This window comes from Leucoraja erinacea, chromosome 34, assembly GCF_028641065.1.
Source record: "Leucoraja erinacea ecotype New England chromosome 34, Leri_hhj_1, whole genome shotgun sequence".
NCBI lineage: Eukaryota > Metazoa > Chordata > Chondrichthyes > Rajiformes > Rajidae > Leucoraja > Leucoraja erinaceus.
The window spans coordinates 13,674,306-13,735,253 of NC_073410.1; the positions used below are offsets into that span (position 1 = coordinate 13,674,306).

At 45.0% G+C, this 60,948-nt stretch overlaps 3 protein-coding genes and 1 long non-coding RNA gene across 6 annotated transcripts in view; 1 reads left to right on the forward strand and 3 right to left on the reverse strand.

The window, feature by feature from the left end:
• Positions 1-3,353, forward strand: part of LOC129713033 (uncharacterized) — a 7,934-nt gene extending 4,581 nt beyond the window's left edge. For all 3 annotated transcript variants that reach the window (XR_008726172.1, XR_008726174.1, XR_008726173.1), the window contains exon 2: positions 1-3,353. This exon is cut by the window's left edge and continues 846 nt beyond it. This is a non-coding gene — a long non-coding RNA (uncharacterized LOC129713033).
• zgc:112285 (uncharacterized protein LOC561476 homolog) lies at positions 899-9,816 on the reverse strand. Its single transcript, XM_055661890.1, has 6 exons — positions 9,651-9,816; positions 8,134-8,243; positions 6,630-6,724; positions 4,969-5,249; positions 2,825-2,988; positions 899-1,094 (listed from the first exon to the last, which is right to left on the reverse strand). The coding sequence occupies exons 1-6, from the start codon at positions 9,745-9,747 to the stop codon at positions 915-917; spliced, it is 927 nt and encodes a 308-aa protein (XP_055517865.1). The 5' UTR covers positions 9,748-9,816; the 3' UTR covers positions 899-914.
• Positions 9,817-20,860: 11,044 nt separating this feature from the next.
• Positions 20,861-30,092, reverse strand: si:dkey-191g9.7 (GRIN2-like protein). The gene is made up of 2 exons (XM_055661893.1): positions 29,337-30,092; positions 20,861-22,865 (listed from the first exon to the last, which is right to left on the reverse strand). The coding sequence occupies exon 2, from the start codon at positions 22,849-22,851 to the stop codon at positions 21,073-21,075; it is 1,779 nt and encodes a 592-aa protein (XP_055517868.1). The 5' UTR covers positions 22,852-22,865; positions 29,337-30,092; the 3' UTR covers positions 20,861-21,072.
• Positions 30,093-39,903: 9,811 nt separating this feature from the next.
• shld2 (shieldin complex subunit 2) lies at positions 39,904-60,597 on the reverse strand. Its single transcript, XM_055661894.1, is given in 9 exon segments — positions 39,904-40,141; positions 40,811-40,926; positions 44,206-44,440; positions 47,118-47,324; positions 48,134-48,268; positions 50,234-50,428; positions 51,664-51,771; positions 57,937-58,558; positions 58,560-60,597. Coding segments are annotated over 9 exon segments (2,649 nt in total). The 5' UTR covers positions 59,418-60,597; the 3' UTR covers positions 39,904-39,968.
• Positions 60,598-60,948: the final 351 nt, after the last annotated feature.

Sequence of the window (60,948 nt, forward strand, 5' to 3'; positions counted from 1 at the left end):
ACGCACCCAATGCACTATCAGTGAACACTTGCGAGTTCAATCATTGTTCAGTATTTCAGCACAAATTCACTTCCCAATTTCAATTCAATTCAATGAACTTTATTTTTCCGTTAGGAACTTTGGTTTATTGCAGCTTTTCACCATTTATTGCAGACGCACTGCACCACCTATTTAAGAATTGCAGGCTGCCTTTAAGTATCACTCAAAATGGCGACTTTACAGCTCATGTGTGCAATGTGGTAACAGGGAAGGTCATATTGCAAAGAATGTCGATGGATTAACAGCATACTACAATCCCTACATTGTTAGTTGGAGTATCTTGTGGCTGCAAGATCGATTTTAATCATTTCTGGAGGTCCTAACACAAAACTTTGCATTTGCTGCAAAATGATTGCTGCAAAAAGATTTGCTGCATGAAGCAACATAAAATGATCGCAACGTTATTAGTGGCCATTAATAACAAACCATTTTATCACCAAACTGAGAAGGCTTCTCTTACAATTTGTTATGTGTGTTGTATCATATTTGCATTAGATTCAAATTTGAACATGTGTGAGGTAGAGTCTAGCTTTCTGATGACTGGTTTGCAAATATTAAGAGCTGGTTTGAGATTCACTAAATTAATTGCAACCAACTGATTCTTTGTCCCTTTGGTTAGCTTCCGAATATTACAAATGTGACTATTTCTGAACACTTATTTGGGTGTAAAGTGTTTTGATCCATCTTTGTTGTTCTTCCCCTTGACGTACATTCACCCTTCCTTCAAGCTTTCAATATACACCCACAGCTCACTGGGACATACATTCAAAGACAGCCAACACAGTTTCCTTCAAAAGCATTTATTTTTGTGTAAAACAGTTCTTTTTATTCTGAATGAAATTGAATTGAGAACGGAGGCATCTTTGGCCTTATCTTCAGTCTAAGAAGTAATCCCATATCCTTGTTTTCTCAATCCAGGGGAAGTAGGCAGTGGTTCTGGTAAATACACTGGGCTTATTTTCAACAATGCAGCCAGTCGGCCCAAAGCTGACCACACCGTGAACCTCCCACTTATCCGAGCCATGCTGACAGAGAAGTGGGCCACCAGAGTCCCCCTGAAACACAAGACACAGTGCGGTCAATCCCAGAACAATACAATCATACACAGTGAATCCCAGTGGCTCTTCATCACATTCAGTGAACCTTGTAGGCTGAAGGCGCTGTTCTATGTTCTCTGTGCAGGTACATAAGAGTCGGCCTCAGCATCATGTTTGGCACAGACATTGTGCACAGACACTGTGCACAGACACTGAAGGTCCTGCTTGGGAACTACACTGTTCTATGTTCTAAAGGTCATGTACAATACTTCATTCTAACATTAAAGGTGCATGATGAGGCCCTGCAAATCACGGACTGCTCCTTATATCTTGCAAGACACCTTTTGGCGGTCACAGTAGCTCAGCGGTAGAGTTGCTGCCTTGCAGCGAATGCAGCGCCAGAGACCCGGGTTCGATCCTGACTATTGGTGCTGTCTGTAAGGAATTTGTACGTTCTCCCTGTGATCTGCGTGGGGTTTTCTCCAAGATCTTCTGGTTTCCTCCCACACTCCAAAGACGTACAGGTTTGTAGGTTAATTGGCTTGGTAAATGTATAAATTGTCCCTAGTGGGTGTAGGATAGAGTTAATGTGTGGGGATTTCAGGTCGGCACGGACCTGGTTGGTCTCTAAACTCCGCGCTGTATCTCTAAACCAAACTAACAGGTAGACATTGATGTTGAAAACCACCATTGCTTTCAGTGTTCCATCACAGAAAAGATCATGACTTCATAGTCAAATCTCATGATGTACTGGGCAGCAGTGATCCACACCCACTTGTTCATCTCAGACTATAACAGACACCTCAGAGCACTGGAGAGATACCCACCAACGTCTCTGTATAATCTTCCAAATCCATTGGTGGGATAATCAAATTAAAATTAGCAACCTTTATTAGGTTAACAACCCTAGCATAGATGCCCTGGTAACATTCAGTCACCTCTAGAGAATAGGGCGTTGTTCGAATGCTTATCACCAGATTCCCAAAACAAGCCCTCTATTCTGAAATTGGTCACAGAAAGTGATTGCAAGGTGACTGGGAAAATATAATCAAAGATATTCTCAATAGTTTCTTGTAAATATGTAACATGTTCACCAACCAGCGGGTACCCCTGGCTGCTTAAGATGGTATGGGGAATTAGAGATTCCATTGAGAGCCTTGAGTCCATTTGTCACTGGCACACAGAAGCCCAGCGTAAAAGGCAAAAGGAATGCAACATCTCCCAAAATGTCCATGTGTCTACCCCATCAAGTATCTCCTGCCCTGTCTGCAGCAGAGTATAGATCCCACATGAACCTTATCAACCACTCCAGAATGCGCAGAATTGGTGTCATCCTTGATCCCAAGAAATCACCGCAGAATAAGAGAACTCTCCAACACTGCCCAGATGGTAAACAGTAGACTCTAGTCATACAGAGGAGCTAACTAGGGATTTCTTTGGCCCCAGAGCTCGATGCTAGACTGAAGGAACACCTATTGAAAAAATCTCTGCAAAACATTTTTGTCTTTCGTTTTAAGCGTCAAATTAACTGTAGAAACAAGGAACTGAAGAATAGTCTCAACCCCAAACGTTACCTATCCATGTTCTGCAGGGATGCTGCCTGACCTGCAGAGTTTACTCCAGCAATTTGTGTCTTCAAATTAACTTTGCCTGTCTGGTCTATTAAAAAGGATGATAAGAGAGTACAAAAGGGGCACCAATGAGGGGAATAGGTGATGTTAAGCTACAACCTGCTCCCTTCCTATTACCTGGCAAGCTGCAGGAGGTTCTTCTGTATCTTTAAAACCAGCACAAATCATTGTGTTACGCACTCGATCCCCCCAGAACTTCTTCATTTTGCAGGTCTGATGTCCAATGATTGGCAGTCTGGCTTGGTTTAGCACTTCAGATAAAGTGACATTTTCCCTTTGTCCTGAAAAGAAAGGAACAAATCAGACCTGACTGGTCTAGCACGTGGACTGGATGTGGCCTGTAGCGGCAGAGTGCGGTGAGGAACATCAATGGCCAGGCCGAACCTGTAACACCGCCATAACAACAGGCCTTCATGGTCAGTTTAATATCTCTACACCTATAACAACTGTGACTTGAAAACGGCGCCAAACCTGGTGACTCTGTATACTGCCTAAATGCACTACCACTACACACTTGTACTGTATCCATGATGCTTATCAAAGATATATCTAAGTGATTATATATGGTGATACCTGTACTGAACTGTATACAAAAATAAATTTCACTGTAGCTTGGTACACGTGACAAATAAAGTACTGTTGAAATGCAACTTTGTACTGTCTTTGCAACAACAAGGCTTAATCAGTAGAATCCATAACCAGTAGGATTCTGCTGGTTCCTTTATCATCCACATCGTCATACCACCTTTTTAATCACTCTCTTTTCTGTACCAGAAACGAACATTGTTTTGTGAAGATTTGCTAAAGATCTTTGACTTGAAAGGTTAACCCCGCCTCACCAGTTCCAGATACTGCCTGACCAGCTAAGCATTTCTAGAATTTTATATTTTTTGTTTCAAATACACAAACTCTAGACCTCCAAAATAGGAAATGAAGAAACTCCTACAAACTAGATGATGGGTTTGTGACATTCCCAGTGCCCAGCATTTAGTCGGCACGACAGAATGGTCCACAGTCAATATGATGCAAGTCTGAAATGTAGAAACAAACATTCCTTTGGATTGATACACGGGTATAAACCATTCAAAAGTGTTATTTTGGGAGGTGATAAGTATGTTTTTTAAACACATTGTGTTGAACATAGACTGCTTGAAACACTGGAAGGAGCTGAGTTAGTATGATAGCGAAGGCTGGTGTGTGCTGGAGAGGATGACGTGGGTATGGTTGGTGTTTTTCTTCTTAAAGATATATGGAAATGAAAAATCGTGTAGATTAAATGGAGGGGACTAGCTGAAGTGAGCTTGCTGTTAGATCTTGTGCCGCCCTGCGGACCAACAGTCACGGCCATATCTAGAATGCCTAAGAGATTGGAGTTTTGCACGAGATAGCCCATTCCAAGTCAGCCTGCTTTTTGGTACATCTTCGAAATGGTCTGCATCTACATGGAAATTCTCTGCTCTGAAAAATAGCAATCCACTGATATCGGATATATAGTCTGTCGTGCTTCCCCTAATAAGTAAGTTGAGTTTTCTAAATCCACACTTTTCCACAGATTTTTATGACAATCACGCAATGAAAAGACAAGGGATTTTTGCCGGTAAGATAGAAGAAAATGGGCGATTCCAATGTTCACCATTTGCCATAATGTATTGGCTCCAAGTTATAATATTTGTCCAAGCTTTACCCTTCACGATGAGTGTACAACCCATCAGTTGAGTACACAGTGGGGAGGAGGGACGGCCTTGTATTTTGATAATTTTCCTTTTGAATTGTAATTTACATTATTACTTTAATGAATCTTGTAAAGACAAAAATGAAAGACGAAACATTATCAAATAATATGTGCCGGATATTTTTGAAACGTTCGAATATCCTCAAGGTTGATTTGCAGAAGATTATACCTCTTTAGTTGATAGCTCTCTGGAAATAATGGAAAGGTAAAACATGAGGTGGCCCAACAAACTTGGTCAGTGCTGTGATATAGTGTTGCTTTAGTACATTGCCCACCGAACCAGCTGCTCCATTCTCTGAAAGAAGCAAATAAACAAGGAAAAATAAACCTCGAACAACTAGGAACAAAAAAAAAATCCAAGAATATTCTCTTTGACTCACTGGGCCATCAGACGAATTCCAGGAAACTACAATGACACAAGTGACCCAACCCCACCTCTCACTGTTGTAGATTTGAAGTTATGCTTGAGGCAAATTAATTGTATCTTGTTGACACTCATTCATCCTGGTTCCTTAATCTGTTCTCTTACCTCTGGTAGCACCCCAACCTGTAGTCCAACACTGTTGACCAGGTAGCAATTGGCTGTTCTTCTTGGGCATGCAAGCATATCGGATGTAGCTGCTTTGTGAAATGTCCACCGCTGACTTGACCATGGCAATGTCATTCTCAATCTCACTGTGGAGCTGGTAGCGGAAGTGTTCATGTCTGTAAATTTTTTTCACACGATAAATCTTCTGGTTACGTTCTGAATGATGCAGGTTGTGTTTCCCAAGGACAATACGCCAGTCAGCGGTGTCCACTGCATTCCCTCTGGAACGGACAATGGTTTGAGTCAAGAGTCAAAGCTTCAAAGATAAACAGTCTAAAGTGAGAATTATTGAATTATCCAGCAAAACTAAATATAAATAGAACCTTCTGTACATCGACCACTGTATCTCAGTCATGTTGACCATTGCATGTGGGACAGTCACATTCATTTATTTGTAGGATGCTGGATTCTTGGAAACCTTGCCCCCACTGTGCCTTTCCTCTAGTCAACTTTAACCCCACAAAATAATAACCTAGGCCAGTCATATGTAAGACCACAAACTGTGTCCTACAACATGGAGGTTGCAGGAGGATGATCTCAAACCCATGGGCATCCATAGAAAAATATGCGCAGGAGTAGGCTATTCAGCCCTTCAAGCCAGCACCCCAACCTGTAGTCCAACACTGTTGACCAGGTAGCAATTGGCTGTTCTTCTTGGCATTCAATATGATCATGCCTGATCATCTAATATCAGTTCCTGCTTTTTCCCCATATTCCTTGATTCCTTTAGCACTAAGAGCTAAATATAACTCTCTCTTGAAAATATCCAGTGAATTGGCCTCCACTGCCTTCTGTGGCAGAGAATTCCACAGATTCGCAACTCTCTGGGTGAAAAAGATTTTCCTCATCTCAGTCCTAAATGGCTTACCCTTTCTTCTTAAACTATGACCTCTGGTTCTGGACCACCCCAACAGCGGGAACATTTTTCCTGCATCTAGCCTGTCCAATCCTTTAAGAATTTTACATGTTTCTATAAGATTACCTCTCATCCTTCTAAATTTCCAGTGAATACAAGAACCAGTCGACCCATTATTTCATCATATGTCAGTCCCGCCATTCCGGGAATTAACCTGGTGAACCTATGCTGTACTCCCTCAATAGCAATAATGTCCTTCCTCAAGTAGGATGCAAGCCACTACATCAGTCTGAACTCCTCTCCGTGAATCTGTGTTTTGAGGGCTGTAAATTTGCCCCTGATCGCACTCAGGTCAAGGGTACAAAAATTCCCAATATAGGGAGCTCCAGCTATGATCATGCCCCCAGCTAAGTACTGGGCTCAAAGCCTCACCAACTTTGTATGCAGTTAAATGCAAGTATATGTTTACCTGCACCATAGAAAATAGAAACATAGAAAATAGGTGCAGGAGGAGGCCATTCAGCCCTTCGAGCCAGCACCGCCATTCATTGCAATCATGGCTGATCGTCCCCAATCAATAACCCGTGCCTGCATTCTCCCCATATTCCTTGATTCCACCAGCCCCTAGAGCTCTATCTAACTCCCTATATCTATCACCCTTCTGCCTGATTGAATAATGCATGCAATCTTCACCCTTTTATGGTATGTTATTCAAACACTTTGCCTCAAACCTTTGTTTGCTTACTTTTGAAAGCAATGTGCTGCAGTCAGGATCCAGTGACTGTGAATGAGTGTCCCACCACAGACGTGACTATAGGACCGACTCCCTCTAGGACGCACCTAGCAAGAGAGAAAAGCTTGTAACTACAGCATTAGTGGACTGATAAGTTGCAAATAATATTTACTCCTCCCATGACCATTATCAACGAAAAAATCTCACCATTTACCCTTGACATTCAATGGCATTTCTATAAGGAGAGGTCACCAATAATATCTTTGGGAATACTGCTGACCGGAATTCCAACTGAATCAATGGCATAAATCACAGCCACAAGAGCAGTTCAAATGCTCGTCAACATTCAGCAAGTGACTCACTTACAGAATCCTGGGATCGTTATGGTTAACATATGATGAGCGTTTGATGGCTCTAGGCATGTACTCACTTTTGTTTAGAAGGATGAGGGGAGATGGGGCCTGGGGTAGATCAGACATGATCATAATATCCCATGCTCTATGTTTTAATGGGATTGCATTGCAAGCAGATGTTGAGAAGTGTGTTCAGCTCAAGCTGAACAATTTCAAATCTTGTGATGTGGATTCGATAAGACAAGTTTGAGTGGCCAAGTACGCTCTTCCTGCTCTTATTTTCTTATGTTCTTATGAGGCTGTATAACATTATTTCATCTATGACTTTAAAAGCCACAAAGCACACTTTGCCTTCCAATTCTTGGATCTATTTCAGAAATAATCCAGAAATAATCCAGAAATAAAGGAACAAATAGGATGTCTCTACTCTAATCCCTAGGTAATATTGTATTCCTCTGACTCTGTGGCCAGTGAGGGGTCAATATCGACAGAAGCAGCAACACTTATAGCCTCCAACCAAGTTTCTCAGCAGCAGCAAAGCGCTCCTCCACCGCTCCACCTGCTCCGGACTCGGCCAGCCCCGCGACTTCACGGTATTTGTCCTATTGTCAAGAAAAGGTCGGGTCTCCTGCTTAGAACAAAAGAAATCTTAAGAAAATAATAAAAAACGGACGGGCTGCAGAGGCCGCTGGAGAGAAGTCCAGCATTATGCAGTTTCTCTCAAATATACTTCACGGTATTTGTTATTGTCTAACTCCTGCTTAGAACAAAAGACTCTTAAGAAAACTGGAGCAAGTCCAGCATCTGCAGCCTCCTGTGTCTCTCACGAGAATTACGAAAGCCTTCCAAATTATAAAGGGTTTTGCTATGGTGAAGAGAGAAAGTTCAATTCTACTAGAAGCCACATTGGAACCAGGGGGCTACAGTCCAATATATAATAGGAACTTGAGAGTGTAGGAGATTTTTTTTCCCCAAAGTATAATCAGAAATGCTTTTGGAAGCAGAATTTATAACTTTTAAAAAGGATTTATATATTTAAAACAGCAAGAAAGAGAATCTGATGAGCTCAATGAGGGAGCTGACGGTGGTGTTATAAAAGCCAGAGTAGCCTCTGGAAGAAGATCCCATATCCATGTGGCACCGTGCCTTGTTGGGCTGTTTACCTGCAGAGAGACCTGCCATGGCCATGAGTGTGGACGTGCCTCGTTCCCAGATACGATCCTTCCAACTACATTGGGCGAGAACAGTGGGACACCGCAATCCCCTGGCCAGTCTGAAAAAAACAATGAATATAGATATCAGCAAGGCACCCTGTGGAGAGGAGAAGGATCTCGATCCAAAATGTGACCCATTCCTTCTCTGCAGTCAACTTTATCAATCCAGTGATCTGTGTACACGATGCCAAACTGGAACGACTGAACAGGCAGGGGTTAGATAATTAAAAGACAGAGAAGAAATTGGTAGGGTTTTGAGATTGTGAAAGGGTTTGATAGGGAGAACATAGGTGGACGATCCCAAAGCTAGAGCCAAAAGTACAGGGCAGTCACTAAATTACCCACGAGTGAATTCTAGAGAGACTTCATTATCTAGAGTTTGGCAAGAATGTGGCACACACTGTCACACTGAGTAGTTGAGGTGAATAGGATGGTGACATTGAACATAGAACAGTTCAGCACAAGACAAGCCCTTCATCCTACAATATCTGTGCCAAATACGATGCTGACAAACAAATCCCTTCTGCCTGCACATGATCTTGTGAATACAGATACAGAGGACTCGTTTAGTGCCTCACCTACATCCTGCGACCATGCCCATCTGAAAGTGTCTTCAGCCACTATTGTTTCTCCTTCCACCATTACCCTTGGCAGTGCTGTAAACGTGATATAATTCTATGCCCAATGGTGCAGCTGGTAGAGTTGCTGCCTCATTGCTCCAGCAGCCCAGGTCCAATACTGACCTCAAGTTTTGTCTGTGCACATTCTCCCTGCTAACAAATGAATTTCTCTGGATGCTCCAGTTTCCACTCACGTCCTAACCGCATGGTGGCTGGTCGGTTAATTGAGCTCCATAAATTGCCCCTATTCTGTAGGTGAGTGGTAGACTTTGGAGATGGGAGTGGAGGTGATGGAATTGTGAGGAGAATCCAATGTACTAGAATAAGATTAGTCTGTTTGCTGGTTAGTGCAGACTCTGTGGGCAGCGAGCCTGTTTGTACCATATCTCTCTTTGACCTTATTTATTACCATACAAAGGAAAGACCATTGACTCATCGTGTTAATGACATTAAACAGAGTAATAGCTTCAGTCCATTATTCCCTCATCTTATTCCCCTGTAGAATTACAACATATTCTCTCTCATATGTCCACCAATGTCCTTATTTTTAATTCCCTTCCCACTTACCTTCAATTTGCAGCAGTCACTTAACTTACCAACCTGCTTCTCTGGGATGAGAGAAGAAACTGGAGCACCTGAAGGAATCCTATGTGGTGACTGGGAGAACGAGCAAACTCCACACAGATAGCACTCGGAGGTCAGAATCGAACCGGAGTTAATCCTGGAGCCGTGTGGCAGTGGTAGTGACACTCAAAGTTCATGATCTGACTGTTGATCGACATTAGCATTATTTAGGTTAGGAAATGAGTCTATTTTTCATTGAGACGACAACTTCACTGCTCTTACCGAGGTATCCAATTTTGTGCTGAAGACCATTCCCCAAGTGAAAGGCAGGAGATACAGTTAGTAGGAGGACAATCAGAGGCACACTCTGATCCAACATGTTCAGCAACCATCCATCGTGTGACTCCAAAACATCCCTGCCTGTGCTCCGTCATTTATATAAGTGCAGAGTTCACAGAGTCCTTCATGTGACTCCATGCCACCATTGTTCCAGGATTAGCCTGCTCCACAGCGCTACATCAAAACATGAACTAGAATGGGCCCAGACGCTTCTGGGTGGCCCGTTCACCTGCTTGTCAGCTGATCCCATAATCAGTCAGATTAGCTTCAGCCATGATCATGCACAAACAACGGGTTCAGACATCGTGTATTGCATTCTGGAAGGTTATTTTAGGGAGGGGGGGGGGGGGGGGGGGGGGGGTGGAAGCTGGTATAAAGTGAAAGCAAAAAAGGTCACTTTACACTCTGCAACACTCACCAGGATTCCAAATCAGAATCCAAATCCAGCCACAGTTTAAGTAAAAGGAGTAAGCCATTTAGAACGGAGACGAGGACACACTTTTTCTCACAGAGAGTTGTGAGTGTGTGGAATTCTCTGCCTCAGAGGGCGGTGGAGGCAGGTTCTTTGGATGCTTTCAAGAGAGAGCCAGAGAGGGCTCTTAAAGATAGCGGAGTCACTAGATATGGGGGAGAAGGCAGGAACGGGGTACTGATTGGGGATGATATGCCATGATCACATTGAATGGCGGGGATGGCTCGAAGGGCCGAATGGCCTACTCCTGCACCTATTGTCTATTGTCAAATGTACCTTGGCTCACTTTGAGGATACATCTTTGATTGTTCATTTTTTTAAATTGTGCTGAGAATTAGGATAGATTATGCCCTTAGAGCATTTTTAAAGCATTCTTAAAAGTGTGTGTTTGCTGTGCTTATGAGTATCCTGCTTGACCTTTGCATAAAGGCCTGACTGAGTTCGGAAAGATGTCCTCACTTCACTGCCATAAGAGCAGAATATAAAAGATGCAGGAATAAGCCAGCTTGTTGTGGCTGCTAATGAGATCACCATCATGCACCTCAGGTAGACAAAAATGCTGGAGAAACTCAGCGGGTGAGGCAGCATCTATGGAGCAAAGGAATAGGTGACGTTTCGGGTCGAGACCCTTCTTTAGAGCACCTCAGAGTCACTTCCCTGCATTAACCCATCAGCTTTAGTTTAGAGATGGAGCTTGGAAACAGGCCCTTCGGCCCACCAAATCCGTGCCGACCAGCGATCCCAGTACCACAACACTATCCTACACACTAGGGCCAATTTACAATCTTTACCCAAGCCAATGAATCTGCAATGAAGCAAAGCAAGAATTTCATTGTCCTATCCGGGACACATGACAATAAACTCACTTGAACTTGAACTTGAAACCTATGCGTCTTTGGAATGTGGGAGGAAAACCGGAACACCCGGGGAAAACCCACGCAGGTCACGGGGAGAACGTACAAACTCGGTACACAGACAGCACCAGTAATCAGGATCGAACCAGGATCTCTGGCGCTGTAAGGCAGCAACTCTACAACTGTGCCAGGGTACTACCTGATAATCTTTCAAAATATTTTGATTGCATGTCTTGAATATACTCAGCAAAAGTGCGGCACGGTGGCGCAGCGGTAGAGGTAGAGGTAGAGAGTTTGTACTGTGCGTTCTCCCTGTGTGGGATTTCTCCGGTTGTTCCAGCTTACTCCCACTCTCCAAAGGCCTACAGGTTTGTAGGTGAATTGGTTTGGTATACATGTATGCATGTAAAATTGTCCCTAGTGTGTGTGTAGGGTAATGCTAATATGTGGATATCGCTGGTCGGTGCAGACTCAGTGGGCTGATGGACAGCAGATAGGTGCCAGTCCATCACGGACTCTCACCTCCCCACCATCGAAGGGATTTATCGGAGTCGCTGCCTCAAAAAGGCAGCCAACATCAACGGAGACCCAGACCACCCCGTCCTCACACTCATTTCACCACTGCCATCGGGAAGAAGGTACAGGAGCCTGAAAACTGTAATGTCCAGGTTCAATAACAGCTTCTTTCCTACAGCCATCAGGCTATTAAACATGACAACCTCATATAAGCTCTGAACTACAATGGACTATTATTATTATTGTTGCACTGTTTTGTTTGTTATTTGAGTATGTGTGTAAATATATATATATACACATGTATGTTGTGAGTATGTGCATATATATCCACACAGAACTTTTTTTTTCTCTTTCTCGTTTGTCATATCATACTATGTCAACATATTCTGTTGTGCTGCAGCAAGTAAGAATTTCATTGTTCTATCTGGGACATATGACAATAAAACACTCTTGACTCTTGAACACGAGATAGGGGTGGGGGGGAATTGGTGAATGGATGCATGTGTGGGCAGGGCAGTAGATAGAAACATAGAAACATAGAAAATAGGTGCAGGAGTAGGCCATTCGGCCCTTCGAGCCTGCACCACCATTCGATATGATCATGGCTGATCATCCAACTCAGTATTCCATACCTGCCTTCTCTCCATACCCCTTGATCCCTTTAGCCACAAGGGTCACATCTAACTCCCTCTTAAATATAGCCAATGAACTGGCCTCAACTACTTTCTGTGGCAATGAATTGCACAGATTCACCACTCTCTGTGTAAAAAATGATTTTCTCATCTCGGTCCTAAATTACTTCCCTCTTATCCTTAAACTGTGACGCCTAGATGGTGTTTAAGAGGGAACTGCAGATGCTGGAGAATCGAAGGTTACACAAAAAAGCTGGAGAAACTCAGCGGGTGCAGCAGCATCTATGGAGCGAAGGAAATAGGCAACGTTGTTTTGACCAACTTTTGTCCATTTCGGCCCGAAACGTTGCCTATTTCCTTCGCTCCATAGATGCTGCTGCACCCGCTGAGTTTCTCCAGCTTTTTTGTGTAACCCCTAGATGGTATTTGGCAAATGAAGAGATGAGTGTGTGAGCAGAGTAGGGAAGAATGGTGTGTGGACAGGAGGGTAGGGATTGTATGCCAGATGGGAGTAGGATCAGGTGTGCAGATGGGTAAATCAGCAGGAGAGCTGAGTGTGTGTGGGTGTGTGTGTGCGGAAGGTAGGTTATCGTGTGGGCAGGAGAGAAGGTGAGCATTTGACAGGTGGGCTTGTGGAGAGATGGGTGCATGAGGAGGTGGTTTATGGACATGGGTTTATGTTAGGAGACAGTGGGAGTACCTCAGTGTGTGAGCATTGAGCAGGAGTACATGTAGGGTGGTTGACGTTATGGTGGTAGATGTTAACCAAAGTTTCAGTGTTAAATTTGATTCACCAGTTCATCCGTTCGTACATGTTGATTCCTGGCATTTGTATCACATTTCATTCCTGGCTGGGTGGTCTGTGTAAAACCCGTTCATTGCCGCTCCATAGTATCAGTACAGCACGTCGCACTTTTCATGTTTTTTTTATTGATGGCATCTTTCATTAAAACAGACAAAACATAAACCGATATCATCTATGACGATCAAAGACTTTGCCAATGCTAAACATCCTATAAAACAAAGATACAGTAACTGAATTGTTTGGACATCCCGCGATTCATCTGGTTCACTGGTTGCAGCTTCCACAACCTCCCTGGGCCATGGGTTCAGCTGTGTCGACCCACTGCGGCCCTGGTTGTAACACCCCCGTGAAACACAGGAGGGAGGGTTAGCTGAGTGAGAGAGCAAGTGAGATGCACAGGGCCATAGTTTCCCACTCTCTCATCTCAAGGAGTCAATTTCCAGCTCTCTCTTTAAAACTGTGCAACATATTCAAAAAATTAATTCAAGTCTGCTGGAGTATTAATAGAAATGCCATCCAATGGTCTGTAACATCTGCAGACAGACTGGCAGCACCAAAGTTCCCTCCGTGTCACATTAACTGAGTTTTACTGTGCTCACAAAGAAGTCCTTTAGTTTTGACCACTTTGGCCGGTGTGGTTTAAGGGGTCTTGCTTAGGCGTTAAGCAAATCACACCGATTGCTAAAATCACAGCCATCATGTACGCTGCCTGACTGAAGAGGCAAACTGCGCATCAAAATTTTATTCCATATTGTACACGGAAATTCCTTGAGTCACAATCTGGCGGTTATGTAGGGAGCCTCCAGAATCCCACCCAAAAGTAGTTTGATTGTAAAGTGGGAAAGTTCATAGTTAACACTTAGGAGTAGAATTAGGCCATTTGACATATCGAGTCTGCTCCGCCATTCGATCAAGAGTTTGATGGGGGAGTTTGGTCGTAAGTGGGAGAGGTCCTTGTTAGCGACGTGCATTTATACTGCCTGCTGTTCTGGCCCTGTGGTGATCACTAATATACCAGGGGAAATAGTGTGTGTGCAGTACCGTGAGGTTTGAGGTACGACTCTATTGCTTTGTGCTATTTTTGCAAGGGACTTAAGCTCTCAGAGAATTGCAATTAAACTACAGAAACTCATGTCATGCAACACCGTTCCATCCTGTCTTTGTGTTGGATTTAAAGATAGATAGCACTGTGTATCCTGAAAGTCTCTCCAATCTCCATTCTCAGTCCTTTACAGTTTCATCTAAGCCGTGTGGAAATGGTTCCTACTTTAATTTGTCATGATAAGGACATCTTTACACAAGTGCCTGCCCCTTGGTAGAATCAAAACCCAGTTCACCAATATAACATGCATCGTTGCCTGTCTCTGCATCTGCTACAAAGGTGGCTGCTATCTCTCACAATGCAGGTGTATAATCCGAGCTTGTGCTCAGCTTGCTGAAAATACATCCTGTTTGAAAGGGAACAAAATATCCGTGGGATAGATTTTCGTTGAAGTTCTGGATCTATGCTACAAGGGGACTGAGACCTGCACACAGCTGGACTTTGGCAATGAGCCACCGTCAGTGATCACATACTGGATCGATTTGGCTTAATCTTCAGAAGGTTGTGGTCTTAACTCCACCCTGGGGACCCAAGCACCTTAAATTAGACTAATAACTCAGCACGGGATGTTGTCTTTTTGAAATAGTAATCAATAACCCATTAGACCTCACAAGTAAGTAGACATAAAAGATCAGCACTTCAGCTCCCCCTGGTGTCCTGACCTATATTTATCCCTCAACCAACATCACTGGGACTTGTGTCATTTTGGGACTTAACTGAGCAACACGTTAGCTGGTGTGCTTAAGAAGGAACTGCAGATGCTGGAAAATCGAAGGTACACAAAAATGCTGGAGAAACTCAGCGGGTGCAGCAGCATCTATGGAGCGAAGGAGATAGGCAACGTTTCGTCCCGAAACGTTGCCTATCTCCTTCGCTCCATAGATGCTGCTGCACCCGCTGAGTTTCTCCAGCATTTTTGTGTACGTTGTCTGATGTGTTCAGCATTAGGGCAACGAATATTCCTCAAATAAACACCTCTGTGGTTGTAAATACTTTGGGACATTATGACGTTTTCAACGTTAATATATTTAAAAAAAACTTTAATTCTACGAACACCAGGACGACTATTTATTCGATTGGAGACATAAATGAATAGTGGTGTTGAATGGTCTCTGAGATCACTGGGTACAGGATCTGTGTTGCCGGCCAGTCGGGGTAAAATAGGTGGAATGCAAGTGATCTGTAAGGCATTCCATGTGCAGAATGAAATGAATTTGGATTAATGACTACAAAATAGGAATCAATGATTAATTTATAATGAACATACAAATGTTACTTAATGCACAATATCAAGATTGAAAAACGGTCGGCCCATCCAGGCAACTCTCTGTGTGCTGGACCCAGAAGTGGATCTGCAATCACTCATCGCTCCCACTCTTTTAAACCTCTACTCCAACAGCAGCATTTCTCACTCTACTGCATTGAAGACTCTCAGACTATCTTTAATCAGACTTTATCTTGCACTGAACATTACTCCCTTTAACTGTGGATGGTTCGATTGTAATCAGAGTCTTCCCACTGTCTGGTTAGCACGCAACAAAACGCTTTTCCCTGCACCTCGGTACACGTGACAATAAACTAAACTAAACCAATATCAATACAAAATAACTATGCAGAGAGTGAAAATGTATTTGTTGTTCACCTTTAAGGAGGAATCAAAATTAAATGGTACCACAGCCAAATCAAGTTCCCTGCTTGTTGGATTGATATCTGACTGTGAAAGATCCCCTTAATTAAGTTGGCCTTCACCTCCACTGCACCGCCTTCAGGAGATGTTGGTAATTATAGTCTCGTAAAAAGATCTGTATATACCATTTAAGAACCTTAAGTGATTACTGAGATCTTCCCCTTGAGATTCACTCAGCTATTCCTTACACACAAACTCCCATTTACTCCCTTTTATGCCAGATTTAAACTCATCCTCCAGCTGTGTTGCCATTACTCTGTTCTATTTTTGCTTGAAGTCAGTTTTCTCTCTCTGTTTCCCGTTGTCTAGATGTCTGTTTACACCATGTTATCCTGCTGCACCTTGACTGAGGTGCCTTTAGAAAGTAACAATGCGGTCAAGACTGTTTAAAAATTGAATAGTTTGCTTGAAAGGAACCATATCAATAAGGGAGGCACGGTGGCACAGCGGTAGAGTTACTGCCTTACAGTGCCAGAGACCCAGGTTTGATCCTGACTATGGGCGCTGCCTGTATGTAGTTTGTACATTTTCCACTTGTCCACATGGGTTTTCCCCGGGTGCTCCGCTTTCCTCCCACACTCCAAAGACATGTAGGTTTGTAGGTGAATTGGCTTCAGTAAAATTGTAAATGTCCCTAGTGTGTGGGATAGTGATAATGTACGGGGTCGGCGTGGATTCAGTGGCCTGTTTCCACACTGTATCTCTAAACTCTAAACTTTTTATGGATCATAGTTAATGTTTTCAGCTATAACTATTAAACTGTCTGAATGCCTTATTAGCCCATAGAAGGGATTACAAATTAAATGGGCTTTGTTATTGGGCATTCCTAGCTTTTACTTGAAAGTCATCTCTGTAATAGTGTACTTTATACTTTTTTGTACTATCTAGGGTAGTCAGGTCAACTTTGCTGGTCAGAAGGCTTATTAATTTATCTAATTTCATTTCTACTCTTCCTGGTTTATAAATACTCACGGTCTAATTTCCATTTATGTTTTGCCTAGAGTCAAGTCCAAAGGATTAGATAACTTGGGCAATCTTAAGTATAAAGGCCCGTTTACGACAACATAATGATCTGCAATGTCTATCGTTTACAAAGTTCCCCTTCTTATTGTGCCTTTCATTTACAATATTCCCTCCTGTAATTCCCCAACCTAATGGCCCTTGTACACTATGAACCTCTAGTATCTGGTCTTGTAAGATTTCTCAGAACTGATTGATATATTTAACTTTACCCCAAGCATGAAAGTAAAACCATGAAGCTTGTTTATAGATTTCATCTGGTTTAGTTCGTGGAGCACCTCATTGAAACTTACCAAATGGTGAAAGGCCTGGATAGAGTGGATGTTTCCATTAGTGGGAGAGTCTCGGACCAGAGGTTATAGCCTCAGAATTAACGGACGTTCCTTTAGGAAGGAGATGAAGAGGGAATGGGGAATTAATCTGTGGAATTCATTGATGCAGAAGCCTATGGAGGCCAAGTCAATGGATATTTTTAAGGCAGAGATAGATAGATCCTTGATTAGTCCGTGAGTCAGGGGTTATGGGGAGAAGGCAGGAGATTGGGGTTGAGAGGGGGAGATGGATCAGCCATGATTGAATGGCGGAGTGGACTTGATGGAACGAGTGGCCTAATTCTGCTCCTTATGACCTTATGACCCTTGTCCGTGAATGTTTGATGGTTACTGTAAATCCTGGTGTCTTTCAGGAAGTCCGTGCGTCTTCCTGTGTGCAGCTCCTGCACACTGATTGATTTTAGAGTGGTCCATATTCTAGACTAGCATGCCATTCTCTAATGATGCCAATGGAATGGATATTCAGGTCTAAGGAGATCGTAACCATAAGCTGACTAGCTCTCTGTGCCATGCCAGTTTCCGATTACTTAAATCTTGGTTAACTGAACCCAGATTGCTAAACTGTCAGGTACATGTATTGAGTCATTGAAGTCTCCTCCCAAGTCCTGGGCTAAGCATTCAGTCTCAGATGAAATTAATAGTCTTTTCCCAGACACAAGAGATGCATAATTGAAGATTTTATGCCTGACCTCAGTGTCCCTCAGAAATTCTTATTCATCACAGTCAACATTGTCTCCAAGATTACAATGATCTTCCTCAAGAAATTTCCCATTAGAATTCCTTAATTTCTCTATTTGATCCCTGTTTTTTCCAAGTCTTGGTAATCACCGATGGCCCAGCTGTTCTTTCATTTACAGAGTGTCTCTGAACAACAAGATTTGTGGATTTCCCAGTGAAGTCACTCTGCAGCCAAATTCTGACTGAATCTCTCTCTTTGATATTTGCTTATGCCATAACAACTGTTGCCATTAACTACAATCTCCAAAAACATACCTCTGACCTATATTTAATCTTCGTCATCTGCTCCTTCATTTCCCTATCTTTTTATCTAATTATCTCCTAAATCAGCCGTGAACCATCCTTTTTTCCAACCTTTGTTCTTTTATCTTTTTTGTACTTAAATGTCATCTTATTTTGTGAGCATCTAATCATTCTCATTGTTGTCGGCAGTCAAAAACCCAATTTTCCTTCAAATTATTTTCAACATTTTAATATTTCTACTTCAGAAAAAAATAATGACTGAAATGTTAATTATTTGTGCTGTTACATGATTGAATTCTGCTTTGTGGTTTTCTAATCTTGTTTTCGATGTTCAATGTTATCTCAATACTAAGGATGGATTAGTCAGAAGCTGCCTTTTGTAAACTACCCAATTCAAGGCTTCAATAAATGACTGGCCTCCTGAGAATGGACTATTTCCTCACCAAAGCCTTAGCTTTGCCTAAACTGTGAGCTTCAAATTTGATTTTAGGAATAAATGTTCAATCCCCAATTTGAACCAAAGCTTTAATTGATTTATTAAAGATACAGCATGAAACAGGCCCTTTGGCCCATCATCGATCACCCATTTACCCTAATTCTGAGATCCCACTTTTGCAATCACTCCCAATACACTACAAGCAATTTTACAGAGGCCAATATATTTTGCTTGGGCAGTGGTATGAATATTGATTTATCTAAGTTCAAGTAACCCCGGCATTCCCTCTCTCTCCATCCCTTCCCCAACCAAGTCGTACCAACTTCTCGTTTTCACCCAACACACAGCTAACAATGGCCTGCTTCTTTTACCATCATTACTTTTTTTGCTTATCTTTCATTCATTGTGCTTTATCTCTCTACATCATTCTCTCCTTTCCCTTATCCCTAACTAGTCTGAAGAAGGGTCTTGACCCAAAACGTCACCCATTCCAGAGACACTGCCTGCCTGTCCCGCTGAGTTTTTGTGTCTATCTTCGGTTTAAACCAGCATCTGCAGTTCCTTCCTACACACTTACCAACAAGCCCGATGTGTAGGAAGGAAATGCAGACTTTGGTCTATACAGAAGATAGATTGGAAGGAGTGCTGGATGATGCTGGAGTAACCCAGAGGGCCAGGCAACATCAGTGGCGATAAGGAATTGGTGACGTTTCAGGTTGGAATCCTTCCTCTGACCCGAAACATCATCTATTCCTTTTCTCCAGAGATGCTGCCTGACCCGCTGAGTTACTCCAGCATTTTGTGTCTATCTTACCTACAAACCCACTTCATATTTGCAAATATTAAGTCTTAATATAATGCAATTGGAAAGTTATTATAAAAGTGTTCCCTTCTGGCAATTTTAAGTTTAATTCATACTACCACACTTTAGTACAGATACCAAGGCCTTAATATGAGCACAGAACAGATTTATTAGAGATGACCATTTGCTCTTAGCTCTTAGGTCTGACGGAAGCAAGGATATGGGGAGAAAGCAGGAACGGGGTACTGATTTTGGATGATCAGCTATTGAATGGCGGTGCTGGCTCGAAGGGATGAATGGCCTACTCCTGTTTCTATTTTCTACGTTTAAGAGGGATTTCAATGATGTGGAGTGGCTGACAAAGCTGATTAGGATAGATTTGACAGGTTTAATTTAGTTTAGAGATACAGCGTGGAAACAGGTCCTTTGTTTCCAGTGACAGAGTTGTGAATCTGTGGAATTCTCTGCCACAGAGGGTAGTTGAGGCCAGTTCATTGGCTATATTTAAGAGGGAGTTAGATGTGGCCCTTGTGGCTAAAGGGATCAGGAGGTATGGAGAGAAGGCAGGTACAGGATACTGAGTTGGAGGATCAGCCATTGAATGGCGGTGCAGGCTCAAAGGTCCGAATGGCATACTCCTGCACCTATTTTCTATGTTTCTATAGGTCAACAACCAAATTTTAAGATCCTGAGGTGACCTGAGGAAATATTATTTTACGCAGTGAATGCTGCGTCTTAAATGCTGGTGACAATGGATTCATTAGTAATCTTCAATGAAGTGTTAGATAAACATATGATTAAAAAAAAAACTAAAATTATGACTGTGGGAAAGGACGTTGATGTGGGAGTGAATGGGAATCTCTACCAAAGTTCCAGTGATGTTTAGAGTGAATTGCCCCTTCGTAGATGTATAACGCCATCATTCTATGGGATTGTTAGTTTTCTCCTCCCCCCATCCCAGATGTCCGTTTTGTTTCAAGATTTACTATTAATCATTTAGATCTCCAGCCCCATAGCCGAAGCATCCAAGTCGCGGGGGCTGGTCTCCTGAGCTAATTCCGCTACCACCATCGTCCATGGCCACAAGTGATGGCTTCCACTGGCTGTCGCCGGACGCTTGCGTCCTCCTCGGGACGAACGATGACGGCGAGGCCAACATTTGTGACAAGGTGGACACGAGAAGAAGAGGGTTTAGATTTCCGCTTCTGCCACAGTCACGTGTTACACAGCAACTAACCGTCTCACATCACCACATCTTTGCAAGGATCAGTCATTCGTCCAAGATTACTATCCTAAAGACAAACTTGTAAAGCACGATACCTAGAAACATCGCATCCAAGGCACCCCTTGGTCCCTGCCACAATAACCTTACGGCAGCATCACTTGCCATTTTCATCCACCTGTACAACAGGCTCACACACGTACTCCCCCCCCTCCCCCACCACCCCCCTCCCTTTCCTACACCCATCTCAGCACCTCAACCTATACTTTCTGAAAGCTGCACAACTTCTGTATCAGCCACTCTCATAAATATCTCGAAAGGAAAACTATTTATTAAAAAAAACTCTCGCTAAATTATTATCCTGAATTCAGGAATGTGTGTTTCTGGCGGGGATGTGGGGGAGGGGGCTGGAGAGCAGTAAATGCATTTACGTTTTGTGACTGCAGCTTCTATACATTGTCCCCAATAAAAATGTGATTTACTCCCCGACAGTGGAGCCAGCGATTAGTCTATTACTGCGGTGGGTCGCACGCAACAGGTGGGATGCCTCAGTGTGGACAGCATCTTCCTAAAACCTGGCAAATGTCTCTTCTCCTTTGGCGGATGTTCCAGCACGCATGTGGCATCCAGCTGGGGATCCGAATGCCTCGCCGTCTTCTCAGCTGTGGTTACTCTGTCCTTTTCATGTTGCTCGATCTGAATCTCCAGATGTTTCTGTATGGCCAGCCCCAGGACCTCAGGGTCGACAGAGGCCCCGTAGACTTCCCACGTCATCCCTTCGTCGTCCCATTTCACTTCGCAGACCGGGGACTTCTGAATCTCCTCAAAGTTAACTTCTGGGAAGGAGTGAGCCAAGCAGCAATCAGCTGGAAACATTGGGCTGGTGCCCACCGACTTGTAGTCAGCTGTGAATGACGTCTGCACCTCTGCGTCTCTCTTCTTTAGTCGATAGTGAAAGCCAAGGCTCAGATCCCTTACAGACGTCATGGTGCACATGTCTCGTGTTCTCACATCCAGGTTAGTATGTGGACTATTTTGCTGACAAATATGAGAAGCATCAACCAGACCCGCTTTCATTGCATCTGGAGTATTCGGAGGGATTCCGCCAGTCGCAGTGGGGACCACATTACTTCCCGGGGTCCCGTGGCATTTCCGAAGATGCCTTGTGTCCAAACCGGATTCACTCACTGAAGACACCAGGCGTGGGAATGGCAGAATGCCAGAAACTGGGAGCGAATGGCAAAACGCATTGCTGTCTCCCCTCCCAGACTCACTGACAGAACTGACCAGCCGTGGCATGAGATGAATGGCTGGGATTGGCAGAGGATGGCACAAAGCTGGCACCGTTTCTTCTGTGTTCAGGCCGGGTATCGCACGGCTATGATGTCCAGTGCAATTGTGATTGCTCATTGAACCATCTCCTGCCTTAGATGCCGCTCCACCCCGATCCCTGGTGACGGTCCCATCTCTTTGCATACAATTATCTGGACATTGCCTACCAGACTCTTGGACGATCACGATACCTGGGTAACTGTGGGAACTCTCTGCAAACATGAAGTGGCACTGATGCATGGGAGTGCAGACTTTATTGACTGTGTTCTTCACTAGATGTTCGGGAGTGATTGGAGAACCTCCCATGACTTCATGATGTTCATTGTCAGTCTCACCCCTTGGGATATTTATCACTATCCTTTGATCAGAATCTTTAGTTGTCATTTCACCGTGAGGAGTTGCACCAGTAACTCGATGTTTTGTCGTGGTCTGACCATTGTCCTGGCAACAGTTGTCCCTGTAACCACACATGATGTCTGAGCAACTCCTGTACACCAACTTGGTTTGCAGCACCCCCAAATGTGCGTCTTTGTACAACAGCGTCTCTGCGTCCTTTCTGATGTCTGAGCTGCTGTTCGTGTGACTGTTGCCGTGGAGTTGTGTATTCTCCTGAAGCTTTGCCCGTCCCGAGACCCGGTTGGGATCTGGAATAGATGCCATCTGGAAGCAACCGCACAAGGGGACAATGGTGAAGTTCTTCTGTGGCATGAAACACGCCGACTGACACTGGTACCCCGCGCCTGTTTCAGCTGCGTTGATCGGAGAGGCAACGCAGCCGATAGTTTTCCTCAGATGTGGATTAGTCATTTGCCTTTCTTCCTTCAGAGGATATAGGGTGTCAGAGGAGCTTTTTGAAAGCAGGAAGCATTCTGGTTCCAAAGTATTACGGTGCACTATGTCCTGCTTTACCTGGAAGGCGTTGTCAGATAACCTTCGATTGTACGTGGCCATGGTGAATGGGCGCTCTGTGGTGAAGAGAATCAACAAAAAGACACACAGTCAATTATGTGTAAGCATTATGAACAGTGTAACAATTATGTGTAAGCAGTCTGATGAAGCGTCTCGACCCAAAACATCACCTATTCCTTCTTTCCAGAGACACAGCCTGAACGCTGTTACCCAAGCATTTTGTGTCTTTCTCTCATGTGTAAGCATTGTTATTCCACTTTACCGATACAACGTGGAAACAGGCCCTTCGGCCCACCGAGTCCGTGCTGACCAGTGATCATCCTGCACACTAACCTACACACACCAGGGACAGTTTTACAACTTACCAAAGCCAATTAACCTCCAAATATATACGTCTTTGGAGTGTAGGAGGAAACCGGAGCAGCCGGAGAAAACCCATGAGTTACAGGGAGAACGTACAACCTCCATACAGACAGCACCCGTAGTCAGGATTGAACCCAGCTCTTGTGGTTAATTGTATATATTATCCCTTGGTTTGACCGCCCAAAGTGCAGCACCTCACACTTGCCCACATTAAGGGCCTGTCCCACGATATGCGTTTACCCAAGAGCTCTCCTGAGTTAAAAACAAATCAAGCTCGTGGTACTTCATCACGAGTATTTTTTAACTCTTGGAGATTTTTCACTCTGTTGAAAAAACTCCATGAGTTTGACGATCTTACCGCGTTTCCCAAATACCTGCCGTTAGCGTTACGAGCCGCTACCAGACGTCCCCGAGCTCCGACATACCTGCTACGTACATTCTACGTACTTAACACGAGTTTGATTTTTATTTTTAAACTCGGGAGAGCTCTTGGGTAAACTCGCATCGTGGGACAGGCCCTTTAATATTTCTCAGCCCATATCTGTAGCTGATCTTTATTGCAACTAGACTTTGACAGCCTTCTTCACAGTCTATGCCCTCAGCATTCAAGGTGTCATCTGCAAATGTACTAATCAACACATCTATGTTTATATCCTAGTCATTTATACATGTCACAAACAACAGAAGTCCCAGCTGAGATCCCTGCCGAACGCCACTGGCCGCAGAACCTCCAGCCTGAATATTGTCCTTCTACCATGAACCTCAGTCTTCAATCAGTAAGCCAGTTCTGATTGCAATTGCCAAAATTACTGTTAATCCCGTGCATCTTAATCTTTTGGATCAGCCTACCATAAGGGATTTTATCAAATGCCTTACTACAATTAACGTAGACAACATCCACCTCATCAAAATAAAAGGAATCAAAATGTCCTAAGTGATAGAAGCAGAATTAGGCCATTCGGCCCACCAAGTTTGTTCCTCCATTCAATCATGAATGTTGATAAAAACAACAAAGGTTGTCAATTATTGCGTTACATAAAATCACAAATCGCACAGTTTCTGGGAATGCAAACTCTCCATATCGAGGGGCTGTACTAGAACTACCTTGTATGTGCTCCTCACAATGTTGCATACCTCAAGCAAGTCCCTCTTTGGCCTCACATCCAAGGGGGAAAAATCTCAGCCTATCCAGTCTTTTCTCATAAGTAAAATGTTTCAACCTTAGAAACATGCTGCTGACCTTTCACTGCATCCTCTCTAATGCCATCACACCTCCTTACAGTATGGTGGCTAGAACACACAGCAGCCTGAGCCAATGTTATAAATCTGTACCATAACCTCCCTGCTCTTACATTCTATGCCCTGGTTAATGAAGGCAGGTACCCACATGTCTGCTTTAATGTTCCGTCACCTTTAGCGATCCTTGTACACCAAGGTCCCTCTCTTCCTCAATATTCCCTGCAGCTCCACCATTCATTGTGTCTGTCCTGCAGTGGGCACTTGCATGAACCAGACTTGCATCTGCCATTGCTCTGCCCATCTTACCAGCTGGTGTTACCATCTTCCTACAAGCTAACTCCGCAGTGTCGGATTGACGACATGTCGCTGTGCCTGTACTTTGAGGACCTGCTGAGGTTCTCTAGCTTTTTGTCTCTGTCTCGTGGAACTTAGATTCAGAGTTGATGAGCTGGAGTTCAAGATCAGGATACTGCAAGAAATTTTGTTCCCTTCGAAGAAATACTGGAACATTATTGAGTCAAGTGCTATGGGATCTGTGACTGAGTAAGGCACACTCCATTACAGAAGGCTCAAACCTTTCACTTGCCCAGCAGTGTGGAGATTCCTCCAGTCCATAGTGGGGGAACAGACTGAACATGGCATCATGCTCTACGTCAGTGCAATATTCCCAGGGACACATTTGGAGACAGACATCAAGTGCTGCTGAAGATCATTGACTCGGTTGAAGACGCTCTTTGGTCTGCCCAAAACTCATTGACCTCCCAGCCGACTGGCCCGCTCCAGACAGCAGGGGTACGTGCTGAGGAACGCACTGAAGCTCGGTGCAGCCAACACCAAGACCCTGTCAGGGACGACCACAGTCTAGGGTCCACCCACTGCGGGATATTGAGGGGCCGAGTCCGGTGGGGACACCCCTCAAGCAAGAGAAGTGGCAAGGTGCTTGGTTTCAGAGTAATTGTGAACACTAACACATATGACACTAATGAATGTACATACACTGAGAACGTCTGAGGAGTTTTGTACTGTTCCTGTTTTGGAGATGTTCTGTATACATCTTTTATTCTGAATAAAGTTTATTTTTTGCGAATAGTAAATAAAGGTGCATCTTCTGGTATGCGAGTGCTTCCCCTTGCAGCACAGGTGCACTTGTGTCAGTGTGATCAGGTGCATGTGCATGTTGAAGGCAGTGGTATATATCAGTATTGTGTCGGTGTCAGTGCCCCTCAATGTCCTGCAGGGGGTGGAAGAGTGCAACCTTCACGTGGTCCACCCTGTTTCGACTAATGCAATCGACCCGATGTGCACAAACAAATAGATTGAATAGAACAAATTGAGCTACAACTTTAGGCTGTGCACGTCATTCGCAAGAAGAAGACGAATGTCTTGCAGCAGGAGGGCCCTAGACGGAGGTCCTCACCCACAGAGCTTTGGTGTTGGCTGCACTGAGGTTCAGCTAGTCCCACAACACGTACTCCTGCAGTGTTATATGTCAGTGCAATGTGAGTGTCAGTGTTGGTCTGGTGTTTCAGGATAGTATGTGCATGTCATGTCGTGTAGGTACAGATAATGTGTGTGATTAATAAGTGTCCTGGGATGTCAGGACTTTCATATGAAGAAAGACTGGATAGACTCGGCTTGTACTTAGGTTTGTATTCGCTAGAATTTAGAAGATTGAGGGGGGATCTTATAGAAACTTACAAAATTCTTAAGGGGTTGGACAGGCTGGATGCAGGAAGATTGTTCCCGATGTTGGGGAAGTCCAGAACAAGGGGTCACAGTTTAAGGATAAGGGGGAAATCTTTTAGGACCGAGATGAGGAAAACATTTTTCACACAGAGAGTGGTGAATCTGTGGAATTCTCTGCCACAGAAGGTAGTTGAGGCCAGTTCATTGGCTATATTTAAGAGGGAGTTAGATGTGGCCCTTGTGGTTAGAGGGATCAGGGGGTATGGAGTGAAGGCAGGTACAGGATACCGAGTTGGATGATCAGCCATGATCATATTGAATGGTGGTGGAGGCTCGAAGGGCCGAATGGCCTACTCCTGCACCTATTTTCTATGTTTCTATGTGTGATGGAGGGCCAACATGATGTCCATCTAATGTGTCAGCACACATATGAAACTCGCATGTCAGGTAGATGTGTAGTCAGTCCGGTGCCGTGCATTGTGCAGGGAGGAATAACATTTTAGTCTAGTTCAGAGATACAGCATGGAAACAGGCCCACAGTCCGCACCGACCAGCGATCCCCGCACATTTACACTATCCTACACGCACTAGGACAATTTACAATTATACCAAGACAATTAGCCGCAAACCTGTATGTCTTTGGAGTGTGGGAGGAAACTGAAGATCTCGGAGAAAACCCATGGAGGTGATGGGGAGAACGTACAATCTCTGTACAGTCAGCACCTGTAGTCAGGATAGAACTGGGTCTACAACTGTATAGCAGTAGCTCTACCACTGCACCACCTTGCCACCACTGCTGGTTTATGCTGAAGTTAGACACAAAGTACTGGAGTAACTCAGCGGGTCAGGCAGTCTGAACAAGGCTCCTGACCCAAACATCACCCATCCTTTTTCTCCAGAGATGCTGCCCGACTGGTTGAGTTACTCCAGCACTTTGTGTCTATCTCTCGCGGCTCTGCATCTTGTTTTGGGACTAAGGTGGAGACACCTGTTGGACAAGTGGGAACAAATGCAACCAAAGAATTTTTAAAGCAGAAATCGACAGATACTTGATTGGTAAGGGTTGTCAAAGGTTACGGGGAAGATGACAGAAGAATGGGGTTGAGAGGGAAAGATAGATCAGCCATGATTGAATGGCAGTGTAGACGATGGGCTGAATGGCCTAATTCTGCTCCTATCACTTATGAAAGGGCGCCAGATGGCACGGAAAATGACGTGGGCAGAACTTGTCCTCGGAGGCAATGAAATGAAGTGAGAGGGGCAAAGTTTAAAGGACCTGTGTGGGGCAGGTTTTTATACACAGAGGGTGGTGAGTGTCTAGAACCCGCTGCCAGGGTTTGTGGTTGCATTAGTGCCATTTAAAAGGCTTTTGGACAGGACTATGGGTATGCAGGGAATGGAGGGATATGTGTAGGAAGGAACTGCAGATGCTGGTTTACATAGAGATAGTCACAAAACCCTGGAGTAACTCGGCGGGCCAGGTAGCATCTCTGGAGAGAAGGTGAACAAAGAATGAGTGATGTTTCGGGTGGAGAAAGGTCTCGATCTAAAACGTCACCCATTCCATCCCTTCAGCGATGCTGCCTGACCCGCTAAGTTACGCCAGCATTTTGAGGCAAGTCGGGAGCTCCAACGCCGTAGAAGGTTCGACCAGGCCTGACGCGAAGTTTGATCGCCCGGTGTGGGGAGCTGACAACCCTCCCGATGCGGGAGCTGAACGCCTCGACGCGGTGGGCCCAAACGAGGTGGGCTACGGGTGTCAAGATCATCCCGTTAACAGGGGCTTGAGGCCCCCGACCAAGGAAGAACACAAGGGAAGGACTTGAACTTTATTTCACCTTCCATCACAGTGAGGAATGTGTAGGAGTCACTGTGGTGGATGTTCATGTTAAAATGTGTTTTTGAGTGATCTGTTGCTTTTAATTGTATGACTGACCTGGCCAGTGAAATTCCTCGTATGTTGCAAAACATACGTGGCCAATAAAATCTGATTCTGATGCTCTGCACAGACACTGTGGGCCAAAGGGCCTGGTCTGGTGCTGTACTGTTCTAGTTCAAGTGAGTTTATTGTCATGTGTCCCTGATAGGACAATGAAATACTTGCTTTGCTTCAGCACAACAGAACATAGTAGGCATTGACTACAAAACAGATCAATGTGTCCATAATATACCATTATATAAATATATACACACATGAATAAATAAACTGATAAAGTGCAAATAACAGATAATGGGTTATTAATGATCAGAGTTTTGTCCGAGCCAGGTTTAATAGCCTGATGGCTGTGGGGAAGTAGCTATTCCTGAACCTGGTCGTTGCAGTCTTCACGCTCCTGTACCTTCTACCTGAAGGTAGCAGGGAGATGGGTGTGTGGCCAGGGTGGTGTGGGTCTTTCATGATACTGCCAGCCTTTTTGAGGAGAAAATTGAATGAAATGGAGACAAGACGGGATTGTGATCAGTGTGGAAAGTGCTCGCGTGGAACGATGGAGATGGAGGCGGAACTGTGGCGGGCGTGGAGAGCAGGAGAGCCCGGGGGGCAGTGGGAGGGAGGCGGCCGGGGCCGGTGGGGCAGTGAGAGGGTGGCGGCCGGGGGGCAGTGGGTGCGGGGGCCGGGGCAGTGAGAGGGCAGCAGCCGCAGCAACAGGCTCCACTATCCCCGGGTCCCCGCTACACACAGCCTCCGTGCCCACGTTAAAGCCCGTTCAATTCAAGGCACTGGTGCGTGACCAAGATCAAAGCAAAGGCACCGCTGGGATGTGTCTGCAAAAGCAACAGGCCCTTTACCTCCTGCTTAACACACACGGGCACGGAACACCCCTCGCCGACACACACAACATAACACAGCCAACTGCAAATCTCCCCTCGAACTACACCCCTTCCCATCACACCCACAGTATTTCACCCCCCACACTAACCCACCCCACAACCCAGGTCAGACCCACACTCACTGCCGTTCGCTGGAGAAGGCGAGGCAGGGAATGGCACAGACAGACAGACGGCTGCTACCTCGGTGCTCAGCGCCACCACCCACCCACCCACACATACACACATGGACACACACACATGGACACACGACAACCCCCAGCACCTTTCTCGTCCCCCTCGGTCCGTTACACCACCAGCACCAGCGGTCGCCGTCCACGGAGATGACGGTGAATTGTTGCTCGGGTGTGTGGATGTGTGCAGACAGACAGACAGACAGACAGACAGACAGCCGGCCAGGCTGAGTCACACACCTCGCTCGCTCACGCAAAGTAGTCAACAGAAAATCTATGTTTCATCCGATTAAAGGAGACGGTGCCGCGCTGCCCACTGCCCCGACCCGCCGTCTCCCCGCTTCAAAGACACTCCCCAAAGACCAGCCCTCGCCTCGCTGTCAGCACACACCTCCTCTGTGTCCGTCTCTCACTCCTTGTCACTTCCAATCAATGTGTGTGCTTCAGACCTTTGGCCAGTCTCCAGGTTCATCTCCGTCTGATGTTGCAGCTCCCTCTGTTCAACTCGGGTTTACTCCATAGACCTTTCTTATTCTCTAGTCATGTCTGACCCACCCTGAATACTATACAGGACGGCATAAACTTCAGCCTGAAGAAGGGTCTCGACCCGAAACGTCCCCCATTCTTGCTATTGAGGGAGTGCAGCGTAGGTTTACAAGGTTAATTCCCGGGATGGCGGGACTGTCATGTGCTGAGAGAATGGAGCAGCTGGGCTTGTACACTCTGGAGTTTAGAAGGATGAAAGGGTATCTCATTGAGACATATAATATTGTTAAGGGCTTGGACACGCTAGAGGCAGGAAACATGCTCCCGATGTTGGGGGCGTCCAGAACCAGGGGCCACAGTTTAAGAATAAGGAGCAAGCCATTTAGAACGTAGACGAGGAAACACTTTTTCTCACAGAGTGTGGTGAGTCTGTGGAATTCTCTGCCTCAGAGGGCGGTGGAGGCAGGTTCTCTGGATGCTTTCAACAGAGAGCTGGATAGGGCTCTTAAAAATAGCAGTCAGGGGATATGGGGAGAAGGCAAGGATGGGGTACTGATTGGGGATGATCAGCCATGGTCACATTGAATGGCGGTGCTGGCCCAAAGGGCCGAATGGCCTACTCCTGCACCTATGGTCTATTCCTTCTCTCCAGAGATGCTGCCTGTCCCGCTGAAGTACTCCAGCAGTTTGTGTCCATCTATGGCACAGACATAGTCTTACAGACCACTCGCCCAACTCGTACATGCTGACCAAGATGCTCCATTTAAACTAGTTCCACTTGCCCACATTTGGTCCATCTTCCTCTAAATCTTTCGTATCCTTGTACCTGTCCAAATGTTGTTTAGATTGTTATTGTACCTGCCTCAACTACTTCCTATTCACTGAGTTTTCCCCTATTATTTCTTTCCATTTGCCAAATGAAAAAAAAAACACAAGACATTGGCATTTGGAGAGGTATGGTGGCGCAGCAGTAGAGCTGCTGTCTCATTGCGCCAGAGACTCGGGTTCGATCCCGACTACGGGTGCTGTCTGTACAGAGGTTGTACATTCTCCCTGTGACTATGGGTTTTCCTGGGTGCTCCGGTTTCCTCTCACACTCCAAAGATGTACAGACAGGTTTGTAGGGTAATTTGGCTTTGGTAAAAATTGTAAATTGTCCTTAGTGAGTAGGATAGTGCTGGTCGGCGCAGACTCGTTGGGCTGAAAGGCCTGTTTCCGTGGTATCTCAAATCTAAACTTATCATTGACATTTGATAGCCAGCTTTATTTTGATGGTTAAACATAATGGCTTCCATCGAACTCGTGCAACAGTATTTTAACTCCAGTGACAGTTTGATACAATCTTTCAGTATCTAGAAGTTCAGGAAAGGCCAGTATTTATTGCCTGTCCCCAGTGCCTTTGGTCTTGTATTTGCTTGGACGTTTCAGTGTTGCCCTTATGGTGGGTCTAGGCTCTAGAGTCACATAGGGGACATTTTCTCGAAATTCCGTACATACAATCCTAGGATGCAGCAGAGCCATTGTTGCATCAGAATCGAAATGCGTGTCAGGAGAACTATTTTAACTAGATGGAATTCACAGATGTGTAGCAGAGGGCAGTATCTCTAAACTAAACTAAATCTTAGGTAGACAAAAATGCTGGAGAAACTCAGCGGGTGAGGCAACATCTATGGACCTGGAGCTGCCTCACCCGCTGAGTTTCTCCAGCATTTTTGTCTACATCCGATTTTCCAGCATCTGCAGTTCCTTCTTAAACTAAATCTTAGATTTTGAAATCACAGAGGGGGATGTAGTTTATATGGTGTACTTGGAGATCTGAAGCCTCTGACAAGAGATTATTGAACACAATTAGAACACGGAGTACAGAGAGCCCGGATTAAGGACTGGTTAACAGATTAGTTGTACGTCTGTGACTAGTGAACGGTTTTCTCATTCACAGATCTGGATGTGGGAATTATGTATCAGGGCAGCTGATGATACAAAGCTAGGTAATGGCGTGGGTAGCGTTTAGAGAAATGAAGATGGTTTTAGTAAATGGGTGAGGACATTCTGGATGAAATACAAGTGGGTTCATCTGCTTTTGTAGAGAAAATAGTTAAGGGCCTGTCCCACTTATAGAAACATAGAAATTAGGTGCAGGAGTAGGCCATTCGGCCCTTCGAGCCTGCACCGCCATTCAATATGATCATGGCTGATCATCCAACTCAGTATCCCGTACCTGCCTTCTCTCCATACCCCCTGATCCCCTTAGCCACAAGGGCCACATCTAACTCCCTCTTAAATATAGCCAATGAACTGGCCTCAACTACCCTCTGTGGCAGAGAGTTCCAGAGATTCACCACTCTCTGCGTGAAAAAAGTTCTTCTCACCTCGGTTTTTAAAGGATTTCCCCTTTATCCTTAAGCTGTGACCCCTTGTCCTGGACTTCCCTAACATCGGGAACAATCTTCCTGCATCTAGCCTGTCCCAACCCTGAAGAATTTTGTAAGTTTCTATACGATCCCCTCTCAAGCTCCTAAAGTCTAGAGAGTATAAACCAAGTCTATCCAGTCTTTCTTCATAAGACAGTCCTGACATCCCAGGAATCAGTCTGGTAAACCGTCTCTGCACTCCCTCTATGGCAATAATGTCCTTCCTCAGATTTGGAGACCAAAACTGTACGCAATACCCCAGGTGTGGTCTCACCAAGACCCTGTACAACTGCAGTAGAACCTGCAGTATGCGACCTTTACAGGCACCCATGATAGGTCCCTGAAATTTTCAACATGTTGAAAATTCAGCGGCGACCAGAAAGATGCTACGACTCTTTGGAGACCTGTCACAACCATACAGGCTGTACGGTCGTGAGTCGTCTCCTATGGTCGTGAGAGGTCTCCAAAGTGTCCTAGCGTCTTTCTGGTTGCCGCTGAATTTTCAACATGTTGAAAATTTCGGCGACCTATCACGGGTGCTGGCAGTCGCCTGTAAAGGTCGCGTAAGTGGGACAGGCCCTTTAGTCATACTGGTTTTAAAGATTGGAAAACTGAAAGTTTTCAGAAGAACTTAAGTGTTTTTGTACACAAGTCACTTAAAGCTATTGTCAAAGCACATTGACCTTTATTGTAAGGCATTTATATAAGGATAGATATCTTGCTCCAGTTACATAGGGCACTGGCATGACCAAATCTTCAGAGGTCTTTCTCCCTGCCTATGGGGATGTAGGCTAGGACTCTATTCCTTGGAGCGCAGGAGGATGAGGGGAGATCTTATAAAGGTGTTTAAAATCAAGAGGAATAGATCGGGTGGATGCACTAGGGCACTCGTCCAGAGTAGGTTAATTGAGGACCAGAAGACATACAGTAGGTTTAAGATGAAGGGGAAATAATTTAATAGTAATCTGAGGGGTACGTTTTCACACAGAGGGTGGTGGGTGTATGGATCAAGCTGCCAGAGGAGGTAGTTGTGACAGGGACTACCGCAACATTTAAGAAGCAGTTAGACAGGTACATGGATAGTACAGGCTTGGAGGGATATGCATGCAAGATAAACAGTGAGTGTGACAGAGAGAGAGGGCTGTGGGATGTTTGTTAAGTAAATATATGCTGGGAGGAATCTGAGGGGGGGGGGGGAATGGGGAGAATGAGAATTCCATCAATATTAAATAGAATAAGACAAGAATTCTACAACACCAACAGACATTGCAGTTCATTAGATGGATTGGGTGGGATGGTTTAGAATATGAGATTCATATATTAAAAAAATTCTAGGTATTGTTTTGTCATTTTGGGAAGTAGTTTGACCTTTTGCGGGATAACCTCAAAATGTTGTTTGCCTTGATGACAATTCTTTTGTCTAAAGATTAGTTTTGATAATGACTCAATTTTGCAAAGTATATGTATGCCATTTTAGATAAGGCTGGAAAAGATCCATTCATAAAGGAAGATTGAAATGCTGAGGCAGTGTGGTGATGTGATTTATGATACACAGTAATTGGTTTAGACAACAAACCCATCACAGTCAGATCCATTCGCTGGGGATAACCTGTTTATGGTGGAAATCATCAACTAGAGGAGGAATTAGGGAGATAATGGAATTATTAATTTAGCCAAGAGAGAGAATGGGATGTGATATGCGACAACGACTATCATATTTTTTACTTGTGGTGATAACCTCACACGTCCAAGATTTTATTGTGTCTAATGAAGCAGTGTTAATACGACATAATACGACACCCCTCGTACACATTATCCTCTAGACCCTCTACAATCTCCACAAGGACAAGAAATTAATATATCTGAGCCTCTGTTTAATCTAAATTTGAAAGGACGCAAGGAAATTTGGATTCAACATTTATTTGTTCGAACCTTAAATCCACATAGAAATAAATAGACTAACTACTGTATCAACCAAATGTTACTGAACAAAGGTAAAATGGCACAGGCAGAGACATCAGACTTGCCCTGTGTTGGCAGCAGGTATCGTACCGGGGAACTACAGTTGCGATAGACCCATGGATAACACTTGTGTTACAAGGTCTATCTGAACATTGTGAACTGCTTACAGTATTAAGGTCATAAGTAATAGGAGCAGAATCAGGCCATTCGGCCCATCGTCTACTCTGCCATTCAATCATGGCTGATCTATCTCTCCCTCCTAACCCCATTACCCTGCCTTCTCCCCATAACCCCTGACACCCATTATAATCAAGAATCTATCTATCTCTGCCTTAAAAAATATCAATTGACTTGGCCTCCACAGCCATCTGCGGCAAAGAATACCACAGATTCACCACTTTTTGACTAAATAAATTCCTTCTCGTCTCCTTCCTAAAGGAACGTCCTTTAATCTGAGGGTATGACCTCTGGTCCTAGACTCTCCCACTAGTGGAAACATCCTCTCCACATTCACTCTATCCAGGCCTTTCACTGTTTGGTTTGTTTCAATTTGGTCCCCCCCTCATTCTTCCAAACTCCAGCGAGCAGAGGCCCAGTGTCATCATACTCTCATCATAAGTTAACCCACTCATTTCTGGGATCATTGCTGTAGACCCTTGTAGACCTTCCCCTCTAGACCCTCTCCAGGGTCAGCACATCCTTCCTCCGATATGGTGCACAAAATTGCCAAATTACCTACAAACCTGCACGTCCTTGGGATGTGGGAGGAAACCAGTGCACCCAGAGGAAACCCACGTGGTCACAGAACGTGCAAACTCCACACAGATAGCACAAGGCCAGAATCAAAATCAGGTTTCTGGTGCTGTGAGGCAGAGGCTCCACCAGCTATGTGCACATTTAAATCTCCTGCCACCATGCTCTGAGAGACCAGGGATCTTTATTTTAAGCAAGTTAATAAAAAGCTGTATTGAATAAGTTATGTTGTAAAGTTCTTTCCATTCACACTGTAACACGATTTACTGAAGGACATAACTTACCAGATCTGCTTTCTCCACAGTTTGACTGTGGAACTGCAGTATGGGAAGGGCTTTTCAAGACTTGCAGAGATCAACTTGCAGAGTTTCACCTTCCAAAATACTTTTCTGTGAAATGTTGATGTAACCAACTGGCTATTATGCATGACTGAGTAAGAAAAGACAATATTTTAAAGCATAGCTTTAATGTGGGAGGGTCAAATGAATGTGGGACTAGTTTAGTTTAGTTTATTGTCACTTGTGCTGGGATACAGTGAACTGCTTTTGTTGCGTGCTAACCAGTCAGTTCACAGACTATACACGATTACAATCGAACTATCCACAGTGTACTGACACATGATAAAGGGAATAATATAAATAACATTTTGTGCAAGATAATGTCCAGTAAAGACAGATTAAAATAGTCCGAGGTTCTCCAGTGAGGTAGACAGTAGCTCAGGACCCTTCAGATGGTGATAGGATGGCTCAGTTGGCTGAAAACAGTTGATTTATTCCCAAAAACCGTCCCTGAATCTGGAGGAGTGCGTTTTCACACTTCTGTACCTCTTGCCTGAGTGGAGAGGGGAGAAGAGGGGGTGACTGGGATGAGACACACCTTTGATTATGCTGCTGGTCTTGCCGAGAAGTGTAGATGGAGTCAATGGAAGGGAGGTTGGCTAGCTCCAATGGAAGGGAGGTTGGTTAGGTTAGACTTGGTGGGCCAAAGGATCGATTTCTATGATCTCATGATTATGTTTTGAAGGGGACATTCAGAGGCAGTTTGCAAGTTAGTAAGTTGTAGAGTCAGAATTCTTAATAAAGCAATGACTATACACTGTAAAAAAAAACGAGGAATCCACACAGCTATATTAAGTACAGTAATTGAGAGGTCACTTATAGACCAAAGGCTTCTGTGGTATGGAGGGGATCAGCATCAGTGCAATCAAGTGCCTGACATCAGACCTCTGAAGCACGCACACATTACCATGGAAAAAGATTATCAGGTGATGCAGGAAATGAACAAGGATGTTGTCAAAGGTTCCTTCGGAACACGGCAACTTGTGGGAATCTATCCCGTGACCACACAGAATGGAATTTGTACAGAGACAACTCAAGCCTGGTTACAGCAGAAGTACATCAGCTGCCAAACATCTGCCCATCCTGACTAGAATCGTCTATCTGGTGGTCGAGTCTACATTGTCCTTATTAGCCACCTCAGTGCCCAGAGAACAGGAGTGGAAGCTGGTCAGCCCCATGCTCTAGGGAAAGCATGTGAATTTGTAAAGGAATCAACTAAACATAGAATGGTGAGGTCAATAAAATAGGCCCTTTGGTCCACTGTGTCTGCACTAATCCTACATTCATTCTATTTTTAATCCACTTGTCCCACACATCTCCATTAAACTTTTCCCTTCTCATCTTATAGCTATATCTTCCATCGTTGGGCGTTTCCACCCTGAGAAAAAAGTTCGGACTGTCTGCCCGATCTATGCCTCTCATCGTTTTATATACTTCTATCATGTCTTCACTCAACCTCCGACGTTCCAGAAAATAGTCATCTATCCATTCATCCTGGTGAATCTTTTCTGCACTCTCTCCGATGCACCCGCATTCTTCCTTTAGTGTGGTGACCAGAACTGTATACAATTGTCTGTGTTGCCTGGCCAATGTTTTGTTCAGCTCCAGCATTGTTATTCTCTTCCATATATTTATTGTATAAAATCTTATTCACTTGGTGTATTTTGAGTGGCCATTGTGAATTTATTAATCTGAACTATACTTTCTTTATCCTACAATTCACTCGGATTTTGAAAAGCTTAGTGTGTATTGCAGATTACCTAGGCTTCAATAACCCCTGTAAAAGTTTTTTTTGGCCTTCCATCACAGCGATGTGATGGATGTTTATGTAAATTATGTTGTGTCTTGGGTCTATTTGTTTGTAATGTATGGCTGCAGAAACGGCATTTCGTTTGGACCTCAAGGGGTCCAAATGACAATTAAATCTTGAATCTTGAATCTAATAACGGTTTCAATAAACCCTGCAACATAAAAACAAAATAACATTTTATTTAATACAAAAATGACATTGAAAATTTGTACTTTGGATTCTTGCAACAACAGGCAATGCTTTATATTTTAACAATCAAACATAATTGCACCGGTCACGGTGGCACAGCGGTAGAGGTGCTGCCTTACAGCAAATGCGGGGCCAGAGACCCGGGTTTAATCCAACGCGGACTCGTGGCTGAAGGGCCTGTTTCTATGCTGTGTATTTCACTCAATTTACTGCAATTGACCTTCAATCTTTCCATCTTGTAAGTTAAAGCAACTGGTTCTCGTGTTTGCGGAGCGTAGACCATGAGCTTATTTTTGTTTCGTTTTCTTTACCTTCCTCAGTAACTTTCGCACAATATGCGAGTGATTTACGTTAAATTCAGACTCTATTACCCGATAGTCTGGAAGGAGCCTTGTTTAAAAGGATACAGGTTCATTACTGAACACGAGTTAATGCAATAAATAATGTACCTAACATGTGAAGGTTGTATTCTGAGACAGCTCACTAATATCTACAAGCTTTGAACTGATTGATCTGAAACACTTAAGCTGTCTGTCCTCACCTTGAGAGTATTCAGTACTGCTGCCTGATTCATTACATCCATTGCATTACAAGGAGAACACCAGTCTCCTTATATAGTTTTTTTTGAGATATAGTGCGGAAACAGGCCTTCCGGCCCACCGAGCCAACAGGGACCAGCCATCGCCGCACACTAACACTATCCTACACACAGCGACAATTTACATTTATGCCAAGCCCATTAACTTACAAAGGAGTACGTCTTTGGAGTGTGGGGGGAAGCCGAAGATCTCGGAGAAAACCCACGCAGGTCCAGGTGGAGAACGTACAGCCAAGCACCCGTAGTCAGGATCGAACCTGGGTCTCTGGCGCTGCAAGGCAGCAACTCTACCTCGCTGCGCCATCGTGCCGCCCCAGCAGGATGTCAATTAGGTTGAAGCCAAGTAGCTGCATAACCACAGAAACAGGTGGATCAGGCAGACCGTACACTGGTCTCATGAACAAGATCATCTCAGTAAATATTTGTCCCACACAGATTTATCCAGGAGTCGAAGAAACTGCTGAAAATAACGTCGACTCTCGAAGGTCTGTTCTGAAAACCTTGCACACAGTTTGCATGACCGACTGCCTTCAATTGCCCAAACACAATGGTTGAGCATAGGGTTCCTGACAAGTTCATCAGGAAGGCACGTGCTTTTCCATGCTAACAGAAGGGTGATCAGAAGGCCAGTTAGCTTGATGCATTATTCTAGTCTTTCAAACAATCAAAATCCAAATATTTTACAAATAATAAAATAGGGACAAATAACATGAAACAAAAATGCAATTTCTTTGTAAAACCTCTACTTGGCCATTTGCGACAGTGTCCAGTGTATTCACATTTGATTCCAGGACAGAGTTGAAGGGCTGGTCACTCCACAACTTCCAACAAGCATGGAAATTTCCGTCGCTTTCTAGGTCGGAGGTACAAAGACTAGTCTGAGGTACAAGGAACTGCAGGTGCTGGATTGTTGCGTAGAACGCAAAGTCCTGGGGTAACTCAGCGATACACAAAAATGCTGGAAAAACTCAGCGGGTGCAGCAGCATCTATGGAGCGAAGGAAATAGGCAACGTTTCGGGCCGAAACCCTTGGGAGAAACTCAGCGGGTGCAGCAGCATCTATAGAGCGAAGAAAATAGGCAACGTTTCAGGCCGAAACCGAAAACGTTGCCTATTTCCTTCGCTCCATAGATGCTGCTGCACCCGCTGAGTTTCTCCCGCATTTTTGTGTACTTTCGATTTTCCAGCATCTGCAGTCCCTTCTTGAACACGGAGTAACTCAGCGGGTCAGGCAGCATCTCCGGAGGACATGGTCAGGCGAAGTTTCGGGTCAGTATCCTTCTTCCTTCTTCGAACTGCAAGACTAATCTGAGAGCAGCCACCAAAGGCTGAATTACACTTGGAATCTTCTTGTAGCCGAGAAGCATTTTCTCCCAGACATTGCCACAATACTACGGCACAAGGTGCAATACACAATGTTCTCAGACCTTCCTCTACACACGAGGGACAATGTACAGAGGCAAATTAACCTACATAGAAACATAGAAATTAGGTGCAGGAGTATCCAATTCGGCCCTTCGAGCCTGCACCGCCATTCAATGTGATCATGGCTGATCATCCAACTCAGTATCCTGTACCTGCCTTCTCTCCATACCCCCTGATCCCTTTAGCCACAAGGGACACATCTAACTCCCTCTTAAATATAGCCAATGAACTGGCCTCAACTACCTTCTGTGGCAGAGAATTCCAGAGATTCACCACTCTGTGTGAAAAATGTTTTTCTCATCTCGGTCCTAAAAGATTTCCCCCTTATCCTTAAATTGTGACCCCTTGTTCTGGACTTCCCCAACATCGGGAACAATCTTCCTGCATCTAGCCTGTCCAACCCCTTAAGAATTTTGTACGTTTCTATAAGATCCCCCCTCAGTCTTCTAAATTCTAGCGAGTACAAGCCGAGTCTATGAAAGTCTTTCTTCATATGAAAATCCTGACATCCCAGGAATCAGTCTGGTGAACCTTCTCTGTACTCCCTCCATGGCAAGAATGTATTTTCTCAGAATACAAACCTGTACGTCTTTGGTGTGTGGGAGGAAACTGGAGCACCTGTAGAAAACCCACGCTGTCACAGGGAGTCATGCAGTCAGCACCCGTAGTCAGGATCAAACCCGGGTCTCTGGCGCTGTAAGGCAGCAACTCTACCGCTGCGCCACCCGAACATGGCATCACTTGCTGGAGGCAACGTGGCTAGTAGATGATGTGGCAGCTAATTTGACCCGTATCCTTGACAATGCCCCCCCCCCCCCCCCCCCCCACCCCCAACCCCACTTGGCTTCTGCAGGGGAGAGAGGATGAATTCACCATTGAAGTTTGTGATCAGGCCACGGCTTACAGGTCCGGGTGGAAATCCAACAGTTGGAAATCCTGCTTCATGGCCACGCTGTTTTCATCCAGCTGCAGCTGGCTTTGCACCGTCAGTAGATAACGGTCAGCGGGATAAGCCAGCAAGGAGCGACACAGATCCGCTATCACCAGGCCGTACGTTACCTTGCCAAACACACCTGCAACACACACACACAAACACTGCCTTTTAGTGTCCCACCCCTCAATTACATTCAACACAGTACAGTTAATGTTATTATTGATGGCAGCCAAGGCCCACTACAGTTGGCAGTGCAGACACCCCAGGGGAACACTGCACTGAGTAGAAACAAATAGTCCAATGCTAGCGAAGGTATGCACTCCTCTCGGATGCTTACTCTAATGGCCAGTGGCGGACTGGGTCTAAAAATATTGGTTGCCAGCAGACAAAGGGGGCCCACTTCATCAGGGGCCCACTTGCCATCGGGCAAGCTGACACCCTGGCCTGTCCGCCACTACTAATGGCGTCTCCCAAACAGCCACCAAGGAAATGGAGCAAACAGGCACAACTGGCAGAGCCACCGCCTCACAGCACCAGAAAGCCAGGTTCGATCCTGACCCCGGGTACTGTCTGTGTGGAGTTTGTACATTCACCCTGTGACCGCGTGGGTTTTCTCCAGGTGCTGTGGTTTCCTCCCACATCCTAAAGACGTGCGGGTTTGTAGGATATTTGGCTTTGGTAAATTTTACCAATGCAGCTTGGCTGCATAGCTTGACTGATGAGCATTTGGCTATCAGCACACACACACACACACTCGCTGGGTGCTCCACTAATATGCTAGAGTCACGTTTAAAAAAGGGTCAGTTACCTATGGGTTTGTGTAGTGAGGAGGGAGGAATATTGAGGAATATCTTCTCCATAAGTCTGGATGAGACAGAAACATCGACACTGGTATTTCCATCTGCTAATGTCAGCACCGTAGGCCTGGAAAACACAAAGATATAGATCAGGTAATATCCAGCCAAATCTGTTCATAGGGATACAAGGAACTGCAGAAGCTGGTTACAAAAAAGACAGACAAGGTGCTGGATTAATTAACTGGTCAAAAACATCTCAATTCTGTCCGAATTCCGAGTTACCTCAGCACTCTTTTTTTTCCAAATCATTTCATAAGTTGTTTCTGACTGATTGAGAGTTAATAAGAATCTCTTCTGTCAAAAAGTACTGTTGACATGCATTGGATTGTATTGGTGTGGACAGGCCTCTAGTTGATGATAGGGTGGTTCAGCTATTATCAGGCAACTGAACCATGCTCTCACTAACCAGAGAGCAGTCCTGACCTCCTATCTACTTCAGTGGAGACCCTCGGACTATTTTTTATTAGACTTTAGTGGACTTTATCTTGCACTAAACGTTATTTCCTTTATCTCAAATCTGTACATTGTCGACTGCTTGGTTGTAATCATGCATAGTTTCTCTGCTGACTGGATAGCATACAGCCAAAAAGCTTTTCACTGTTCCTCAGTACACGTGACAATAATAAACTAAACTAAACATAATTATTGGTTCTATGTCGAATATTACCTAAATTATACCAACTATTGTGAACCGCAATATCAGAAGTTTATGTTATGATAGAATATTAAAAAAAAAAAAATCAAACTGAGTGAAGTCAGCCAAGACAATCATTGATGATAGACACAAAAAGCTGGAGTAACTCAGGGGGTTAGGCAGCATCTCTGGAGAGAAGGGATGGGTGACGTTTCAGGCCGAGACCCTTCTTCAGTGAATGGATGCAGCACGGTTGTTGCTGCATCACTGAGCGAAGGAAAGAGGTTAGGGGAGAATCCAAGCGCAAGGCCTGGCCCAGCGATTCCTGAGATAACATGTAAACCTGGCTCTGATCTTACGCTGAGAAACCAGGTCACCTTCAGCATCTGGACAGGCTTGAAAAATGACCTTTTTGCAAAGAGCTGCTGAAATCAATTAAACCGTGCCTGAACATTGATCAGAAGTTCCATCCCTCATATTTGTTCCACCATTTCATTCATTATGTCTGATGCATTGTAGCTTCACAGGTTCCATAACTCTTAACAACATTCCCTGATTAAATAAAATCTATCAATTTCAGAAGAGGGGAAAATTGAAAGCCAATCAGAAGAAATATCACCGATCAGAGAGTGAGCTGACGCAGGGCAGCATTTGTTCAAGTTCAAGTGCAGTCTAACTATCCAGCTAGTTAGTGTCGTTTATTGTCACGTGTACCAAGGTACAGTTCAAAGCTTTTGTTGTGTGCTAACCCCAGTCAGTGGAAAGACAATATATGATTACAATCAAACCATCTACAGTGTACAGATACATGATGAAGGGAATAACTTTTAGTGCAAGATAAAGTCCAGTAAAGAACGATTAAAGATAGTCTGAGGGTCTCCAATGGGGGAGGTGGTAGCTCAGGACCACTCTCTGGTTATTGATAGAATGGTTCAGTTACCCGATATATCATTTGTTGAAATATTCCAGATGAGGTCGATGTGATGTCAAAAAGCATTTGATGAATTTCCACATAATAGGGTTGATGTTAAGATTGAAAGCCATGTAATAAAAAAGGTCCAATGGCATAGGTAGAAAATTAGGAAAGACACAAAGTGCTGGAGTAACTTAGTGAGTCAGGCAGCATCCCTGGGAAACATGGATCGGTGATGTTTCTGGTTGGGACCATTCCTCAGAAGGGTCGGACTAAGACGTCTGAAGAAGGGTTCCGACCCAAAGCGTCACCTATCCGTGTTCCTCAGAGATGCTGCCTGATCCTATGAGTTACTCCAGCACTTTGTGTCTTTCCTATGTAAACTCAGCATCTGCAGTTCCTTGTTTCGACAGAGGCAGCAAATTCGATCATTAGCAGGAACTGGAGCGGGAGAGAACAGGAGGGCAACGTACAGTGGCGTTCACTACAGCTTGCACCAACATTGCTCATTTTGTTTCACTATGGTAATAATTTTGACTTGGGAACAAAAAAAGCTGTCATGGAAAATCAAAATCAGTATTGGAAGTGAAACCTCTTCCCACAATAATCAGACACAATTGTGTCTTAAGAATACAGCTGCTAGTATCATCAAGGATCGCCATTGCTATTGACAAGCAATTGTTTCAATTGACTCTTGGGCGATGATTCTCTATTAAACAATATAACATATAGCCTTTTGTAGCCCTTCAGCCCACTGAATTCACACCAACCAATGATTATCCATTCACATTAGATCTATGCTATCTCTCTGTCTCATCCACTCCCTACACACGCGGGGAAAGTTGCAGTGACCTACAAACCTACACTTTTTGGGAGGAAACCTGAGCACCCGGACGAAACCCAGTCATAGGGAGAAAGTGCAAACTCCACACACAGAGCAGTCAAGGTCAGGATTGAACCCGAGTCTCTGGCTCGTGCCAGTTCTACCAGCTGCACCACTGTGCCACCCTAAAGGTGATGTTTCGGGTCGGGGTACTTCTTCAGACTGGTTCAGATTTTTTTTAAATTCCATGATAAAATGGGAAGATCTGGGTTTTTTACGGGGACTTTTTACATCAGAGGCAGGCTATTCAACCCTTCCTGTCAATACTAGCATTTATGCTCCCCCCAAGCCTCTTTCACCATATCACAGTAATCGTTTCTCTGGGAGGTCGGTGCGGCGGTCGATGATGGCACCGACCGATGGACGAGAGCGGCCCATGTGGAGACCGCAGACGGGGGAAGGAACAAAGGAGGGCCCGGCGTGGAGGGACCGTCGTGGGGGGGGGGGGGGGGGGGGGGGGGGGGGGGGGGGGAAGAGAGGGTAGGGGGGGGGGGGGGCTGAGAACAAAGGAGGGCCTAACGCGGGGTGGGGGGGGGGGGGGGGGAGAACAAGGGGGATCTGGCGTAGATATTTTGTAACTTAGTAAGCACCCTTTATGTGCCCACTATTTGCATACCATGGGGTATTCAAGCAAAGAATTCCACTGGGACTTGTCACAGGGAACAATAAAGTATTCATTCAATCAGTATCTATCTTCCCTTTAAACATGTTGTTTGCCTCGCCCACTAAATGTGGCACTAATTGAAGACAATTCTCACAATTTTATTTTTCAGCTTTGAATTCCTGCACGCACATCGTTCACAAATGTCAATTCTGCGTTTGTAGGTTGCAAACCTATTGTAACACCGAGTAATGTCTCCCTTCTTCTGTGATAAGTTGGACGTTTGGAGAGAAAAAAAAAGTGTAAAACTCTTACCTGTAATAAGTCCGCAGGACATTGTTCGGTAAGCATGGAATACACTGCTTGTAGATGCCGTAGTCATCAAGTCCTAGCTCACAGCCACAGTATCCACAGCCAGCGTATGTAAGATGGGAAAGAGAAGCCAAGACAGTCTCCACTGATGTGACGCCATCCATCGTGAATAAAGGATGAAGTGAAGAGTGCGTATTCCATTGAATTGCAATGAGGTGTGTCTTTACTTCAGCAGTCACTGCAAACAGAAGCATAGGCAGCAATGAAGGTAATTCGAATGGATCAATGCAAGACAGCCACATGTTGCTGTTTTAGCAAGGTGACAGTTGCATGTGATGGTGCATGAAATGCAAAAGATGTCCAGGTCTAAGAAGGAACTCACTGACAGGGGGAAAGTTGACAGACACCTTGTGCTAAGTGGCAGAATGACTTAATGGTCTCAGATGTCCAGGCAAGAATTTTATCGGGATGCATCACAGCACGGTTTGGGAACAGCTCCATCCCAGACCGCAAGAAATTGCAGAGAATTGCGGACGCAGCCCACACCGTCACACAATGACTCCACCTACTCCTCACGCTGCTTTGGCCAGGCCACCAGCATAATCAAGGACTAGTCTCACCTCAGTCACTCCCTCGTCTCCCCTCTCCCATCAGGCAAGAGGTATAGAAGTGTGGAAACACGCACCTCCAGATTCAGAGACAGCTGTTATCAAAGATCTTATAGCGGAGCAAGATGGGTTACTCTCACGCAAACTTGTAGTACGCTCATGGGCGGATTCATGGGTGATTATATGACCCATTTTAGCAACCAGCCCCCGCCATCTTGCTCCGCCATCTTGCTTCCGGTCAAAGATCGGATCTTTGTTTCCACAGTGGGGAGAGGGAGTGCGTGGCCCGGGGAGAGGGAGTGAGCGGCCCGGGGCAGCGGGAGAAAGAGTGAGCTGCCCGGGGCAGTGGGAGAGGGAGTGTGGGGCCCGGGGATAAGGCCTAGTGTGTGTGTGTGAAGTTGCGGGGAGGTTTACATTGTTTCTTATTTAATGTCCCTTGTCTAGTCTGAAATAAAGTTCATCATTGGATCAGAAGAAATATAATTGTGTGTGTTATATGATTATATACATTTATATCACATTCATGTATGTGTGTTTATAAACATTTTATTCTTTAACAAGAATTAACAGAATTATGAACTAACAGAATTATGAATCTAACCCTATATCACACACAAAAACTTCCCCCGCAATGTCAATTACCCTGCGAGTCGGGTCGGTTCCGGTTACTACAAAATCAACTCAAACACTGCTTGTGAGCCATTTAAAAAGAAATGATTTAAAATATATTAAAAAAGACAATTACCAGAGTCAAATTTTATTCTTGACAAGAAGTATGAACTGACAGAATGATGAATCTAACCCTATATCACACACACAAACTGTTCATTGATTACACTGCGAGTCGGGTCGGGTCAGGTAGGCTCCGGTTACTAAAATGGGCGGGGAAAAATGCCCAGGATCCCCTCCGTAGCGTACTACACGTCAGCCCATTGTATTTAGCAGGAGTAGCCCATCTTGCTCCGCTATAAGATGATCTGGATGAGGGAATTGAAGGCAATTAATGATCTGGATGAGGGAATTGAAGGCAATATCTCCAAGTTTGCGGATGACACTAAGCTGGGGGGCAGTGTTAGCTGTGAGGAGGATGCTAGGAGACTGCAGGGTGACTTGGATAGGCTGGGTGAGTGGGCAAATGTTTGGCAGATGCAGTATAATGTGGATAAATGTGAGGTTATCCATTTTGGTGGCAAAAACAGGAAAGCAGACTATTATCTAAATGGTGGCCGATTGGGAAAGGGGGAGATGCAGCGAGACCTGGGTGTCATGGTACACCAGTCATTGAAGGTAGGCATGCAGGTGCAGCAGGCAGTAAAGAAAGCGAATGGTATGTTAGCTTTCATTGCAAAAGGATTTGAGTATAGGAGCAGAGAGGTTCTACTGCAGTTGTACAGGGTCTTGGTGAGACCACACCTGGAGTATTGCGTACAGTTTTGGTCTCCAAATCTGAGGAAGGACATTATTGCCATAGAGGGAGTGCAGAGACGGTTCACCAGACTGATTCCTGGGATGTCAGGACTGTCTTATGAAGAAAGACTGGATAGACTTGGTTTATACTTTCTAGAATTTAGAAGATTGAGAGGGGATCTTATAGAAACTTACAAAATTCTTAAGGGGTTGGACAGGCTAGATGCAGGAAGATTGTTCCCGATGTTAGGGAAGTCCAGGACAAGGGGTCACAGCTTAAGGATAAAGGGGAAATCCTTTAAAACCGAGATGAGAAGAACTTTTTTCACGCAGAGAGTGGTGAATCTCTGGAACTCTCTGCCACAGAGGGTAGTTGAGGCCACTTCATTGGCTATATTTAAGAGGGAGTTAGATGTGGCCCTTGTGGCTAAGGGGATCAGGGGGTATGGAGAGAAGGCAGGTACGGGATACTGAGTTGGATGATCAGCCATGATCATATTGAATGGCGGTGCAGGCTCAAAGGGCCGAATGGCCTACTCCTGCACCTAATTTCTATGTTTCTATGTAAGATCTTTGGCTGTTATCAGGCAACTGAACCATTCTACCGCAGCTAGAGAGCAATCCCTCAATGAAGACGCTCTGACTATCTTTGATCGGACTTTACCGGCTTTATCTAGCACTACAAGTTATTTGTGTTATTCCCTTTATCATGTATCTGTACACTGTGAATGGCTCGATTGTAATCATGTATTGATGGCTCGATTGTAATCAATTCTCACCATCTGACCAATGAATGGGAAAAATACTCGGAGGCGCAAATTCACTTTTCGGCAAAATACGTGGCCTTCAGAGAGCGTTGTTTACAATGCTGCTATTACAGTCAGATGGGAATGCACACACCTGAATACCTGGTGAGTAATAGTGTTGAAAGAGCCATCACTTTAACGCAGGCCGTCTCGCTGGGTTGGTATTTAGATCTGAACTCAATGGCTCTTTCATCGTCATCAAACAGGCACTCGCAGGACGACCAAGGTGTGGTGTGCAGCTCTAAGTCCCCGCAGATGGCATTCTGACCGACCAGCAGCATTCTGAAGTCCCAGACATGGTCTAAGAGACACGTGGATGCAAGGGTAAAGGGTCGCAGTTAGCAACAGCAATGATTAGGGAAAAGCAGAATTATCACCGATGATCAAAAAGGCAGCCAGTATCATCAAAGACCCACACCACCCCAGCCACGCTCTCATTTAACTCCTGGCGGTGCAGGCTCGAAGGGCCGAATGGCCTACACCTGCACCTATTTTCTATGTTTCTATGACACTGGGAGTATGGAAACCGTTACCACTAGGTTGAAGAATAGCTTCTTCCCAACCACCATCAGACTCTTGAATAATACGCAACACTGTGCCTGCCTTCTCCCCTTAACCCTTGACACCCGCATTAATCAAGAATGTGGCAATCTTAAAAATACCCAATGACCTGGCCTCCACAGCTGTCTGTGGCAAAAAAATTCCACAGATTCACCACCCTCTGACTAAAGAAATTCCTCCTCATCTCCTTTCTAAAGGTACTTCCTTTAATTCTGAGGCTGTGCCCTCTGGTCCTAGACTCTTCCACTAGTTGAAATATCCTCTCGATGGAGCAGAGCTCCTGATTAATGGTGGGTGATTCCTGCATTTCTGCTGAGTGAGGATTCGAGCCAGGAGGGCTGGGAATTCACCAGTAACCCGCCGTTACATGACCTGTTCGGCTCTCACTGGTTCAGTACATGGCAGTGTCTTCGGGAAGGAAAACTGGGGAGAGAACTTCAGAAGGAAACTGGCTGCCCATTGTTACATCGGTCAAGACACATCGGTCAGGCTGACAGCTGAACCACACATTTAACATTCGACTTACTGCAAAGATTGTGTCTCACTCACCCAATTTCCTTTGAATCCGAGAGTGCCAAGAAACGCAACTTCCCCAGAGAGTCAGTGTGCCCGGCTTGTCTTTGACCTGTTCCACCGTCAGCACGATCTTCTGCTGCTTCTTCCCACCGTAGGTGTACGTGTTCTCTGAACATGAAGCGTCGACAGGTTATATACAGTGCGCTGACAGCTGCACTAACCTGCACGTTAGTGGTGCACTTAATCCATAATACACACCATCATCACCCTTGCTCCTGCCCAAAGCTGCTGAAAGAACCATCGATGGTTACTCCTGTTTAAGAAAAAACTGCAGATGCTGGAAAATTCAAAGGTAGACAAAAATGCTGGAGAAACTCGGCGGGTGAGGCAGCATCTATGGAGCGAAGGAGTCGGCGACATTTCGGGTCGAGACCCTTGGACCCACTGAAGAAGGATCTTGACCCGAACCATCACCTATTCAGGTTCTCCAGAGATACCACCTGATCCACTGAGTTACTCCAGCACTTTGTCTTTTTTTGTAAACCAGCATCCGCAGTTGCTTGCATCCAGCCTTGTCTGGAGCTCCGTCAGCCCTATGTTCTGGAATTCCCATCCATTGAGTTGGCTGTCCTTTGATACCCAGTGCTGAAAATGCTTTATATCACATAATCACCATGGTTAACCCTGCCTGGACCTCGCCATCTCTTTCTTAGGGCCATCCTCTAACACATAAATGTCTAATCATGCTTTTGGTCATGTACCAGCATGTTCTTATGTGGTTTGGTTTCAAATGAAGAGCCTTGTGATGGTTTGCTGCTTCAAAGCAGCTACATTAATGCAGGTTCTGACTGTTGATGAATGGGAAATATTCCAGCCTTCACCAAAGGTAGAAACCATCTTTAGCACAGAACATCAGGTGTAAGGAACCGCAGATGGGTGAACACACAGCGTAACATGGAAATCTCCAGTGTGTTAATTAACCTCAAATTAACCTTGCCCGAGTCTGAAGAAGGGCCCCGACCTGAAACGTTACCTTCTCCATTCCTTACACAAATGTTGCCTGACCCGCTGAGTTACTCTGTTCGGTTTCACTCAAAATTACAGCATCTGATGTTCCTGAAGGGCCTGTCCCACGAGCATGCGACCTGCAAGCGGCGAGTGTGACCAAACCGGAAGCGGGGGCCACGCGGAGGTCGAGTGAGTGACGTGAAGTTCGAGCGAAGTCCGTGGGAAGTTCGTGTGTGACGTACGGCGTCAAGACGCTGCGCACGCCCGTCGAGGCGGTGAGTCCGGCGTCGAGGCGGCTGTGGGCCGGCAGGCCGTTGCCGCACGGATTTTTTGAACACGGTCAGTTTTTCGGAGACCCACGCGATGTCGGGACCAGCTCCGCACAACTCCATACGGCTCTGGCGATCGAAGTGGGACCCACCCCGCGAGGCCGTACGGCTCAAGCGACCACGTTAGGTCGCACTTGCCGCATGGAGTCGCATGCTGGTGGGACAGGCCCTTAATGTCTCCAACCTCAAATTAGAATTCATCACGAAGGAATGAAATACATTAGCCAGGAATTCCGAGACTCAACTGGTTGGTGTCCAGGATAACAGCTGGGAGGGCAGTTCGATAAAAATAGACATTGTTGGAAATACTCAATCAGCCAGGCTGCATCTGCGGGGAATAGACCTTCTTCAGGTACAAACAAAGTTCTGCAGATTGGTTAATACACCTAAAGATACAGAGTGCTGGAGTAACAGTAGATCAGACATTCTCTCTGGAGAACATGGATTGGTGACGTTTCAGGTCGAGACCCTTCTTCAGACTGATTCAGTTCTTCAGCATTACATTTACTTGCCGGCAAGAGAGAATTTTGCTACTTTGCCTAATTGACGCTGACTTACAAATAATAGAGATGGCGGGGGAAAGGGGTGTAGGTATCTGTTGAACCTCTCCATCCGCAGCGGGTAAGAGGAACCCAAATGTTTTGAGGAGTAGGCAGGAGAATGGGGTTGAGAGGGAAGGATAGATCAGCTGTGATTGAATTTGAATAGCGCAGATGGGCCGAATGGCCTACTTCTGTTCCTACGACTTATGAAACCACAATAGGAAGTAAACTAGGAGAAGTGGACTAGTACAGACCTGTGAAGAGAGTGACGAGGATGACCTTGAGTCGTGCATGTACCACCAGGCCAAGGTTCAGGTCGGGCAGGTTGACGTATTGCACAGAGTCTGAACGCTGTTGGTTTGTCGGCCCCAGAGTCAGAAGATGGGGGTGCTGACAGGATATATGTGTAACAAGCTCTTTCAGCACTATTGGATTCACTGTCTGGGACCCTTTGGAAAGAAATCACACAGGAAGAGTTAGTCTGACACAATAAAATATCAAAACAGGCAACATTATCAAAACAAAGCAAAATTACATGACCACACAGACTTTGATTCTGTATGAATGCCTCTGGAGGCAACTGGATCACATCACAAGGATTAAGGTGTGATCGACAGATAAGCTTGGCTCCTAGTCACTAGTCTAAATAGCACTCAAAAATAAACAAGAGTTTTGAAATAGCTTCTGGATCACATCATGGATTCAACGTAAAGATTGAATGTAGTTGACTACTAACATGTATATAGAATATGAATAAATATAATAAAATAAGCTCTTTGTTCTGTACCTTTTCATACCTCTAGTTTCCCCCCTCCCCTGCTTCTCAGTCTGATGAAGGGTCGTGATCCGAAAAACGTCACCCATTCCTTTTCTCCAGAGTTATTGCCCATCTTGCTGAGTTACACCATCATTTTGTGTCTATCTGTGGTGTACACCAGCATCTGTATTTTCTTCCTACACGCAGTGAATACTAATGTAGTTTGACTTAATTCATTAATCTCAAACACTAATTCTACCTGGGCACCTGAATTCCAAACTCATTCGGAACCCTGGACTTGACTGGTACTTTGTGACAATCATACTAAACATCGGAGATAGGCAAAAATGCTGGAGAAACTCAGCTGGTGAGACAGCATCTATGGAGCGAAGGAAATGGGCAACGATTCGGGTCGAGACCCTTCTTGATACATCGGCTTTTAATGATCGTAATATCAGGCTCTTCCCTTAACCACCAATCCCATGACTAAGAATCTACTGCGCACACTTCAATAGAGTGCTTTAAACGTTTATGGGATTGACATTAATGCAACTGGAGTAACTTTGTGAAGTTTCACAGTCAGCGTCAAGCTCCGTCAGTTATGCATGGAATTAGGAGTAATGGGCATGCCTAACTTACACTCACAATTGCTTAAGATTCACTTTGGGATCAAAAGGTGGTAATAATCCAACTGAAGTCTGAAGAAGGGTCTCGACCCGAAATGTCACCTATTCCTTTTCTCCAGAGATGCTGCCCGACACGCAGAGTTACTACAGCTATTTATGTCTATCTTCAAATTGTTCTGCCCCGGTAGCAAGCTCGTGCATAACAATCGATGCAGATGAGGTTGGTAAGGTACGGAATGTTAATACATATTTCTCTACAGATGCAAGCATGTGGATGTAGTGACAGGATGCTGATACTCACATTGTGCGGCTTGAATCTGTAAACAGGGGCCCAGCTTGGCCAGTTTGCTCCTCTTGGTAGACTGCACCACCTGCTCCCCTTGCCAGTGGTCCCAGTACACGGTCACATCTGCAAGTACAAGAACACAGTCTCCACCCATCCATCACAAGAAACACTGAATCAACTTCTCTACTGATTCAAAGAATCAACAAGTATTTATCCTTGACGGTGTAAGTTAAAAGTGGAGAATTGTACAGCTGGTAAAATCTTTGTAGTGTTTATCAAGTGGTAAGATGTTCCCACGAATAGGAAGATGAGACATGGTCCTAAAGCACAGAAATGGCAAGACATCTTTGTAGTTGTTTGGCCCAAGTGGATATCTAGATAAGTTCCCCTGCCCGAATAGGCCCATATAAGAAACATAGTCTTAGATGCAGGAAGAAATGGCACATAGACCTGAAGTCCCTAACTAGGGGTCACCCTTAAGGATAAGAGGGAAGGAGTCCCTGAGATGAGAAAATCATTTTTCACACTAGAGTGGCGAATCTGTCCATTCTCTGCCACAGAAGGTTTGGCCCATTGGCTATATTTCTAGGGAAGATGTTCCCTTCTAGATGCATCTGGGAAGATTACCGATGTTGGGGAAAACCAGAAGGAGGGGTCACAGGCTTAAGACTGCTAAATGGACTTTGCCCCCCTGCCAAGGTCTTTTACAAACCGAGATGCAGCAAATCCATTGTTACACCGAGCCGTGTCGGAACGCCTGTGGAATTCTCTGCCAGAGTGAAATTTGTTCATGCCACATGTATTTTTTTTTTATTTCTATTTATTTTTCATGCACACTGAATGGACACTGGTTGAGCAACGTTTTTTTGTTTCCTCTGGGTATGCGAATACTCAGGAAATGACAATAAAGATATACAATACAATACAATAAAGGGATCAGGGGGTATGGAGAGAAGGCAGGGATGGGATACGGAGTTGGATGATCAGCCATGATCATATCGAATGGTGGTGCAGGCTCGAAGGGCCGAATGGCCTACTCCTGCACCTATTTTCTATGTTTCTATCCATGTACCATGCCATATCCAAATGCAATATGTTCAATATGAGCAATTATGTTCTGTCCATTTGCTACCAGCTATTTCTTCATTATCTGTGCAGCTCAGCAGCGCACTCTGGTGGCTGAAGGGAGACAGTATGGCAACCTTCAGGGAACCTCAAGGGCAACCTTGATGCCCAGCTAACAAACGTAGAAAATAGGTACAGGAGGAGGCCATTCGGCCCTTCGGTGAGGCAGCATCTATGGAGTGATGGAATAGGTGACGTTTCGGGTCGAGACGCTTCCATAGATGCTGCCTCACCCGCTGAGTTTCTCCAGCATTTTTGCCTACCTTCAATTTTCCAGCATCTGCAGTTCCTTCTTAAACAAGTTTGTAGGTTAATTGGCTTTGGCTTTTTATGCACTTCTCTCTGAAGTTCATGTTTTTGGAGCAGAATTAGGCCATTCGGCCCATCAAGACTACTCCGCCAATAAATTATGGCTGATCTACTTTTCCCTCTCAGCCCCATTCTTCTCCCTTTACCCCATAACCTCTGACACCCATACTTATCAAGAATCTTTCAATCTCTGCCTTAAAAATATCCATCGACGTGGCCGTCACAACCTTCTGTGGCAATGAATTCCACAGATTCACCACCCTCACACTAAAGAGTTTCCTCCTCATCTCCTGTCTAAAGGTACGTCCTTTTATTCTAGACTCTCCCACAAGTGGAAACATCCTCTCCGCATCCTCTCTATCCAGGCCTTTCACTATTTGGTAAATTTCAATGAGCCCCCCCCCTCATCCTTATAAAACAAAAGGCCCAGTGCCATCAAATGCTCATCATATGTTAACCCAATCATTCCTGGAATTATTCTCGTAAACCTCCCCTACACCAGCACATCCTTCCTCAGATATGGGGGCCAAGGTAAGATGACGTCTAAAGTTTCTGCGTTACCAATGAGTTCTTCCAGCAGCTTGTTTGATGCTGTGTATATCAGCATCTGCAATCTTTCGTAGTTTCATCTGATTTTTACCAGCCATGTATTTTACATTTGGCCATTGAGCTGCATGGCAATCCTTATTGAAGACCAAGGAGCTCATTGTAGACTTCAGGAAGTCCAGAGGCGGCATGCACACCCCCATCCACATTAACGGGATGGAGGTGGAACGTGTTTCTAGCTTCAGGTCCCTGGGAGTCAACATCTCCGATGACCTCTCTTGGACCCACAATACCTCAACTCTGATCAAGAAGGCTCACCAGCGTCTCTTCTTCCTGAGGAGACTGAAGAAGGTCCATCTGTCTCCTCAGATCCTGGTGAACTTCTACCGCTGCACCATCGAGAGCATCCTTACCAACTGTATCACAGTATGGTATGGCAACTGCTCTGTCTCCGACTGGAAGGCATTGCAGAGGGTGGTGAAAATTGCCCAACGCATCACCGGTTCCTCGCTCCCCTCCATTGAGTCTGTCCAAAGCAAGTGTTGTCTGCGCAGGGCACTCAGCATCGCCAAGGACTGCTCTCACCCCAACCATGGACTGTTTACCCTCCTACCATCCGGGAGACGCTACAGGTCTCTCCGTTGCCGAACCAGCAGGTCCAGGAACAGCTTCTTCCCGGCGGCTGTCACACTGCTCAACAACGTACCTCGGTGACTGCCAACCCCGGACACTTATTATTATTTATTCAAATCATTTGCTATGTCGCTCTTCCAGGGAGATGCTACATGCATTTCGTTGTCTCTGTACTGTACACTGACAATGACAATTAAAATTGAATCTGAATCTGAATTATTATGGAACAGTGAATGATACAGGAAGAAGCTTTTCAATAAAGAGCTCTTCATTTACTTGCTCTCCAGTATGTTAATACATTGGGTGCAGTTCGGAGAAGGTTTACTAGTTTACCCGGATGGACAGGTTCTAAAAAACAGTTGAACAGGCTCGGTTTGTATCCTCGGGAGTTTAGAAAAGTGAAAGGTGACGTGATTGAAGCATATTGTTGAACAGGGTGGATGTGGAGAATTTGGGACCTGGGGTCACGGTTAACAAAATCAGCATAAAGGAGACCAAGGGCAGTTGAAGCAAAGAGAATTACGATATTCAAGGCAAAGGTAACAACCTGGAGAAACAAGGAAGTGCAGATGATGGTTTACAAAAAAAAAAACACAGAGTGCTGGAGTAACTCAGAGGGTTAGGCAGCAATACTGAAGGACATGGATCAGACTGAAGAAGGGTCCCAAGCTGAAACATCAACTATCCATGTCCTCCATAGATGCTGCCTGACCCGCTGAGTAACTCCAGCGCTTTGTGGGTTTTTTTTTAGTTAGAATAAAGGCTAGTGTGGGCTGAGAGGAAGGTGGGGTCGAGGTCATAATTAGATCAGCCATGATCTTATTAAATGACGGAGCGGGTTTGAAGGACCAAGTGGCCTAGTTGGTTTATCCGTCTGCACTTTCTTCATATCGCTGCCATTGAATCTGTTACTGACACTATTTCACATCATCGCTTCAGATCCTGCATATACAGTAGAGGCTGATCTCATTTATTTATGCTATCACAACAAAAACGTCACTAAAGCTGTTCCTGATCCAGGGCGAGAACAAGCAGTCATCCCACACCACTGAACCCTTTCACTCTGACTACCGTTCCATAAACAGCATCAGCTCCCTTTTCAAAGCTGTCCTTAGGTGTGGTCCCCAGTACACAATGCTGCAGCTATATAATAAAGGATTTTGCATCGTTTATTTTTGCTTTTGTGCTCGCAAAATAACACCATGTATCCCACCTATTTCCTTTAGGAAACAGTTTTCTCAAATTGTTCTTAATATTAGTTTTTTGCATCTGTATGCCACTAGCAAGGCCAGATAGTGACCTTGAATGATAACCATATAACCATATAACAATTACAGCACGGAAACAGGCCATCTCGGCCCTACAAGTCCATGCCGAACAATTTTTTTTTCCCCTTAGTCCCACCTGCCTGCACTCATACCATAACCCTCCATTCCCTTCTCATCCATATGCCTATCCAATTTATTTTTAAATGATACCAGTGAACCTGCCTCCACCACTTCCACTGGGAGCTCATTCCACACTGCCACCACTCTCTGCGTAAAGAAGTTCCCCCTCATATTACCCCTAAACTTCTGTCCCTAAAGGATATAAAGAATATAAAGGATAAAGGAGGAAGCTTTTCATTAAAGAGCTCTCCGTTTGGTTCCACTCCAATATGTGAGTGCATTGGGAGTCACTTTGTCACCACAGTTGTTGCTTCACCCACCGAGTAGTTCCAGCCCACCCCAAGCTGTCATCGATTGTGAACCATCTTCTTGAATTGCTGGGCTGCTTCTGGTGAAAACTCTCTCACAATGCTTTCTCTGAAGAAGGGTTTCGGCCCCAAAACGTCGCCTATTTCCTTCGCTCCATAGATGCTGCTGCACCCGCTGAGTTTCTCCAGCATTTTTGTGTACCTTCTCTCACAATGCTGTCGGGAAGGGACAATTCCAGGACTTAAAGCCCACGGCCACGTGTGGGTGGCCCAGTGGCGCAGCGGTAGAGTTGCTGCCTTAAGGCGCCAGAGATCCGGGTTTGATCCCGACTAAGGGCGCTGTCTGTACAGAGTTTGTACCTTCTCCCTGCGACCGTGTGGGTTTTCACCAGATCTTCGGTTTCCTCCCACACTCCAAAGACGTACAGGTTTGTAGGTGAATTGGCTTCAGTGTAAAATTGTCCCTAGTGATAATATGTTGGTCGGTGCAGATCCAGTGGGCCAAAGGGCCTGTTTCCGCACTGTATCTCTAAACCAAACTAAAAAAGCCAATGAAGGAACAGTGATACATTTTCAACTCAAGATGGTTGGTGATTCTAAATAAATTCCCTAGTAGCTGCATTCTCATGATCTTGCTGCCCTTGGTGGTAACGGTTGCAAGGTTTAGGAGGCAGCATCAGAACAGCTGAGCAAAGTGCTTATGACGTGGTGCAGGGAAGAACATTTATGGGTTTGTTTTCTCTGGATAAAGGAGCTTGAGCGATGACCTGATGGAGGTATATAATATTCTAAGGGATATACATAGTCTGAATCTTCTTCCCATGGTAGGGGTATCAAAAACAAGAGGGTAAAGTTCTAAGTGGATTTGAGAGGAAGATTTTTTTTTAAAACACAGAGGGCGGTTGATATTTGGAATTGATTGCCAGAGGAGATGGTGGAGTCAGATGCAATCACAATGTTTGAGGGAATGTTGTTTAAACAGGCAAGGCACAAAAGGCTGTGAACTAATTGCAGGCAAACGCGATTAGTGCAGATGGCAACAAGGTGAGCATGGACATGGTGGGCCGAGGGGCCCATTTCCATGCTATACGACTCAATGACTCCATGCCTTGCAACTGGGATGACTGGTTGGCAACAAACACAACGACCTCACTTTGGTATGAATCCAAATATTGATGTGCTTTCCATTTCGATGACCTTACGTGCAACCCCCCCTATAGAAATGTGAAACGGCACATCTCCAGATTCAGGGACAGTTTCTTCCCAGCTGTTATCAGGCAACTGAATCATCCCCCCACAACTAGAGAGCAGTCCTGAACTACTATCTACCTCATCGCGTCCCTTGGACTATCTTTGATCAGGCTTTACCTTGCACTAAATGTTATTCCCTCATCATGTAACTGTACACTGTGAATGGCTCGATTGTAATCCTGAATTGGCTTTCCGCTGGCTGGTTAGCACACAAAAGCTTTTCACTGTACCTCGATGCACGTGATAATAAACTGAACTAAACTACACTATTATACCAGGAACCAACCTATGGGGACTTTTCAGTCCCCACCAATGTTAAATTTCTGAGAGGGTAAGTAATGCCCCTGTCCCACTTAGGAAGCCTGAACGGAAACCTCTGGAGACTTTGCGCCCCACCCAAAGTTTCCGTGCGGTTCCTGGAGGTTGCAGGTTGTGGAAGCAGATAGGAAGACTGACAAAAACCTCCGGGAACCGCACGGAAACCTTGGGTTGCATAGTAGGTGCAGGAAGCAGGTCGAGGCACCGAGATGGCTGACAAAAACCTCCCTGGAATCCCCGCACGGAAACTCCCTCTTGGGTGGGGCGCAAAGTGGCAGAGAGTTCCAGAGGTTTCTCATTCGGTTTTAAAGGATTTTCCCTAAGTGGGACACATCGGGGGCATAATATAAGTGTTTCCGTTCAGGTTTCCTAAGTGCATACAAGTGTCTGGGAATGAAATGATCTCTTACCTGTTAGTAATACGACATCACCAGGGAAGGTAGCCAGTGCCCAGAATGCAGCAGCTCGCCATAGCACCACTTTCATGGTTACTCCTGATTGGTCCGTTACCACGATGGTCGCTATGGGAACTCTGCACCCAGTCAGTGATCCCGACTTGATGTCGATCTCCTTCAAGAGGCAGCGGAACAGAACAGTGACCAAAATGTGGTACTTCCCGTTCTTGTCAGTGCAACCATTAAGCTGCTCTGTCTGAATGAAGCCAAGCCGGGGAGATGGCCATCGCGACCTTGCTGATTGTAGATAGTGACCAAGATGAGAGGTTCTGTTGTAGTCCGCCGTCTTCATTCTCTTGGGCGATGGTGGGTCTTGATGTAAACTTGATGTTTGGATTTCCTCATTGAACTCCTCTGGCTCTTTGATGATCTCCAATGGATTTTTTAAAGACCACTTAGGAGAGTTCACAGCCTGAGAGCAAAGGATTCCTTCACTGTATGGTTCAATATTAACCTCAACCTCACCATTGGACCAGTCAATGTCGGGACTGAAGAGCAGCTCTGATTCTTCTGGTCCCCTCCCACCCAAAGCTTCATTGCTGGACAGTTGCTGATTGCTCAACAAGTCGGAGAGTTCCTGGTGTACTTCCTGAACTCTCACCTTGTCTGCTCACCATCTCACTCTCGCAAGGTCTAATAGAACTAGAGGTGGATGAAATTAACTGAGATGGCATCTCAGATTTAGTTTTCAGTTTCGCCGGATTTTCTGAACATTTCTGTGAGAGGATGGCAACTTGACTGGCTGCCAACACGCTGAGGAATTCAGAGTCTGTTGATAAGCTTAGGTTCACTGTTGTGGCTTTGAAGCAACATCCTTGTTCTTTGGTTGGAAAGTTACTCTGCAGATATTCCATTAATGCCTCACGTGGTAATTCATGATCATCTTCTTTCAAATCTCCACACTGCACTGTTGTACTAGTGGGGTCTCTAGATTCAGTCTCATTTTCTCTGTCGTGTGCACTTCTGTCAGACGCAGGTGCCCTGAAACCTTCATCTATGCAAAGTTCACTGCTGGGTTCACCAGCACGTTCGTTATATGTTTTAAGACTTCCATCAGAGTGCAGCAGGGTTCTGTTGCTTAACTCTCTCGGTTTCCCTTTCTCTCCAGTCCTGAGGTTTTCATCATTCAGCCTCTCACACTCACCGCTCAGTCTCTGTTCTGGCACAGATGCATCGAAACTCTCAGCTGCACTTTCCCGAGATGCTGTTATAATTTCTTCCCCGGATTTCAAAGCAGTAAAATGGCCGCCATGGTTTTGCTGAGAGGATTCAGCTCTGTGGATCTTATCAGTGAGGGATCCTGCATCGTATAAAAACTGGCACTGAAGCCACTTCTTAGACCTTCCTTCAGTCACTGCTTCGTGTGCTGATGATGTCTGCTGTGCCAAAATGGAGGGTGCCCCAAGGAAAATGTGGATTTTATTCCTATTATTCATTTGCAAAAATAAATACTTCAATCCTTCCAGGAGATACCAATCTCCAAAGTGATATTATCTTCAATAGAGTGTCATAGTTTTCATCCGATTAATCTGTATGGAGTCAACAAACATCATAAGAGTGAGCAGAAAGCTAAATACTGGAGACATTTAAACATCAGTATCATTTTGTTTCATCACAGGATTAGATGCCTTTGGCACAATGTTGTTTTAAGTCGACCATTCTGCCAGACACAGTGACAGACTTTAATCAGTAATCAAGGATGGGTGGAGGAATAAATCCTTTAAATAAAAAAGAATGCAACATTACTGGCACATGTTATAAGTCTTTTAATCTCATAGAGCCCCACCTTGTGAAGATGAGTCATGGTTTGCTATTGAATTCACCCTGGCTGTGATCATCTAATCAGCATTCATTGGGTACAAAATGTGACTTGTGCATCAGTACCAGAATGGGTTTATACAGGCAGTAAAACATCAGGCCAGCACAGTTGCAATATGCAATGGTTACCTTCATCCACCGTCTCTGCAGTGCCTGCGGAATTCAAATGAGTTTTTTAAGCAAATAAAACACAATTTTGCACACGTTAACGACATTGAGCTGTTATAGTGCAAGGAGACAAAATGGATGTTTCTTCTAGAGAACCAATGTCAGGGAAATGGGTCGGATACGTACCAGAGAAAATTCAATGTACAGCATTGAATCAAAAGCAGGGTCCCACCATCCCTCTAGAGGGTGCTCAATCCCTTCACAAAGCACAGTGACCATCTCGTAGCAAACATTATTACACAGAACAGTACTTTGGTCCACAAAGATGTCAAGATACACTATGCTCATCAGCCTGCATACAGTATGATGCATATCCCTCCGTTCCTTGCATATCCATGTGCCTATCTAAAAGCCTCTTCAACGCCACTTTGTATTTGCTTCCCAGGCAGTATGTTCCAAGCACCCGCCAGCCTCTGTGTAAAATAACCTGCCCCACACAGCGCCTTTAAATTTTGCCCCTCTCACCTTAAATCTATGCCCTTTATGGCCCTGTCCCATGGTACGAGTTAATTCCAAGAGCTCTCCCAAGTTAAAAAAATCAAACTCGTGGTAAGCACGTAGAATGAACGTAGCGGGTACGTCGGAGCTCGGGGACGCCTCTTAGCGGCTCGTAACGCTAACGGCAGGTACTCGGGACGACTTGCTAACGGCAGGTAAGCTCGGGAAGACTCGTGAAGATTTTTCAACATGTTGAAAAATGTCCACGAGAGCCCCGAGTACCGACGAGCGGCCATTACCGTAAATCTCCTAGTTCAAATCAGGGCAAACGCGGGAGAGCTCTTGGAATGAACTCGTACAGTGGGACAGGGCTTTAAGTCTTTAACATTTCCTTCCAAGGATAAAGGTTCTGGTCATCAACTCTATCTATGCCTCTCACAATTTTATATAATCTATTGGGTCTCCCCTCAATCTCCAGCAATCCAGAGAAAACAATCCAACTGGGATTTCTCCGGGCGCATTCCGACATTCCCAAGACGTACA

What these genes read in the sequence shown, in the direction of transcription:
- si:dkey-191g9.7 (XM_055661893.1), bottom strand. Translation starts at nt 22,851, where the DNA reads ATGGCCACGTACAATCGAAGGTTATCTGACAACGCCTTCCAGGTAAAG.
- zgc:112285 (XM_055661890.1), bottom strand. Translation starts at nt 9,747, where the DNA reads ATGTTGGATCAGAGTGTGCCTCTGATTGTCCTCCTACTAACTGTATCT. An exon ending in GCACAAAATTGGATACCTCG is followed by an intron (nt 8,244 to 9,650) that starts GTAAGAGCAGTG and finishes TGTTTTTTTCAG; the next exon opens with ACTGGCCAGGGGATTGCGGT. An exon ending in GCAGCACATTGCTTTCAAAA is followed by an intron (nt 5,250 to 6,629) that starts GTAAGCAAACAA and finishes TGTCCGTTCCAG; the next exon opens with AGGGAATGCAGTGGACACCG.